Source organism: Jatropha curcas, chromosome 2, assembly GCF_041381405.1.
Source record: "Jatropha curcas cultivar XTBG-Jc1 chromosome 2, XTBG_Jcur_1.0, whole genome shotgun sequence".
Classification (NCBI taxonomy): domain Eukaryota; kingdom Viridiplantae; phylum Streptophyta; class Magnoliopsida; order Malpighiales; family Euphorbiaceae; genus Jatropha; species Jatropha curcas.
In genome coordinates, this window is record NC_143152.1 from 21,854,760 (window position 1) to 21,926,848 (window position 72,089).

At 35.2% G+C, this 72,089-nt stretch overlaps 3 protein-coding genes and 1 pseudogene across 3 annotated transcripts; all 4 read left to right on the forward strand.

Moving 5' to 3' along the window:
- The first annotated feature begins 7,427 nt into the window (after positions 1-7,427).
- LOC105643892 (uncharacterized) lies at positions 7,428-13,262 on the forward strand. Its single transcript, XM_012229131.1, has 2 exons — positions 7,428-7,518; positions 12,820-13,262. Exons 1-2 carry the CDS (start codon positions 7,428-7,430, stop codon positions 13,260-13,262), a joined length of 534 nt encoding a protein of 177 aa, XP_012084521.1.
- Positions 13,263-42,379: 29,117 nt separating this feature from the next.
- LOC149498392 (protein WHAT'S THIS FACTOR 9, mitochondrial-like) lies at positions 42,380-44,333 on the forward strand (annotated as a pseudogene).
- Positions 44,334-46,094: 1,761 nt separating this feature from the next.
- Positions 46,095-47,550, forward strand: LOC149498393 (uncharacterized). Its single transcript, XM_089717311.1, has one exon. It carries the CDS (start codon positions 46,147-46,149, stop codon positions 47,548-47,550), a length of 1,404 nt encoding a protein of 467 aa, XP_089573437.1. The 5' UTR covers positions 46,095-46,146.
- Positions 47,551-68,443: 20,893 nt separating this feature from the next.
- On the forward strand, positions 68,444-69,849 carry LOC149498394 (uncharacterized). Its single transcript, XM_089717312.1, has one exon. It carries the CDS (start codon positions 68,446-68,448, stop codon positions 69,847-69,849), a length of 1,404 nt encoding a protein of 467 aa, XP_089573438.1. The 5' UTR covers positions 68,444-68,445.
- The last annotated feature ends 2,240 nt before the right edge of the window (positions 69,850-72,089 follow it).

The following is a 72,089-nucleotide window of genomic DNA, read 5'->3' on the forward strand; positions in this document are numbered from 1 at the left end:
AGACCCAGATTAGAAGTTCCACAAAGATATCTTAGTATTCTCTTCACAGCAATTAAGTGAGATTCTTTGGGACACGATTGAAATCTAGCACATAGACAAACACTAAAGTGTATGTCTGGTCTGCTTGCCGTTAGATATAGCAAAGAACCAATCATACTTCTAAACAGCTTGATATCCACGTCTTTGCCTTTTTCATCTTTTTCTAATTTTGACGATGGACTCATTGGAGTACTACATACCTTGGCATTTTCCATTTTGAATCTTTTCAACAACTCTTTAGTATATTTTGCTTGATTGATGAAAATTCCATTCTCACATTGTTTAATTTGAAGTCCTAGGAAGAAATTTAATTCTCCTATCATACTCATTTCGAACTCACCCTACATAATCTTAGAAAATTCCTTACAGAGAAGGTCGTTAGTAGAACCAAAGATTATGTCATCAACATATATTTGTACAACTAGAATATCATGTGCTTTGTTTTTAATAAAAAGTGTTGTATCAACCTTTCCTCTTGAAAAACCATTTTCTAATAGGAACTTACTCAATCTTTTACACCAAGCTCTAGGAGCTTGCTTTAAACCATAAAGAGCTTTAGTAAGTTTGTAAACATGATTAGGTTTATCAAAAATTTCAAAGCCCGGAGGTTGTTCTACATACACCTCTTCATTTAGAAAACCGTTTAGAAAAGCACTCTTCACATCCATTTGATACAACATGAAGTTTTTAAAACATGCAAATGCACAAAGCATTCTAATGGCCTCAAGTCGAGCAACCGGAGCAAAGGTTTCATCAAAATCGATGCCTTCTTCTTGGTTGTACCCTTGAGCCACTAATCTTTCTTTATTTCTCACAACATTACCTTGTTCATCAAGCTTATTTCTAAACACCCATTTTGTTCCAATAACAGAATGGTTTTTAGGTCTAGAAATAAGTTTCCAAACTTGGTTTATCTCAAATTGATTTAGCTCTTCTTGCATAGCAAGAATCCAACTTTCATCATTTTGAGCATCTTCTAAGTTTTTAGGTTCTAATTGAGAAACGAAAGCAACATTACCAAAATATCTTCTAAGTTGAGCTCTAGTCATCATCCTTTCTGAGAGGTTATCCATTATGTCTTCCTAGGGATGATACTTATGAAATCGCCATTCTTTTGGTAATTGAGAATCTTCATTTTCTGCTTTTGGCATTTGGCTTTCAACTATGTTCTGATCTTCATGTTCTAATTCCGGTTCAGCCTGATTATTGATGTTCTGATCACTTTCTGGCTGTTCTAGTTGTTCTGATTGCTCATTCTGCTTCTTAGGATTAGAATCTACAACATCATCATTTTCTAATATTCTAGAAGTAGAGTCAGTTTCATCAAATACAACATGTATTGATTCTTCTACAACTAGAGTCCTTTTATTAAATACTCTATATGCTTTACTATTATTAGAATATCCCAGAAAAATCTCTTCATAAGATTTAGCAAGATGATTTTTCTTGTTATCTAGAATAAAGCATTTGCACCCGAAAATATGAAAATAACCAATATTTGGTTTTCTACCTTTGTATAGTTCATATGGAGTCTTTTTAAGTTCAGATCTTACCAAAGCCCTGTTTAGAATATAACAGGCAGCATTGACTGCTTCTGCCTAGAAATACTTTGGTAGTTTAGAATCACTTAGCATGGTTCTGGCCATCTCTTGAAGTGTTCTATTCTTGCGTTCCACCACTCCATTTTGTTGAGGTGTTCTAGGTGCTGAGAAGTTATGGAAGATTCCTGTTTCGTTGCAAAAAGCATTGAATTTCTGATTTTCAAATTCTCCTCCATGATCACTTCTAATTGCCGTGATGTTGTATCCTTTCTCATTTTGTATTTTCTTGCACAGATGAACAAACATGTCATATGACTCATCCTTATTTCTAAGGAAGAGTGTCCAGGTGAATCTTGAGTAATCATCTACAATAACAAATGCATAGAATTTTCCTCCAAGACTAGAAGGAGTAATTGGACCAAATAAATCAAGATGTAGCAATTCTAAAGGTCTAGAAGTAGAAACCATGCCCTTAGATTTAAAAGAAGTTCTGGTTTGTTTGCCCATTGGACAAGCATCACAAATGTGATCTTTTTCAAATTTCAACTTTGGCAAACCAAGAACCAAATCTTTCTTAGACAGTTTAGGAATAAGGTGCATGCTTGCATGTCCAAGTCTTCTATGCCATAACCAACTAGAATTATCAATAGAAACTAAACATATATCTTGGTTATGCACATCAGAGAGATCTACTAGGTATATATTTCCAAACCTTTTTCCAGTGAATAAGGTTGTATTATCATGCATGTTCTGAACTTCACAATGAGAAGGTTCAAAGATCACTCTTCTATTTTTATCACAGACCTGACTCACACTTAACAAGTTATAATGTAATCCTTCTACTAAGGATACATCTTCTATTGAAGGATTAGAACCTACCACACCAATACCAACGATTTTACCTTTTGCTTTGTCTCCAAAGCTTACCGTACCTCCCTTTTTCTTTTCTAATATGGTGAATCTCTTTTTGTCACCAGTCATATGCCTAGAGCAAGCACTGTCCATGTACCACATCTCTGTTTTCAGCTCGCTCCTTAGGCACACCTGAAAAGATCAAGCAGATTTAGGTACCCAACTCATATTGGGTCCTGGAAGATTAGTGGTAACAGGTGCACTATAATTTTTCTTCTTGTTAAAACTTTGATGTTCTAAAGTCACAATATTAGAAACAACATTTTTCTGATTAGAAACTCGATTCAGTTTAGAAATGCTATTAGAACTTGTTTTCTCTTTAGAAAATGATTTTGAAATAGATTATAGAATTCTAATCTCAGTTTTCAAGGATTCATTTTCCGAATTCAGATTTTTGCATTTTTCTTCAAGAAGTGTCAGATTTTCAGAAAATCGATTATTACAACTTTTAAGATCTTTGATTTCTATAATAAGATCTTTGCATGTAACTTCTTGATAAAAAGCATCTTTCAAATGATTACTTTCAGATTTTAATTTTCTGAAATCTTTCTTTAGAACTTTATGCTTTCTAACAGGTTTTTCAAACTCATTACAAAGATTGTTGTAAGTATTTAGAAGATCATTTTCTAATTCGGGTTCAGAAATACTTACAGTTCTTTCATCATTCTCATGGATCGTTGCATTTGTTTCGTTGATTCCAGCTTTCTGTGTTGAAGCCAGAGTGCTGATTTCTTTAGATTCAGAGTCGATAGTAGCCATCAGACAGATATTAGCAATTTCTTCTTGATCATCGTGGCTTTCAGGATTAGAATCATCTGAATCACTCCAGGCAGCTACGAAAGCCTGCTTCAGCTTCTCTTTCATTGACTTCTTTTTCAGTTTAGGACAATTAGGCTTGATGTGTCCAGGTTTGTTGCATTCATAACAAACCACTTCGGAAGGTTCTTTCTTAGGCAAGTTACTATTTTTAGATGGAAAGTTCTTTTTATTAAACTTTTTCTGTGGCCTTCCACCCTTTCGATAGAACTTTTTAAATCTTTTAGCAACAAGTGCTAAATCATCACTATCAAGATCAGAAGAACTTTCTTCACTAGAATCTACCCTCAAAGCCAGTCCTTTCTTTTTCTTATCTTCCGTTATCAAGGAAGATTTCATTTCTTCTGAAACAAGAGCTCCTATAAGATAATCATAAGTGACGGGAGTCTCTTTGTAATTCATAACAGTTCCTATAGAATCCCATTTTCTAGGTAGAATTCTACGGATTTTCTTAACAAGCTCATCTTCTGAAATTTCCTTTCCGAGAGTTCTCAAAGGATTAACTATATTGGTAAATCTAGAGTTTAGTTCTGCAATAGTTTCTCCTTCTTTCATACTAAACATTTCATATTCTCTCCAAAGGATATTTATTCTGGATTCTTTTACCCTGTCTGTACCCTCATAGGTTACTTTAAGTTTTTCCCAGACCTCTGTCGTAAATTTACATCCAGATACTTTGTTGTACTCAGTCGCATCTAAAGCACAATGAAAAATATTAATAGCTTTTGCATTTACAGCAATATCATTCCAGTCACCATCGGTATATTCTTCTTCAGTTTTTCTAACTAGCTCATCTCCTACAGTTTTCATGGGAATGCGAGGACCAGTTATAACATTTCTCCAACAATTTATATCAACTGATTTCATAAAATTCTCCATTCTAGTTTTCCAGTAAGAGTAATTAGAGCCATTGAACAAAGGAGGTCTAGAAACAGATTGACCTTCTAAAGTGGAAAGAGGAAGTGGGGTTGCCATGGGATCTTATCTCTTAAGCGGTTAAGCTTAGGTAAGTCAAGAGCCAAGGCTTTGATACCAGATTGTGGGTCCCGAATGTGTATGGCACAACCCAAGAGGGGGGGTGAATTGGGTTTTCTAAAACTGAAATAAATTTTAGAAATTCTAAACAAGAATTAGAATTTTAAGTGCAGCGGAAAAACACACAAAACTTTGTGAGAGTAGAATATGGATTAGAATCTCCTCACAATGTTCTAATTTCAGATATAGAAAGTCTGTGCAAAGTGCAGCTATTGAATAGAACAGCTTCACACTGACTTGTACAATATCAGAGCTTCTTTATGAAGGAAAGTTATCAAACTTAGAACTTCCTCATAAAGTTTGCAAAACCATATAACACTATGTGAAAGATAGTTATTAGAACTTCTTCACAGAGTCTTAATCAAATGTTAAAGTAACTTTATGATGGAGAGTTATCAGGATTAGAACATCCTCATAAAGTTTAGAAAACAAAATAGAAACCCAAACAGTGAATTATACTGGAAATAGAACAACAGTTAGAACATTGTATATTCACTATATTAGAATACCAGAGTTCTAACGTTTAGAATAGATGAAACTTATTGCTGTTTTAGAACATCTGAATTATTAACAATTTCAGCGTTTCTAAGAAATTAAACAAGAGTGTAAAAGAGACAGTAACAACCAAACTTCAGAAATAAAGAGATCAACACCGAGAGTTATAGTGGTTCGGCACTAACTCGCCTATATCCACTCCCCAAGACGCATCTTGAGATCCTCCACTAAGTTATCTCTTTTAAAGGGTAAGAGACAAACCAACAGTACAACGCAATAGATCAAAAACCTAGATCTACCCTTTTTGTCCCACTAGATTTTCCAAAGGTTCTAGTTAACCTCAACCCTTTCTGTTTTTAGTAGAGTACAGAAAACTCGATTCAAGACATTACTATCCCACACATGGAGAAGGTCGCTTGATAACCTCTATCTCAATAGCTTCTAACCTAAGCTATTACACTCAAAAGTTTAACAAAATAAAGAGCCTGTCTACTATAGAATGCAGATTCTAAATAGACAGAAAGAAATGCCTATATAAGCACAGGAAAAACAATTTTATTAGATTAGAAGATCAATTAGAACACATAATTGTTTTTCAAAAAGAAATTCTAAAAATTCTTTTCACTTTAAATATTGAAAACGTTAAGTGTAGAGATGAAAAGAAAATGGGGGTAGAGTAAGTTTTGAGAGAAAAGGATTCGTTCAATGAGAGAGAGTGCTCTTAAAACAAATACTCTTACTTCACCAAATGATTAAGGCGTGAACGTTCCTTTATATAGGAAACGAAGGAGCTGTCGCTTTTTGGAAAGAGATCAGAATATCTTCTTTCCTTGTTTAGAGGATCCGAAAATCTTTGTTATCAAAAATTATTTTATCCTTTTTGGTAAGAGAATAAAACCCGATTTTCACTTTCCTTTTAGAAAAGATTTTCGACAGCATTTATTTTTGGAGAAAAAAATTATTTGCGGAAAGATGCACTTACCAAAACCGAAAGAGATTTTCCTTCATTTTTAAGGTAAGAGAATAACTTTAAAACACTCTAGATCTTGCAAAAATATATTTTCAAAAAGGTGAATGATTTTATTACCAAAAACATTAGAGAAGAAATCTCTTTAGTTTTAGGAAAATAAATCTTTTCGATTTGAAGGAATATTTTCGAAAATAGATTATTTTGAAGAAAACTAATTTTCTGAAAAATATTTTTGAGAGACAAAAGGATTTTTGTGCTAATATTTGGAATTTCTCTCTATCCTACAAAGTATTCCTAAATACCTAGCTACTAGGTCTTCGAACTCTTCACACTCAAAGTAGGATTTGCCTTGTATGATTTTCTTTCCAAAAAAATTCTGCATAAAGATAAAATTAGAACAAATAACATAATTTTAAATTTATTCATTTTGTATTAATCATCAAAATCCGAGATTAAAAATTGACCCTTGAGCCAACACATCTCTTTCTATGAGTTGTAGCACTTTTATCCATCATCTCCTTAGCAGTCTCCGTTAGCTGGACAACCTCATTATTGGATACTTCAAGTTTAGTATAATGGCTACAAAGATTATGAACTCTTTTCCTCATACCAGCAACTCGATGGACAAGTTGTTGCACCAAAAAGAAAGTGAGCAATAAAGATGACCTTAGCATAGTATAAAGCACAACAATTGTATAATATTTACAAAAAAAAGGCTATAATTCATGTTATCAAAGATAGCACTCTCCTCCATAGAATCCACATAATTCTAGTCTTGTGGAAGGAGTGACAACTAGGCCAGATCTCTACTTACCGAACATTGAGAACAAGATGTCGAGGCTCTATGAACAGCCTTGATATATCCTTCTATGTCTTGCTGAGCAGCGTCTAGTCGAGTAGAGTTTTTAGAAGTATCAGCTCGAGATCTTTTCTTCCTTCTAGCAAGAGGAGTGCATCTTCAGTAGAAAGATGAACAACTTCAATTTCTAAAGGAGGTGCAATTAGTGTAGAGGTTTTAACAACATCATCTGGAGTTGTCCCAAATTCAGGAAGTTCAGTGTGCTCCAAAATGACTAGGTTAATGGGAGGAAAAAAAGAGGGAGTAGCCTTGCTCGGAGGTAGAGGTGTTTCCACATTTTCTTTATCCTCATCTCTAAGTACAAGTGCACTTCCTTTCCTCCTTGCCTGAGTAGTAGCTTTGCTCTCCCTCTTCTTCCTCCTCTTCTCCTCAAGCTTCTTAACAAAGTCTCCACCACTCATATCTACTGAACAAAGCAAAATGTTAAAAGTCAATTCAGGACTGCACAAATGGAAAGCCAATTGTATACCTTCTTGATCTTTTCTTATTTTATGCTTTCTTGAGCAAGTCACGAGACACTTTAATGCCAGAAGACTTGAACAAGAAGAAGGGGCTTTCTATGTTCTTGGTGGCCTCAAAGCGTGAACAAGAAGAAGAGGCTTCAATGGCGATGGCTTTGCCTTTTCCAAGAAGGGGGGTGCCAGAACTCATTGTGTTATGAAAAGAAAGCGAAATGCAAGTAAAAATAAAAAGGCAATATTAAAAGGGGAGAAAGTTACTCTTGGGAAATCTTGTAGAAGATTGCAAAAGAAGAATGAAAATGGCAGTAAAAGAACTTCAAAATCAACAGCGAATGCTTCCACTTTCGATTTATAAGCAGGTGAGAGAGCTAGAGGAGACGCCAAGGAAAAGTGAAACATCAAGAAATGCAAAGTAAAAAGGTGAAATGTTAAGAGGCACCTCTTAATGATGAAATAAAGAAGCACGTCGTTGTAAGAATTTTGATAATGCCAGAGGTCACATCCATTAAAGACAAGACATGAACTAATAATGAACTGACATCTAGAGCTTACATGGAAGAACTGAGTAAGCAGATGCTCGAAAAAAGTTTAAAACATTAGGAAAAAACATCGAAAGAGCCGAACATAAATGATTCGTGCTATTTTAGGAAAATTTTTTTATAGGAATAGATTATTAATTTGTATCGAGCAAGCTTAAGAATCGAACAACATAAGAACCAAGCAACTAGTCAAAATTAAGTAGCGATGTGTTCATTTGAATAAAAGTAATGCTCAGTCAAAAGAGTCATTAAAATCATTAATTGCCAAGATTCTCGCTCGACATTCATAGCTAAGATTCTCGTCATAAATGTACATTATCAGTTATAACTTGAGATGTAGTATAAATACTTGTGTAAGAATGTAGAAAGGACATATGATCATTTTTCATAATAGTCACATAAATATTTCTTTATAGTTTTGTGAGTTTACTTCTATCAGTTACGTTAAGATTTTAGCTTATCTAACTGGTTTTTATATTTTGTTATCAATAAATCATTCTCTTAAATTATTGATGATGATATTTCGGCCTAGTACATATTCTTCCTTGTATTGTACCACCCCATTTGGTATAAATGAATTCAAAATATGGAATTCATTTATAAATGAATTCTAGTAGAATTTATTTGTGAATGAATTTTCATGTTTGATATGATTAATTAAAACTATATAGTTCAATTAAATTCCACATAATCATGTGATAGGTGTTATTTTTATAGTATTTTTAATATAGTTTTTATTAGGATTTTTAGTATTTTTAATTACTTTAATTAGTTTTTATTTAGTTTTATTTATGTTTTTATTCAAAGCTTCCTTGAATCATATTTCACTTGATCTTGACGAATTTTATAGGATTTTTTATAGAAAACCAGCCAAAAATGTAGAAAAGACTGTACCCAAGCCGTGCTAGATAGCATGCCGGTGCTGAAGACAAGATTTTGCATTGGGCCGAGAATGTCAGTTCCAGCCCATATCGCTTGCATAGACTCTCATAAGATGCTTTTCTGATATACCAATCAAGTTTAAATCCTATTTAGACGCTGGGAGAGTCCTAATTGGGAAGAAATACAAAGCCTAAACAGTTTTCTATCTCCAAAAGATTTCTTACTCAATAAAGATTCATTTTCCTAAACGAACACGAAGATATTCCAAAAAGTCTATATAAATATAGAGACTAGCCATAATGAAAAGGTAGTCATTCATTGTATATTACATCTCTTGTTCTATTATTTTCTACACAGTTTTCTCTCTCACCAAAACTTCAAGCATTCAAGATTTGTGTCAGGATTCAAGGAAGGCGTCCACGTTATTTGTTACCTAGTTTTATCTCTAAACTCTTAAACTTGTTTTTACTTTTCATTATTCACATTGATTATGGAATTATTTTCAAATTTAATTGAGTTTTATTTAATTACTATGTCGAACTAAATTCTTATATTAGAGATTTGATGTAGCTTAATTTCTTTTCCAATTTATAATATTAGATTTGCTTTTCTTTATTCAAAGTATAATTTATTATTAAATTTAATGCTTCCAGGCAAAGTTTCTTCCCTGGATTGATTTATTTCATTAATCACTATCAGGAGAAGGGTTTTTGATATGAAAAAAAAGGTAATAAATTACATAAGAATAATAACTTGATGCGGAAGCTATATGGTTTGACTCATGGGGGGTTTTCATAAGTTAATAACCTGAGGTTATGAATTCACAAAACAAACCATAAAACTTAATGATTTAATTCATGTTTGACTGCGCTATTGGAAGATAGGTAATTAGACCAGGTTAAAATAGCTAACAATACATCGGGAGATCTTGTTAGTAATTTTAGGGTTGTTTCCCCTACTTGAACAAATAAAATTGATTATCAAACTAATAAAATAAATTGGATAGAATTAAGTGAAGTCAAAATCCTAGTAGTTTTTAATCCTTGGTTTCTTTTAATCGAAAATTACCTTGCTTGATTTCTTTTTATTATCTTTTATTTGTTGAATTTAATTTCTTTAAATAATTTTCCTAAATTGCCGTTTAAATAATAGTAGGTTAAAATAATTTTGGTACTTGGTACATAGTCCTCGTGGGAACGATACTCTACTCACTCTTTATTACTTGTTGCGATTTCGTATACTTGCGAAAATCACTACCATCATTTATGGAATATAATTCATAATTGAAAATTTATTTCCTCTTATTTCCTAAAATATTCTTGAAATAGTAATTTCACAAAAATAAATAATAAATACTAATTATATTTATGTTATGCTATATACTTTTTTATATTTTATTAAAATAAATAAATATATAAAATAAAATAATATTAATAAAATTATTGTATTTAATAAAGTGATAAATATATATTTAATTTGAATCTCTCTCTTCAATAGTTAAAAAATGCTAAAAATTAAAATAAAAAACACAATAATAAGAAAACATTTTTCTAAAAAAATAAACTTTTTAAATAGTTTTGGTCAAGTTTGAAAAAATAAATAAGTTAAATAATAAAAAATTGAAAAATTGATTTTGTAGAAGGAGAATGATAGTTTTGTCATAAAAAGTTGGACCGCTTAATTTTGTAAAATTAATTTGGAAATTTCACCTATTTTTGTGAAATTTGATGTACTTATGTTTAATTTCATATAATTGAATTCCTAGAATTGCAATCTACATTGTTTTATTCCAAACACAAAAATATGAATTTCAAAATGAATTTCACAAAATTTTTGTAGAATTCATTTGTTCTAAATAGTGGGTACGCAAACTTTGTGGCACCCTCAACTTTTACTTTGATCTATTGAACACTTCAATTTATAAAATTATACTAATCAAATACTTAAACTTGCAAAAATTATTCTATTGAATAGTCAAATTTTTAAAATCAGATCAATTAAACACTTATTATATAGTTGAAAAATATAAAAATTATTATTCCAAAGATTATACTAATGACAAATTAAGTGAATATCTTGCATGTAAATGACAAAAACACCAAAAAAATATTATTGCTAATATAAAGAGGAATATAATGTTAGCAAAATTTATAATTTCAGAAGCATAATAAGTCATTTGCAAAGTTTGGAGTGCAATAAAGTTTTTTCATAAAGTACATGAGTATATTTATACATTTGGCTGATAAATTACTTATTGCTTTATAAATATCTAAATAGGTGAATTTTAAATTAAGATTTTCCTTTTATCTAGAAAATAAAATAATTTTCTTTATAAATAATTTTTGACTATCTATATCTATATCTATACATCAATCTAGATTTATATCTATCTATATATCTATTTATACTAATTTTTCTTTATGACGTCGGTGGCTTATTGCCATTGCTTATTTTTACTCATTGTTTACGCTCATTATTATTGTTTTTTTATAATATTAAATATTAATTATAATTTTTCTCCTGTATTATAACCATATTTTTCTACTGAGATAACATAACTAATACAACTAATTAATAAAATAGCTATATATGTATAAAAAACTTAACAATTCATTAATAATAAATAAAAGTAGAGTACATCATAATATTTCTATAGAAATAAGAAATACAAATATAGAAAATAACAATCTTTTGTTTGGAGATATTCTTGATCTTGACAGAAGATGTTAATCTTCCGAGTAAAAACTGGTCCATTTTTAAATAGGACGACAAAATTTCCACAATATTGTCCTGAACATTAGTTTTTCGGAAACTTGTTACAGCTGACACCCGTAGAAGAGTTTAATATACCGAACTTTAATATAGGTACAAAACACACTACTAGGCTCTATTGATAAAAGAAACTTACCGAACTTGAAGATTTAAAGTCTCCAACCACAAGAAACTAACAATTCATTCTGTATTTTGAATTGCTAGAGAAATAAAAGATCCACGTAAAAACTCCTCAATAATAAGGAACAACTCTATGAAATGAGAGAAATTAATAACCTCATTAAGAGGGTGCCAAAAATACTCAAGATCTATCAACTATTACAAATCTGAGAGAACAAATTCAAGTTTTGTTTCAAACGATTATAGGTTTATAAATTATTAGAAAGAAAACTAAGTAAAATAAAGAAAAATGATAGAAAGAGACAAATAGAAGCCACCGCCGACCAAAGAAGACTGTCGGTAGTAGTTTAGAAATAAAATCTAAAAGAATATAAAAAGAGAGCCAGTAAGAGACGGCTTTATATATAAATGAGATTTCCGATAGTGCCGTTAATGAAATTTGAATATCCTAAAATAACCTTAAAATATGACTAATTAGAAAATTATATTTTTTTTTAGTGTAAACCACCGGTATCGGACTTTATTACTAAGGATTGCTTAGTCCGGCTCGAGGTTTAGTTATATTTAAGGCTCTTCGCCCCTCTCTACAAGGGCATTTGGTGGGAATAGAATCCGATTGCTCTTCCCACATGTCCCACCTGCGTTGCCAACTGAATCACAACCCATAGGTTAGAGAATTATATTTTATTAGTTGATTGGATATAATTTATTAAAATTATTTTTAAAATAAATACATATAAATAATTAAATATTTCAAAATTTTAATTTTTATCTTTTTTTTAAATTTAAATTTATTTTTTAAAGTGCATTGCACATTATTTATACTCTGTTGGTTTTTTTCTTATACGTATTCATAATTTATTTTTATACAATTTTTTATTATTTTTATCTACTTTATAATCTTATAAATCATCTATAGAAAAAATAAATCTGAGAGCATGAAATATTGAGATCAAGCAAAATATAAAGATTATAAATTTAGTGATAGTAATTTAAAAAATTAAGTATTTAATATCATTAAATAGTGTAAACTGTACTAAATATTAAATATAATTTAATATTATTAAATAATAATATATCTTGCAATAAAATAATATAATATATATTGAAGCATATATATAATATGATATATTATTATTTTTTAAATTAAATTTTTACTATTACAAATTACAAATAGTTAAAAATTATCGATCCAATTAGATATTGCGGATAGAAATTATAATTTATTTAAGTAAACGGAAAAGGTCAAAAGATAAAATAAAATAAAAATTGTTAGCAAAAATGGTAATGCATTCATATCCATAGAAGATTTAATTAGTCGGCTCATATATGATTATATAAGCTATTTAAATGGTGTAATCTTGCTTTTTTTGTCCAGAGGAGGGCCATCCGTTGGACCCTGCTGGGGTGGTACGTTCTTTTGTAAAGAGTATTCTGGGATCTCAGCTGGACAGTATTGCTCATCGAGCTGGTGCTAAAGACTGGCGTTTACTGGGTTGGAGTCCTCCTACAGTTGGCTGGTTCAAGCTTAATTGTGATGGGTCGTTGATTACACAGTCACATAGGGCCTCTACTTGGGGTGTGATTAGGAATGATGTGGGTAATTGGTGTTATGGGTTTGCTTGTAACTTGGGTAGTTGTTCCATTCTTCTAGCGGAGCTCTGGGGTGTTTTCTTGGGCTTGAGTCTGGCTTGGGATAAAGGCGTGAGGAATCTCATTGTGGAGGTGGATAATGTGCAAGCTTGTGAGCTGATTAATCAGCCTATCACCTATCCCTCTTCTGCTTCTAATCTGGTAGTGAACATTAAGGAGCTGCTTTGAAGGAGTTGGGAGGTCCGTATTCTGCACATCTACAAGGAAGCCAATACTTGGTGCGGATTGGCTTGCTCACTATGGTTCCACTTTGACTCTGGGTGATCATATTCTTGAGGTTCCTTCCCATGGTATGGCTAGCTTTCTCCAGCAAGACGTTTGTTTTGTAGCTTTTCCTAGATATGTCCTAGTCTAATTGTTGTTCTCTCGTTGTTTTCAAAAAAAAAAAAAAAAAAAAAAAAAAAAAAGATAAAAAAGTAATTGTCGAAAAAAAAGGCTTAATATATTGTTTCACTCTTAACTTTAGGTTTTGTTGTAATTTCACTCTGATTTGACCTTTATATCAATTTCATCTTAATTTTAACATTTTTATGCAACTCCAATTTGACCTTTATACCAAATTCACCCTGAACTTTGACTTTTTGTTGCAATAGCACCCTAAATTATAATTAGGACTTAAATTGTAAATAAAAAATAGGTTCACTCTTGACCTTTAGCTTGGATTAACTTAATATATTTGTGTGAATAAGAGAGTTTGGTTTAATAGTAAGAACAATCTCTATTATTATTTTTGATATTTTAAATTTTTGTTTTTATGGATAATAAATAATATTTAAAAATTAATTATTTGACACTTGACTCTTTTTTTTTAAAAAAAAAGAATATAATTATTATATTCTTTTTTTTTTAAAAAAAAGCATTAACATCTTTATCAGCTGCTATCATATTTGTATTATCTATACTAGTTTGTGAAACTCACCCCCTTCCTTAAATTTTTCTCGGGAGATAGACAATGTGCTAGTTCAGATAAGCTCAGCTTCCTTTTCTGCAGAGTTATAGTAGTAATTATTAGTTTTTGATAACATCTGAATATGCAATATTATGTATAAAAGTGTATCCATATCTACTTACTAAGCTCCGCAGTTAGAGAGTCATGTATTGCAATTTATCGTGTAAAAGTTATCGGTGTATTGTTCAATAAACTTGTGAAATTTTCAAATTGACTCTCTAAAAGTACGAAAGGACTAGTTTGCCCATATTATGGATGACGTTAATAGTATAAAATTTACGGGCCCAAGCTATGAGTTATAATAAATATGGAAGTTGAGCCAGATATATAAATTGACAGTATGATTAAATAACGTCACATTATCGGCTTATTGTTCTTAAAATTAGATTAAAGGACTCAATTTATATGAGATATGCTTACTACGGGCCTCAGGGGCCTTAAGTTTAACTAGGCCCTAGTGCCGATCTGGTCCACGATTTTGGGTTGTGACAAAGTTAGTATCAGAGCTTCGGTCAAAATTGTATAAGTAACTACAGAGCATAAGGAATTTCATCTCGTCTTTCTCAGTCTCATTTGCTTCCTTTTCAATATCTCCTTTATTGTTATGATTGAATTGGGTAGAGTAAAGGTTATTGTAATCATTATAGAATATGTATAGACCAGAAATTTCTTTATGTTGGGATCGACCGTAACCAACATAAGGAACGGAACTTGGTGATTTTTCTCTCAAGGGATGGTGGATGCACTAAACCCTGTGAGGTGGGAAAACTCATATCTATTGTTTAAATAGGTAAAATATAGTGAGAGGAACTAAAGATAAGTATGGTAAGTAGACAATGAAAATAGTCTATTACAGTAATTGCAAGTGCTAAAGTAGGAACCATTTTCTAAACCTGCGAATAGAGGAACACTGGATGATAATAGATTAACTTGAATATCTAGTGCACTACTTTTTATATAGAATTTATTTCTACAGTGAATAGAATAATGTTAAGAAATAAATGGAAATGTTCATTGTGTGGCAAACTATGAATGGAGACATTTATAGTATCAATAGCCATAATGAGAGACTTAGCTGTTTGCATGAGAATTATCATCAAATTTAGTTATGTTATTAATCAAGGTTACCTTGGAGTTGGAATTCAGAATAGATATCGAATATATATTGAGAGATATTGATATTATAATTGTGAAACTACTGAGAATGGCGAATGAGGAATCGTTGTGATTGGTTGCCTATAAATTGGGTTATGTTTAATATACATTCTTAACAAGAAGAAATTAGTTCCTTAGTCTAGTCTAAGTTTATGGATATCAAGAATTAAGAACTAAATAAGGTCGTAAATTGAATACTTAACGAGCTGTTTGGAGATAAAAAGGATAGACGATGTCATTGTAAACATGAACTTGTGTTTAAGCAATAAGGCTCAATACTAAAAATTCTAAAAATATTAACTTTTTGCTATAGCATTTGCCTGCTATTTGAATTTGAACTCAATTTGATTTTGAATTTAAATCACACTATGATAAATAATTTGAGTGCCCATTTATATATAGGAATTATATTATATAATAATGTGAAGATAATTGTATTTGGCAATTTGTTTATACATATCACAGGGCCAGTTGAATTAGACAATTGTAGGAAATGATCATAAGCATAGCTGGTGCTTAAAGTTAAGTTAAAAACATGGACACTGGAATGACTTGAAAGGACAGTCTTGATATAGAAGATGAGTTACAACTATGTTGAGAGTATAGGACTGTTGAGTACTCCAATGAAAAAGAAAATTAGTAGGAATGAACCTGAATAGCTAAAAGCCCAAGTAATAATATGTAAATTAAGCTAGAATGTACATATTTTGGGAGCTGTTTAGATTTAATGGGACATTTGGAAGATAAAATAGATTTTGGTGTGCCATAAATATATTAAAAGTGGCAATTTTAAGGCCAGGACTTAAGTAATTTTATTGTAAATCTTTGAATTAAGGGGTAATAGGAATAATGTGAATAATTGGAGTAAATAGAGAATATTGGATTAAAATATAAGCAAGATAGTAATGAATGAGGAAATGGCATTTAAGAGACACACAGTGGTTTGGAAAGAATAGAAGACGGATTGTAGCTTGATATGAAGACAATGGTAGGATGGAAAATATTTTACTAGAATGCTCTAAACCTCAATCCAACTGACATGCTAATGTTAGATAATGTTTGAACAAGGTTTTAGAGGAAAAGTTCATGTTTGAATATTTGAAAATATCGTGCTTACTTCTGTTAATACCTTGAGTTATTTGAGATTTCCATTGAATTCTAGTTTTGAAAAGATATGGTAAAACTTTGATAAGCATATAGTTAATTTATTATTTTCATTATAACATTTTATAAGATTTTATTTTAACTAATTCTAAATTCCTTCGCTTGTGTTAAATTTTCAAATAAAGATCTAATATTGCTAACTTAGTTTTGAGATAAGTTTTCTGAAACGTGTTATAAACACAGTATATGTAGAATGCATGTGCATAAAAATTACTATTACACCGATTCTTAAAGTCTAAGTATATTTAATAATATCTTTTTTTATAAATATTGCCTATGAATCAAAGAGATGAAATTAGAATTTGGAGAAAAGAAAAGAATAAAGAAACTTGATGGATGGGATATAAGTGGTGAGAATAGAAAAATTAAATTAGACTAAATAAAGTAAATTAAATGGCTGGATTGAATAGAAAGGTCAGTATGGTGAAATGACCAATAGAGAGAGAAAATATAACTTAAATGAGTTGATCCTGATAGGAAAGGATTTAATAAGGGATGTGTGAAATAAAGTAGTCTGCCAGTTTTATATCAAAGGATTCAAAAGGATGAAATCATTTGAAATGCGGGAATGGTAATGAAGGAAATTATCAAACATAGCAATAGGGATTATATATGAATAGATGCAAAAAGAAATAGGAGAGGATTATTGGAGTGAAATATTTATTGTATGAAGATAAATGGAGTAAAAGAATAGATTAGATGTTTATAAGGTAATTAGAGAAATGGACTTGTTTGAAAAGTATGATCATCTTTTAATTTCGCTAGGTCCTTGCTCATCATATGTTAAGGATAAGATAAAATTAAAAATTCATGAATGGTGACTAGGAAAGAAGAAATTGAGAAAGGAAATGAATAGTTTCAATCCAAAGGAGTTAACCAGATATGGAGTGATAGTAAGAAGTCATAAAAATATAGTCATAGGTTATAAGTCAATGTGGATGTGAACTACAGGATAGGTAATAATGATGGCAAATAAATTTCAGGACTCGAGAAAGAATTTTTGTAAAAAAAAAAAAAAAAAAAAAGAGAAAAAGAAGACTAAATGATCTATAGTTAATACTTTAAAAAAAAAAAAAATATGTCCTCGTGGTAGTATGAAATTTTTTTTTTGGCATTTGTAACCATTAATAAGTTTTTAATAGAAAACAAATTTTCTTTTTCCTAAAGATTATTTTATTAAGTTTTGAGAAAAATATAATAAGAAAATCTTTTCTATCTTTTGGCATGTCAGAATTTGGACTGTGGGTTTAACATTCATATCTTCTTCTTTAGGTAAAGCAAGAGGCAATATTTTGCCTGGAATTAGAAAATCTAAAGATATTGATGACTTGATGAACTGTCATATATCAATAAATAGATTGGATGATTATATTAGAAAAAGTAGTGAATACAGTTAATTTAATCCCTAAATTGAGATACATTAGATGTAATAAGTATTATCTCAACTTGGAGATATACGAACGTAAAAAATATACTTAAATAAAAGCAACTAAAATGTAGTAAATTTTACATCGAATTTCCTAATATCAAGTGACTTTTAGTCCAATTTAGAACTCACAATCTTTCTATAAGACAATAGCTAATTCTTCTTCTTTAGGGAGTAATTTTGAATGATCTTCAGCAAGTTCATAAGTATGTTATGGGTCGTGTTTCCTTCTATTTCATCTAAGCCCTTCAACTTAGTGAAATAATGGAAAGTTCTGCTTTCTTTCTTAAAATTGTCCTTTTGTGGTCACTTTCATTTTAGAATTCTCCAAAGGTTAGAGAAAGAAGAACTTTGGTTACTGAAAGGTTTTGCTACTCCCTATTATATGATAATAAAGTTTTCCCACTGTTAAGTCATTTTCCTTCTTAAGTGACCCGGGAAAATCCTTTCCTTATTTGGACTTTCCTTGAATCATATTACCCATTCTCATCTGGAGGGACAAGCTGTTGAGAATTCTAGAAAGAGAAAGCCTACCAATCAACTCTAGTATTAATCTGTGTATTATAACCATTTGTTTTATACTTGTAGGCCGTATTTTGTGGAGTCCTCAAACCTAGAAGTTTAAGCCCAAGAACAAAACAGTTGAATGGAAAACGATGCCGACAACTTTGATAATTGAGGAGATGAACTGGTCTTTAGAGAATAAGCTATCTAAATTTAATGGGTTCAATGGATATATGATTTTGAACAACAATACTTTGCTTGCTCCATTTAAACCTAAACTCTTCATTCTCTCACCCAGAGTCAATAGAACTCAGTCTCTATACCATATATGTCATAAGTATAGACCTCGAGGGGAAAAGACATTTTTGGAATTGTAAGAGCATTCCGATGGATGCCCTTATCTTGAATACAGATGGAATGTAAGGTGAAAATCAGATAATGAGAGCGGCTAAATTTTTAATCCTTACAAGGAACATCAATAGCCTCAAGTCCTATAGGATATACTTAAAATGTAATAACTAAACTTATTCCCAAGCATAGTTGGAATTTCCTCATAAGCTTTTTTTCTTCCTCTTTTGTTTGCTAAGTTTGGTGATTCCTAATATGTAAGTATTTCATGATGTTAGGAGTGAATCTACTTTCCGAATCACAAAACTAATTTAATCACGCCTAAATTTTAAGATGATTCGACTATGTAAGGGTTAAGGTCTTAGCAGATAACTTCCTAATAACTGTATCAGTGGGCGTTGAAATATCGAACCTAATGGTCAAAACAGTTAAGGAATCAGACTTTGAAATAAATTAAGTTTTTATTGCTAGTACCCCATGATGGATGCCTTTCTAACAGAAGGAGGAGTATTTGAAGTAGTGATCTAAGTGTAGAAGCAATGATTTACATCTTTCTTTCTGATCTAGTCAATATTACAAACACTTCACTGTTTTCTTGGATAACGTAATTGATAGGTGTTATTTTTATAGTATTTTAATATAGTTTTTATTAGGATTTTTGGTATTTTTAATTACTTTAATTAGTTTTTATTTAGTTTTATTTATGTTTTTGTTTAACGCTTCCTTGAATCACATTTCACTTGATCTTGGGGAATTTTGTTGCATTTTAATAGAAAATCAGTCAAAAATACAGAAAGCAATGCACCTAAGTAAAAAGGCTGCACACCCTGGGTGTGTTATCCGGTACCCCCGTGTTGTGTTCAAGATAAATTCAATAGAGGTTCAGAGTCTAGCACGCCCAAGCCATGCCAGATAGCACACCCGTGCTGAATGCCTAACTTCATATTGGGCCGAAAATGACAACTCTAGCACGTGTCGCTTGCATGGACCCGCATGAGCTGTTTTTCTGATGTGCCAATCAAGTTTAAATCCTATTTAGATACTGGAGAGTCCTAATTGGGAAGAAATACAAAGCCTAAACATTTTCCTATCTCCAAAAGATTTCTTACTCAATAGAGATTCACTTTCCTAAACGAACATGAAGATATTCCAGAAAGTCTATATAAAGAGAGACTAGCCATGATTGAAGGTCGAATCCATTCATTGTATATTCCATCTTTTGGTTCTATTGTTTTCTACATAATTTTCTCTCTCTTTAAGATTTCAAGTATTGAAGTTGGAGATCAAGATTCAAGGAAGCCGCTCAAGCCAATCATCGACTAGTTTTTATTTCTAAACTCTCTTCTTGTTTTATTTTCAATATTCATGTTGATTATGAGAATATTTTCAAGTTTATTTGGTTTTAATGTATTTACTATGTCGAACTAAATTCTCATATTAGAGATTTGATATAGCTTAATTTCGATTTCAATTTATAATATTAGATTTGCTTTTCCTTTTTCAAAGTATAATTTATTATTAAACTTAATGATTCCAGGCAGAGTTTCTTCCCTGGATTAATTTATTTCATTAATCACTATCGGGTGAAGGGTTTTTGATATCAAAAAGTTAATAAATTACATGAGAATAATAACTTGATACGGAAGCTATATGGCTTGACTCATGGGGGTTTTAATAAGTTAATAACTTTAGGCTATGAATTGATAAACAAACCATAAAACTTAATGATTTAATTCATGTTTGATTGCGCTATTGGAAGATAGGTAATTAGATCGGATTAAAATATCTAACAATACATCGGGAGAGCTTGTTAGTGATTTTAGTGTTGTTTCCCCTACTTGAACAATTAAAATTGATTATCAAACTAATAAAACAAATTGAATAGAATTAAATGAAATCAAAATCCCTAATAGCTTTTAATCCTTGATTTCTTTTCATCAAATTGTCTTGCTTGATTTCTTTTTATTCTCTTTTATTTTAATTTAATTTTTTAAAATAATTCTCCTTATTGTCGTTTATTAATATTAGCTTATCACAATTTTGGTACTTGGTATATAATTTTCGTGGGATGATATTCTACTCATTCTTTATTACTTGTTGCGTTTCGTGCACTTATGAAACAGCCTGTCAGTAATAATTGAATTTTATCTACATCTTTACTAAATATACGCTCCGTTCTCTTTCTTCAGTAATTTTCATTTCGAGGACGAATTATCGCGAGGAAGGGAGAATTAAAATAACAAAAAATTTAATTTCATAGATTTTTCATTTTAAAAATTTAACTTTTAATTACAACCGATGGGATTATAGAATGAAATTTAGAAATGAATATTTTATTATTGCTAAATAGGACCTATAAACCAGTTTAAAATCTTCAAACTAGATGAAAAACCTGTAAATCGAGTGAAAACCAAATTAACCATTTAGTTGGACCGAACCCAGTTCAAATCGAATTGAATTACCCTAGAATGAGTTAGACGCTTCTTTTTCCTCTTTTTCTTTCTTCTTCCTTGGTCTAGCAACAACCCAGCAGCTTCCTCTCTCTCTCTCTCTTTGAATTCTTCCTCCCACTCTCTCTCCCTTCCCTACCTATTTCAGCGTCGCGAGTAAGAGGAGCTGCGATTTCAATCGACAGCGTGCTTCTCTCCCTCCTTCTCGTTTTCTGGCAACTCCAGAGCAAAGAAAGGGTACCAATCGACTTCCCTCCTCCTAGCGAACAAATCCCCCTCAAGAGATTCAAGCTTTCGCTGACGTTTTGGAGAGCGGCCATTAATGGTGAGGTTAGGGTGAATGTCGACCTCTCTTGGGCTAAACAGGCCATGTACTGAGCAAACCGCCATTGAAAATGTACTCCTGAGTAAAATTCGAGCAAAATGAAGGGCGTTCAACTCTGAGCAGCCGTGATTTTTCAATCACCATAGAGGGCAGCACTGGCGACCGGCGATGAGTCTCTAGCGAGACCCCGAGAGGCAGAAATATGGGATTAATACACTAAACCCGAATCTGAATTCGATTTTTAATCGTTACAATTTAAGATTCAGTTTATTAAATTCAATGTAAATTTTAAATTTAGAAATTATTGTTATTGGGATAAATTAGTTGTGATTAAAATAATTAAGGAATAAGAATAAAGCAATAAATTAAAGCGAGTTATAATTGCTACCATAAAAAAATAATAAATTGAGAACTTTGATAAATATGGATTTAAAGTATGAACTTTAAATAAATTAAGCAAAGCATGTATTAAATACTTGGGCATAAGAAATATGATTATTAAAATGAAAAAGAATTAGAAGTATAATTAAATTATATTGGTTCCTTAATTAAATTTGGGTCAAGGACTATTAAGGATTATAAACCAAATAAGGAAATAAATTAAATATTTAGTGTTATATGACTTGTTTAAGAGACAGAAGGTAATTTGAATAAAATGAAATTTGTGGCTAGATGGGTACCAGTTATTTTGAAATTGGGACTATGTTATATGAACTAAGATGGTGATTAATTAGGTTACTTAGAAGATATAATATTTCGAGTAGAGTTAATTAAATAAAAAAATGTTTATGTTGTGTGTATAAGAGATTTATTTGTGTGATGACTAGTTAAGGAAGTAATTGTATTGAGATAAAGTAGAAATAAATGAAAATTATTTGGATTAGATTAAAGGTTCATTTTCTATAAGCTATGAGTTGAACGTAAAATTATTACTTGTGGTGATTGGATATTTGAATTGATTGATTGCCCGATGGATGGGTTGTGTAACTAATAATCGATAAGTATATTGAATGGTTAATACTTAAATAAAAGGAAAGTCCTATTATAGGGGAAATGCTGTCAGAAGTATTAATAAGATTTAGATTAGTTATAGCAAATCAATATCTAACGAATATACATTAAATTAGTTGTTTTTTTTCCTATTTAAGGAAAGTTACATGTTTAATGCAGTCTTTCCCTTATATTTGTGCTTTATCTAGATCGTTCGAGTTTATCTACCGCTCCTGCTAGTCAAAATCCATATGACTACTATATATTGTATGCACCATGACTATACTCATGTCATGCATAATGATTATCGATGAGATATATTGTATTGAGTAAATTGTTTGGATTACTTATGATGTGATAATGATGTGCCTTGTTTCCAAGTGGAATTGGAATGAAGTGGGTCACCATGAGGTTGTGAGAACGGTCTGGGCAGCATGTATGGGAGATTAGCATGTGCATCTGTAAAATATGATATGGATGATATGGCAAAACCATAGGGTGGCCTCCTGTGAGTAATGAAAAGAAAGAGAAAATGTAAAAACAATAAGATGATTGGTCAAGTGAGGATTAGACAAGTTGGCCATGTATGGGGATCGGCTCCCTGGTGCACACATATGAGAGGACATGCCATGTGCGAGGATGACTTATCGGGAGTTTTGTGACGCCACTGACTAATCTCTATTTGATGTGATTACTTAAAGTTGACATTATTTATGCGTGCTGGTGTTTTAACATGCACTTGACAGAAGTTGTGTTCTATATAATTATGAATAGCATATCGTGTGATAGTTTGGGTTATGCATTATTTATTATTATTCACTGAGTTTGTAAAACTCACCTCCTTCCTTAAATTTTTCTCAGGAGGTAGACAATGTGCTAGTTCAGATAAGCTATGCTTCCTTCTCCGCAAAGTTATAGTAGTAATTACCAGTTTTTGATAATATTTGAATATGCAGTATTATGTATAAAAATATATCCACATCTACTTACTGAGATTCGCAGTTAGGGATTCATGTATTGCAATTTATCATGTTAAAGTCATTAGTGTGTTATTCAATAAACCTGTGTAATTTTCTAATTCTCTCTAAAAGTACGAAAGGACCAGTTTGCCCATATTATGGATGACATTAATAGTATAAAAATTACGAGGCCAAGCTACGAGTTATAATAAATGTGGAAGCTGGGCTAAAAATATAAATTGACAGTATGATTAAATAACGTCACATTATAGCTTATTGTTCTTAAAACTGGTTAAAGGACTAGATTTATGTGAGTTAAGCTTATTACGGGCCTCGAGGCCTTAAGCTTACCAGGATCCTAGTACCGATCCGACCCACGGTTTTGGGTCATAACAATCTGTTAGGGTTTTAAGAATCTGCATTTATAAATTAAGGACTGAATGATTATGTTTAGGGATGAAGTTGAAGTTTATTTTGAGACTACTTTCATTATAAAAAAAAATTAAGTACATAAGATGTAACATTACGAGTAGTTTGTGCAATAAAGTCTAATACAAATTAACCAATTGTATTTATTTTATTCTAAACAAAACTTTATGCTTTAATATTATATAGATAAAAAAAATTAAAAGAGTGTAAAAAATATTATATAACAAGTATAATGAACGTGCAACGCATATCATGCAAAAAACTAATATAGTATAAAAAAATATATCCAATCAAATCATACAAACATAAAGAAAAAAAAGAATATTAGTAAAAAAAAATATATCTTTTTCCTTTTTTTATGTATCTCCTAAATAAAAATTATCTATTTCTTAAATAAAATATTTTAAATTATAATCAAAATAGAATTAAATATTAAATAAATAAAATATATAAAAAATTCGAATGTCTCGTTATCATACATGTTTATTAAAAAATAAAATTAATAAAGATAAAACTTGAAATTTTGAAATGCTTAATTATCTATAATGTTTATTTAAAAATTAATTTTTTTAATTCATTAGGAGGCCTGATAGCCGAAATAACACTACAGACTACACAATAAGGAATAACTCTCTTCTAGATTCACTAAATTGGTGAAAACACTTGTGGTCGAGAAGACTCAAATTCGAGACCTCTCATTTCTCACATAAGTGAGAAGACAATCAGACTATATATGATGGACTTAAAAAATAATTTTTATAAATATATTCAATCAACTAACAAAATGTAATTTTCTAATTAGTTATGACTAAGGTTATTTTAGAATATCCTAAATTTTATCAAGGGTGCTATCAGAAATCTTATTATTTCCCCTATTCCGACATTTATATTATTATAAAAAAATATATCTAATCAAATCATATAAACATAGAGAGAAAAGGAATAGTAATAAAAAGAATATATTTTCTTTTTTTTATCTATCTCCTAAATAAAACTAGTCGTAAAATTGCGGTTCGCGTGCAGGTATTAATATATTAGTTGAGTAATCATTTTTATGGAATTGTACTTTCATTTTGAAAAATTTTGATTTGTAATTTAATGTCAAAACTAAGAAGACAATAATGTTTGAAAATATTTTAAATAAAATCTGAAAAATAATTAAATCCAAATTATCATAATGATTATATTAATAAATTATATATATATATATATATATATATATATATATATATATATATATATATTAATTTGAAAACGCTTTTTTAAATAGTATATATTGTTAAGAATTAATATAAAGTAAAATTAAATATACAATATATAGGCACTTTCATTAAACATATAAATATTATATTACTATATACATTTTTCTTACTTTGAATTGTTCAAAAATTTATTCTTAATTTTACTTGTTTTTGGCATATTATTTAGAAATCTATATCAATGCTTAAAGTTTAAAAATATCTTAAGTGATCCAATGAAAATTTGAAAATAAAGATAAAAAAATTAAAGTTGAAATCGATGATATATAATTAATATAATTAGATTGCAAAAGTTATAATTATTATTTTTATTGAATATTAAATTTTAACTTTAAATAATAACTTGAGTTATAAAGGCTAAATATAGAAAAATAAAGAGAAAAATAAAAAAAAAAGTCAATAAAAAATATAAAATATTAAATAAAAAGAAAATCACTCTTATCAATATAAAATCAAGATGTGTAGTTATTCTCTTCTCTTTTCCAATAGGAGAATGGTTGACCTCCACTGTTAATTAATTCTTTGAAGTCAATTTGTACTTGTTTTCCTATACTATTAAATTTTGTTAATTTTACACTGATTCTTATTGGAGATTGGAGGCCCTTATAACATGTCTTCCAAATTAATAAGACAATTCAGAAGGAAGTGCGCATTGCTTCCATAAGAGCATCTCATTCATCAATTCAAATTTAGACCTGGGTGTAAGGTCTTATTTTTTTAGGAGGGGAGGAAGGGAGTGATAGAAGAGCAGAAATCAAACAACAGACTTTGATTTCATGTTCTTCCCTCTCTGTTTGTGGGTTGTCCAGAAACTTGGAATTCAAACCATATCATTGTTAGGATGTCAAAGGAGAAATTCTACAAACAGATAGCAAGCAACCGAATGAGCAATATGCCATGCAGAAACCTAATAGGAATGAGAAAGATATAAAGTAAGATAGGGGAAATCTCAAGTTCTCACATTCAATACAAATAAAGAAATATCAAACTATTTTTCAAGTACAGTAATTATATGAATATATATTGCCAAACCAGTACTTTTTAGCAACAATTCTTGTATCTTGTGCTGGTGATGAATTAAACAATGCCATACATGAAAAATTCAAAATTGCATATCATGAACACAAATATATAAATTAAATGCCCAACAACATATAAAAGAATTAGACCTGGATCCAACTTGAAAGTTAATTTTCGTCCATGAATACTTTAACCTACAAAAAGATAATTTATCAAAAAAGAACTTGAATCAATTTTGGAAAATAAATGCCTGCAGTAGGAAAGAGAAAAAAAAAAGGATAAAAAGGATCTTCTTCTTCGTTAGAGAGAGTAGGAAAGAAAAGGCTTTAGATATATATAGGTTAGACATATTTATACAGATATAGAAAAGAAAAAAAATTTTAAATTTATAATTATCTAAATTTAATTATCTTAAAGATATCTTAAAGATAATAATTAAATAACACAGCAATAGTTTAAAATTTTCAAATTCATAACAACCTATACAATATCTATTAAACTTAAAAATATATTGAACAATCAATCAAACTATAGAAAAATAAATAAAATTTTAAAATTTCTAAAAAAAGAAAAATAAAAAGCTGAAAACGGGAGAATTTATTGAACTTTCTCTTAGTTTCAGCTTTCATATATATTTTTTAAATTATAATCAAAATAGAATTAAATATTGAATAAATAAAATATAAAAAAATTTCAAATGTCTCATTATTATATATATTTATTAAAAAATAAATTTAGTAAAGATAAAATTTAAAATTTTAAAATGCTTAATTATCTATAGTGTTTATTTAAAAAATAATCTTGTTTTAATTTATTAGGAGGTCTGATGGCTGAAATACCATGCGGGCTACACAACAAGAATAACCTTCCCTTAGTCTCATCAAATTTGTGAAAACACTTGTGGTGGAAAAGACTCAAACTCGAGACATCTCACTTCTCACATAAATGAGAAGACAATCAGGCCACACATGATTGACTTAAAAAATAAATTTTATAATTATATCCAATCAACTAGTAAAATGTAATTTTCTAATTGGCTATGATTAATTTTATTTTAGAATATCCTAAATTTTATCTACGGCATTATCGAAAATTCCATTATTCCCCCTATTCCCTCATTTATATATAGTATAAATTAAAAATAATTATACTTAAAAGTCTAATGTATATAGATTAAAGATTACAACAACCATAATTAATTATAACCTACTAATATGTTATATAAAATATTAAACTTAATACTTTAATTATTATTATAACAATTACTATAATATTTAATCATATCTTGTATAGCACTTAAATTCTTTTGTCTAATTGATTGCATAAATTTGAAACATATTTGATTATTTAAAAATATTTGATTTTAATCATTCTTTATCTATTTTAAAGGGATAAATAGTAGCTAAAAAGGGTGTTCCTAGTATTACTCATGTAGTAAGATTTTTAACTAAAATAAAGGGTGTTTTAAAACAAAAACCGTCACTACATATTTTTGCTTTTGTTAATTTATATTCTACTTTCAACTTACTATCATCAGTTATGTATAGCATTTCCTTAGTTTTTCATAATATATAGTTGGAATTAATCATTCTTGCAAACAATTTTGATCTGCACCAGAGTCAACTAATGCAGTCGTAGTTAAATGAAAATCATTATTAACTACTATTTTAACTAAAACTATACATTTTTGAAAGCTTACTCTAGATATTATATTAATAAACTCATCTTAAGATGATGTTTCAGCTAAATTATTAATTTTCCTATTTTCTAAGGGTTCTGCTTGAACATCTATAATTTTATTAACTTATAACTGAATGATGTCTTGTTGAATTTCATTATGTTCTTATTTTAATTCTTCTATTTCCCTTTTAACTATCTCAATTTCTCCTTGTAGGTCGGCTAAAGAAGGGGAAAGTTTCTCTTTATTACTATTGAACCTATTAAATATTTCCTTTAACACATATGGTTCATATTGTTTTTCATTTTTGTGTGACATCACATCTTTTAAGTTTAACAAATATTGTTTTTTAACGTCCTTATCTTCAATCTTATCTATACAATCTAAAAGAAAATTTATCTTTCTAGTAACTACGTTTATACTATTTATCTTATAAATACAGGAACCATCGCATTCACAGTTATCTATATCACTTGAACTATCATCTGAATTACTAGATTCTATTTTATATAAATCTTTAGGGTTATCACTTATTTTTATATCTGTATGTGTATCAGTGAGAAGCAAATTTATCATTTGATGTTTTAACTTCTCCGATATATCTAGTTATTTATTTTATCTCTCATCTTACACTGAGACTTATAGTGTCCTACTTTTCTACACTTGTAACACATTATTTGTCTTTTACCTTTTCTTTTAACTGTATTCTTCCTAGCTATCTAATGGGGTTTATTATCCTTTAAGGTTTTATCTCAAAAAGTTCTAGTTCTAAAAGGTCTTCTATAGGGATTTTTCTTATGTTTCCTCTTATTTCTAGCAGAAGGAGGATGTAATATTTCATATCCATACTGACTACAAAAACTTCCTAATTCTTTTCTACTTTGATGGAACTCACTCTTAATTTTTGCCTTTAATTTAAGATCTGTACATAAAGCTAAACCTTCATTATTAACATGATTAATAATTTCTCCATATATGAGGGTATCATAAGGTATAAATCCACCATATCCCTCGTATTCTCGAGCGTACCTTTTCAGCAAATAACTTAGGCAATCCACCAATAAATCTTTCTTTCCAAAAGGCATGACTACAATCTTGCCTAGTAAATACTTTTGTAAGAAATATATCTTTATACCATCTAAAATCTTGTAACTTTGGGCAAGTCAAATTGGCTAATAATTTAGAGGCTCTAGCTTGATATTCTCCTGGCTCACCTATAAAGGTTTTAGTAATTGCAAAAATCAATGTATTAACTGCATCTTGTACAATTGTATGTATTTGTTGTTGACCTTCTTGTTTAACTATAGTTTTAGTAGCATTTAATATTTTTTGTCTTTCTTCTAAAGAAAGATAATTATCTATCATCCTTCTAATTGACCAGTAAATCCTGAGATTAATATATGAGCTACTGCTAGATCAGTGTTACCTTTAGACTTATGAGTTGATGAGGCCATAATCATTTCTTGTAACATATTTATTATTTGATATTCTGATAATCCATCTATATTTCATTCATTAATTGATTCTCCATCGTATCTAGTCTGAGTCATGGTAGATCTATCTTCATATTGTATATCTGGAGGTGTCGGCCTGGGGTAAAAATTTCTAGTTTTGGGTAACGGTGCATTATGAATCTTTTCAATAATAAAATTTTCACTAAATTATTCTTTTAATTGACTAATATCTGTGTCAGATTCTTCCTCTTCTTCTTCAAATTGTTTGTCTTTACTTAATACCTTAATAGTAGAAGAAGAGGAAACATTCAAATAATTTAACCTATTTTGTATCTTTTCTAACATATCTTCTGTTTTATCTAACGTAACTATTTGTTCTGCAGATATTTCATGCGGCTTAAATATTGAAATTTCTAGTTTAGTAATTGGCCACGGTCTTTGAATAGAAGAAGTATAAGATACTTGAATTTGAATTTCTAATCTATCTAATTGTGACGCTATTGTGTTGAGTATTTGGTTCGTGTAATTATTTTGAAATTGAACATTTTTAATATCTTTTAATGTAGGATTTTTCTTATCATCATCTATTGTATTTTATCATCTTAAAAGAAGAACCTATAAGTATCTGATGTTGATGACCAAATTTAATTTCTTCTAGAGGAGGATGAACGGATGTAACAACATCATTAGATGTAGTTATCCATTGCTTAGTTACTTTTGATTAACTAAGACATCTTGAAAAGGGTATAATAGAAAACCACTGAAAGAAATGAATATTAACTTTATATTGATTCATGTAACCATGATATAATTCTCTAATTTGATCTCTTTTTACTTTTGAATAATTTTCAAAAAACCAAGGACACTTATCTAAATTATAATCACTAGTCATTTCTTTCCAAAGAAATTCTTTATTAATTGAAAATTCATTTTTACTAATAACATTTAATTGAGATATATATATTCCATAGCAGATCTTGTAGGACACAAAAGATCTGATAGGAGATGAAGATAAAGAGTTAACTGGTTGTTCTACTTGTAACAGACTGATTTTCTCTTAGTGTCGGTAATAGTGATTTATCGGTCTGTGAATAGTACCATCGGTCCGGGACTTGGTATTGTTTTAGTCCGGAAAAATTACTATACATATTTAATATTTTATTTACTATTTTTGGAGCATGTTTGCATGATTTAGGCGGGTAGAAAATATTTCATGAATATTATTGGAGAGTTTATGTATTAAATGCATAATATTTCTAGTGTGGTATATTAAGAAATAAATGAGGAATTAGTTTAGTGGAGTTAATTTAATTAATTGGTGGAGTTAAATAATAAGTAGAAGAGACTTATTTGAGGAATATTTAGAGCCATTGGATGAGATTACTTAGGACTTGATCTTAGCCACACATTTGGCATGAAATTAGGAAGTCAAATTTGACTTTGGCACCTTAAAGTTATTTTCTTTCTTCTCTTCTCCTTCTCCACGCCATTTCCATCTTCTTCCTCTTTCTTTCATTTTCTTCATTTTCTTACCTCCAAATTACCACCAAGCTACCAAATTAAACCATAGAGTAGTACTTAATTCTTAAGAATTAAGTAGTAGAAGTTGAGATTGGTGATAAAAAGCAAAGAGAAGTGAAGTTACCATTGAAGTAAGTAAGTTGTGGTTTTTGAGTTTTGTGAATTGTTAAGTAGAATTCATGGTTTAGACATGTTATTGATGCATTAAATCATGCTCCAACTATTTCTTTTGTCAAGTTTTGCTTTTAATGTTGATTTCTCATACTTTGAAGAGGTTGGAGAACCATCCTCAAAGGGTAAAGAGAAAGCCAAGGAGTAAGGCTTTCCAAGCTTATTCAAGCTTGTTAATAAGGTTAGTGCAATAATACTTTCACTTGTTTAAGTTGTTTTTACATGGTTAGGGTTTTGAATATATTTTGGGAACTTTGTATGTTTTGGTTAAATTGATGAATTTTAATGTTAGACATGTTCTGCAGTGGGATTGGAACTCATTTTCGACCCTTTTATACTTCCCATTTATTTCTGACTTCTTCATGAAAGTTGCATTTCTATTTCTCAGCTTTCCAAAACATATTCTTCTGTCTAATTCCAATACTTGTAGCTCAACTTATGATTTAAATACCAAAACTGGTTCTGTTATGGTGTCTTACCTGTATATTCGAAATGATTGTCCATTTTGACCACTCAAATGGCAACATAACGTCTTATGTTCTTCATAAAAGTTGTATCTTTACTTCTTATCTTTCTAACACATCCTCTTATGTCCAATTTGGAGATACATAGATCAACTTATGGCTGAAACACCCAAACTGACTCTGTTGCGACGGGCTGCATGCATCACTAAATTGAGTGCCCATTTTGACCACTATAATGACAAGATTAGGCTCTGAGTTGTTCATAAAAGTTGTTGCCCTATGTCTTGAGACTTCTATAGTTCTAGATTGGTTTCATTTGAGTATTTAGTTAAGTAGGAATTCAAGAAACATTGGACTTGGTTCTCCTGAATCAGGTCTGATCTGTTGGTCTGTGTTCCTAGCTTTTGTTTGCTATTTTACCGATTGATCTAGGCTATGGTCCCTTCTGAACATTTGTAGAATTTTGTCTTATCTTTCTAATGAATCTGATTTCATTCAATTTGGAGACCCATAAGTCAACTTATGTGTTAAAAACCCAGCAAAGGTCAAGTTTATGAAAATGCTGAAAAGTTCTTGATTTATGTACTTTTATACTATATTAAGTATATATATATATATATATATATATATATATATATATATCTATAGTGTTTTGAGTAAACATTTTGAACTAATGAGTATTAAGAAATGAAGAAGTTTTGATTAAAAATTATTGCTTTTGTGAAAGAATGGTTTTGATTTGGTCTCTACTATGCATGATTGAAACGTGGTATGATGAGATTGATTTTGTTATTGTGAAGCTATGATCATATGCTAGGGTTATCAGCCCTTATAAATAGGCGGATGCGCTTATTTGTGTGATGGGGTGGTGCTTTCATAGGCCACGGTGGTGCTTTCATAGGCCACGATTGTGTGATGGGGGTGGTGCTTTCATAGGCCACGGTGGTGCTTTCATAGGCCACGATTGTGTGATGGGAGTGGTGCTTTCATAGGCCACGAGTATGTGATGGGGGTGGCACTAACATAGGCCACGTTTAAATCTGCTTATGTTCATTCTGCATGAGTACGAGCCTTAACGAAAAATGAAATTTTATTGTTGCTATAAAAGAATGAAGACATATTTGTATTTATAATCTTCTCATTGCTTTCAAAGTATTTGAATTAAATGAATTCGATTTCGATATTTATATAGTTGAGTAATTTAAGATTTGCCTTGGCTATTCTTGTTAATTAAATTGTTGGTTATTTAGCACCATTGAGTCTTCCACTCAGCGCGTTGATTTTTATCACGCGCAGATTAGGAGCGGAGGGTGTTCTTCAAGACCAGAGGAGTAGCATCAGAGTAGATATCACATTTTGGGTAGGATATCTGACCAACATAATGGAGTCCTACATCTCCTGCCATATAGTGCTTCGAAGGGAGCTATCTGAATGCTCGACTGATAACTGTTATTGTAGGAAAATTCCGCAAGTCGGATGTACTTCTCCCAACTACCCTCAAACTCAATGATGCAAGCTCTCAGCATATCCTCTAAAATCTGAATAACCCGCTCTGACTGACTGTCTGAGGATGAAAAGCTGTACTAAAATGCAGTTTAGTACCTAAAGCCTCATGTAACTTCTTCCAGAACCTCGAAGTAAATCTCAGGTCTCTATCAGAGATAATGGAAGAAGGAACTCCATGCAATCTCACAATCTCATCAATGTAGAGTTCCGCATATTGCTCCATCGTATAGTTGGTCCTAACTAGAAGAAAACGCGATGATTTAGTCAATCTGTCAACTATGACCCAAATAGCATCTTTCTTCCTAGGTGTAGTAGGCAACCCAATCACAAAATCCATGGTAATCCTATCCCATTTCCACTCCGGAATAGAGATAGGATGTAGTAAACCTGATGGAACCTGATGCACTGCTTTATCTTGCTGACAGGTTAAGCATCTCGATACAAAATCCGTAATGTCCCTTTTCATAGCCGGCCACCAATACTGCACTCTTAAATCCCGATACATCTTATTACTACCTGGGTGCATAGAATACGGACTACTGTGGGCCTCCTCTAGGATACTCCTCCTCAAATTTGAGATCTTAAGTACACAGATTCGATCCCCAAAGTACAAGCAGTCATCTTTAATCTCAAATCCCTTGTGTTGTGGAGGTTGGATATAATAAGTTTATAATGTATTAAGAGTTATGATTATTTAAGGAAATAACATCTTATTATATTTTTGGTGTATGATGATTATAGATTCCTTGAAAAGAATGTGTTTAGAATATTATGCGTATGTTGATGGATATTTGAAGTGCTTGTGGTATGTTGTGTTGAATTGGAGTTTTGGGGGTTTGGAGAAAATTGTAAGTGTGTATATTTTCTTTGTGGCAAGTTAATTTTTAGGGGAAACTCTTGCGAAATTTTCGTAGGAATTCCGTAAACATTATTTTTGTAAAAAAAAAAAAAAAACAAAACAAAATGTTAATTACTTGCCTTCTTATGAAAATTTAACCACTTCTAATTTGTGATCTAGCTTTAATAAGTGACATAAGACGGTGCTCCGGCATCGATTGTGGCATCCGCCGTCTGGTTCTCCGGGATTGGCCGGTGGGTGTTACACTACTTCTTGATATATGAGTCTAGGTATAAATATATTAAAATTCACACTTTGAAATTGAATATTTGGCGTTTAGGTAGATGCAGATAACCTAGTATTTTCGTAACTAAATACTTATCTAGTAGGATTTTCTAAAGGAAGAAATTGAACATGAATACTTCCATCGGTATCTTCTACAATACTAGAGGAAGTAGAGATATTTTTAATAAATATTGGATGATTAATTTCTTGGAGATCCCATGAATTTTCTTGGGTTAATTCTTGCCACTTTAACCTTTTAGGAGTGTGTACTTTTGTATGTCGGGTATTAGCTTCAAAAATAATTATTTCATTCCTAGTTAAAGTGTGTCTAGATCTAGGATCTAGGGTAGTTGTCATAACTTTATAGTAAATTCTATGTATAACTACTATAGACCTAGTATTATCTTAAAAATTCATATTTTTAGATTTAAAATTGTTAAAGTTAAAGCATCTAAAATATTTGGATCATAAAGAGACAAAGAAATGTTTGGATAACAATTAAAATAGATAGGACCATTAGCTAAATTAAATTCAATCATAGCTAAAAGAGAATTTGAAAAATTCAAATGTCTTGGATCTCATAAACATGCAAAAATAGGATTATCTAAATATGCGAAAATTTAATTGCAACTTGAACCATACTTATATGCGAAAATTTGTATTTTTCTTTGTGGTTCAAAATAGCTTGGGGAGAAAATAATTGAATATTTTCATGCATATGGCTTAGTGGAACAGATTGTTTGATTTGTTTAATTGAATAATTAGAAAGATAATCAAAAGAACCAATTTTGTAAATAGTCTTAACATCATGTTTTGGGAACCAATTATGTAGTTGATTCTCCACATGAGCAATATCCATCTCTTGGGTATTCAGATCAGTAAGGCTAGAACTACTTGTCATTAATATTCAAAGACTTATTATTAGAAAGAAGATTTAGTAATATACTCATTTTGTTGATTAATAATCGTAATTAGAGACTATTGATTACTAGGACCACCCATCGCACGGTTGACCAACGCTTGCATCGACTGACCAACAATAATCCAATAGCTTCGTAATCACAACTAGTAACAACTTACCTGGTAGATTTCTAAATTTTATTCCTAATAATTAATCCATAAATAATTAATAACCTTACCCCTACAACCTATAAAGATTTGGCTCTAATACTAGAAGGAAGCTGACTGGAAGTGTGGAGGGACGAAGGAAGAGATGTATGTTTAGTTTTAATTGTGGAGTAAGATAGTTGTTAAACTAAGATGGAAAGAAGAATAGAGTCCGGGCAAAGTAATATGATACACAAGTATAAATAATCATATCAATTAACTAAAGTAAAATAATAATTTATTCAAAGTAATTTAAATCAAAACAGAGTTAAAACGATAATTGTACAAAAGAAAACTTTATTACTTATAAGAAAAGGGAGTACAAAGCTTTTGAAAGAGCAGAGCATAGAGATAGCACAAGCACGCTTCTTCTAAAACCTCTATCTTTCTCATAGCACACTTAGCTATTTATAGAAGAGTATGGAGTTCATTTGATTTAAAGTTCGAATAGATATCATCTGATAGGATAAACCTTATCTACAAAAGATGGATAGGCTTAATAGGATAAACCTTATCTACAAAAATGGATAGGCCTAATACAGACAAATAACTTTACACATTTATATAATGACAGGAGGAGCTTGATAAGATAAGCAACTTTATCAGAACATATCTGATATTTTTTTGGAACTGGATAGACTTCAATCATCTAATTTATATCATAACAATCGTCTTCAAGGAGTGGTGAGTAGCTAGAAGTGGCTTCATTTTCATCTTCGTCTTCTTGCGATACTTGAATATTTATATATTGCAGTATCTTCTTGAATTCTTCAATTGAACTGTAGCGGCGAGGGTAGACTGCCACTTACTTTTATTTATTAAGAAATCTAGGTTCTTTCGATTTTTTGCCAAAGGTAGATGTCTTTTTGAACTGACATATCTTTGAATGGCTTAAACACAGGCTTGGGTTTGGTTGTAATCTTTCCACCATTTATTGTTGAATATTCTGACTAGCATAGGAGAAAAGGGTAGTGGTTGAACTTGTTTGATTTGATAATTCCAGGATAAAATCCAAGGAATCCTAAAGTAGCTGCGAATGAGAGTAGCTTATCGTGATCGAAATTGGTTAATTGTTTATCTTAAAGCTCAAAGCCTTATAGTATCTTTGTAAAGAAAGTTTTAATTGAACATCCAAAATACTTGAACCATTCTTGAAACCAATAAGGAAATTCTGTAATTGAACCTCATGGAATCATCATGAACCACGAAAGATTATGATTTCTTAAATAAAACGCATTATACCTGTTGACGCGTGTTTTTTATGCCCCCCGCCTAATCCAATGAGGACACGAGGATGAATGGGTTAATGCTATCTAGAAGCCTTTCAATCCAAGGATTAAAAAAAAAAAAAAAAAGAGAGCTGCGTGCTACAGTAGCTGTGCTATAGTATTCATGCTACAGTAGCCATGCTACAATGTCCTGACCTAGCTCTATAAATACATCTCTTTCTCATAATTTTCACACAACTTCACAACTCCACAAACGGCAAAAACCCTAAAAAATATACTCTGCTGCCATATTTCTCTCCAAAAAATTCTTATGAGTTGATTTGAAGAGAAATTGGCATTAGATATCAATTTTAGGTGAATCAAACCATAAAAAGAGAGAAAAAAAAATCAAAAGATAATAAAAAGGAACACTTCAATCCTTGGAAACAAAGCTTCTGGAGATCTTGATCCATTTACAATCCTCAATCTGAGGATTAGGTAATTTCTTTAACATTTTTTGTGTTTTTTTATTACATATTTTTTTTTTGTGTTTGTACATATTTTTGTGGACAAAGCCGATTACACCGAGCTGAGGAGGTGGACAAAGCCGATTACACTGTGCTTTGGACACAATCAAACACTCCAAAGCCGATTACACCGAGCTGAGGAGGTGGACAAAGCCAATTACACTGTGCTTTGGACACAATCAAACACTCCAAAGCCGATTACATCGAGCTGAGGAGGTGGACAAAGCCAATTACACTGTGCTTTGGACACAATCAAACCCTCCAAAGCCGATCAGACTGAGCTGAGGAGGTGAACAACAAAGCCGATCAGACTGAGCTTTGTTGTTTAGATCTTTTCTCGATTCATGATGATGCATTACGAAGCGGATCGAGTCAATCCTTTTCCTGATTAATGATGGTGGATTACGAAGTTGATCAGGACAATCTCAATACCAAACCCTCCAAAGCCGATCAGACTGAGCTGAGGAGGTGAACAACAAAGCCGATCAGACTGAGCTTTGCTGTTTAGATCTTTTCTCGATTCGTGATGATGCATTACGAAGCGGATCGAGTCAATCCTTTTCCTGATTAATGATGGTGGATTACGAAGTTGATCAGGACAATCTCAAACCCTCTAAAACCGATTAGACTGAGCTGAGGAGGTGAACAACAAAGCCGATTAGACTGAACTTTGCTGTTTGGATCCTTTTCTCGATTCGTGATGATGCATTACGAAGCGGATCGAGTCAAATCCTTTTCCTAATTAATGATGGCGGATTACGAAGTTGATCAGGGCAATCAAATCAAAATCCTTCGAGCCAATCAGACCGAGCTTCGGAGGTATCTTCAAAACCAATTAGACTGAGTTTTGGAGATTGTTATCGATCCAACTGGAGCCAACAAAGCCGATTAGACTGAGCTTTGGACGTGACCAGATGATCAAATCAATTCAAATCAAAATCCTTCAAGCCAATCAGACTGAGCTTCGGAGGTATCTTCAAAACCAATCAGACCGAGTTTTGGAGATTGTTATCGATCCAACTGGAGCCAACAAAGCCAATCAGACTGAGCTTTGGACGTGACCAGATGATCAAATCAATTCAAATCAAAATCCTTCGAGCCAATCAGACCGAGCTTCGGAGGTATCTTCAAAACCAATCAGACCGAGTTTTGGAGATTGTTATCGATCCGACTGGAGCCAACAAAGCCGATCAGACTAAGCTTTGGACGTGACCAGATGATCAAATCAATTCAAATCAAAATCCTTCAAGCCAATCAGACCGAGCTTCGGAGGCATCTTCAAAACCAATCAGACCGAGTTTTGGAGATCGTTACCGATCCGACTGGAGCCAACAAAGCCGATCAAACTGAGCTTTGGACGTGACCAGATGATCAAGATAGCTACTTCATTCAACCCAAGATTGAAGGCGCGTCAGTAGGCCACTTTAACATTAATCGTTTATGCAATTAATGCTAAAGTGGGGGGGCAAACTGTTGACGTGTGTTTTTTATGCCCCGCCTAATCCGATGAGGACACGAGGATGAATGGGTTAATGCTATCTAGAAGCCTTTCAATCCAAGGGTTAAAAAAAAAAAAAAAAAAAGAGAGAGTTGCGTGCTATAGTAGCTGTGCTACAGTGTTCATGCTACAGTGTCCTGACCTCGCTCTATAAATACATCTCTTTCTCACAATTTTCACACAACTCCACAAACGGCAAAAACCCTAAAAAATATACTGTGCTGTCATATTTCTTTCCAAAAAATTCTTATGAGTTGATTTGAAAAGAAATTGGCATTAGATATCAATTTTAGGTGAATCAAACCATAAAAAGAGAGAAAAAAAAATCAAAAGATAATTAAAAGGAACACTTCAATCCTTGGAAACAAAGCTTCTGGAGATCTTGATCCATTTACAATCCTCAATCTGAGGATTAGGTAATTTTTTTAACATTTTTTGTGTTTTTTTTTTTTTTACATATTTTTTTGTGTTTTTACATATTTTTGTGGTTTTAGTAATTTAAGCTTCTTTAAATCGTATTCTGTTCATATTTGGCCATTTTATATGTCCCTAAATCACATTTAAACAAGAAATGATGTAAAAAAAATCACTTAAAAATGAATTCTGGGCAAAAATACGCAGCTGTTCATCGATGAACAGTATCTGTTCATCGATGAACAGTAATTGTTCATTCGATGAACAGTTACTGTTCATTGTTCATCCATATTTTTCTAGAAATAATAAAAAAACATATAAATTTTGCACAAAAATGAAACCTGATTTCTTCAATAAATTTGAGAATGCCCAAATATGAACAGATCACAGTTTAATTAAACTTAAAATACTAAAATGTAATTTTATGTGTTTATTTATATGAATTTTACAATTTATATTCAAATAAAAAAATGAAATTAAATTTGTAGATTTATTAACAATTTGCATATTCAGACAAAAAAATAATAATTAAATGTTCAGGAGTAAATTTGTTGATTTATTTATATTTAAGATTAATTTGCATATTCATTAATAATATTTTTGGTATTAAATAATAATTATGCATGATTTTATTTTTATTGGTTTACGGATTTAATTCTGAATCAATTTATATATTTTTGGATCCGGTTTGTTACCCGCCTTGAACCATAAGGCAAGAGCGGGTCATTTATTTATTTTATTTTATATTTTTGACTTGGTTTGTCGCCCGCCTTGAACCATAAGGCAAGAGCAGGTCTTTTATTTATTTGGTTTAATTGCTTTGACTTGAATAATTGTTATGTGGTAATTAGATTTGATTCGGATGATTAAATAATTTTCCAAATAGGAACTCGGTCCGATTTATTTGGATTGGGTTTAAATAAATAAATAATTTGGCTATTCTAACTAAAATAATTAGAAATCATAGGTTAATAGAGGCCGGTTTTCCGGGCGTCGGCTTCCAACGGGCCGGCGTACCCAATTCCCTTACTCAGAATCGCATTAGTGCGCCTGACCAGTCTTTTTGAAATAATTTGGCCTTGAAACAAAATTGGGTTTATAATGGAGTCATTTTTATAAAAATTGTTCCATTGCCTAAATAATGGGTGGTGACTTAAAATTGTTTATAAGACCGATTTATCGGCACCGCATCCAAAACAAAAAAATATTTTATCAAAAATCACAAAAAGGATGTTTTCGGGTCCTCCGGGGGGATATGGGCGAAAACAATACCAAGCTTTTTTATAATCCTCATAGTTAAAAGAACTTGGTACAAAGTTTTAACTAAATTTTCTCTCAGTGTATGGATTCTGGTTCCAAACAGAGAGAAGGAAATCTTTTTTATTTGAACTTTTGAATACAAAACCTTTTTATTTGAACTTTTGAATACAAAAACTTTTTAATATTTTCTGGATCATGAATATGTTCCAGACTTATAGAATCTGTATCAACTAATATAAACTTATAAAATTTTCTATTTTTTGAAAGTGACTCGGGAACAAAATGGAAATTAGAAGGAAATACCTTTTGAGCGCTTCCAAAAAATTTGAACATTCAGTATATTCCTTTTTTATTTAGGTAATTGGTATTTCTATATCCTTATTAACATAAGGATAATTAATTGTGGATGATGATGATGCGCCGATAAGGGTGTCATGGTAATTGAGAAGAAATACTCACACTCTTTTATCCATAGCTTTCTCTTGTAATTTTATTCTTAATGGGAGTGTCCATTAAGTTTTGCTTGAAAAATTCTTCAGATAAAGGGAAAAACTTATTTGTTTCTATCTTTTTCCTGCAAAAATTTGCAGGTAAGAAAATTAGGTAAAGAGTTAGAAGTACGTTTAATGGTTTCAATCTCAAAATTGAAATACGATAAAATGGCTTGCCATCTAGCGAAAATTTGCTTTGAAACAATATTTTTAACATCCTTTTCCAAAATATTTTTGGCTACTAAACAGTCAATTCGTAAAAGGAATTTTTTATTCATCAAATCATCTTCAAACTTCGTAATACATAAAACTGTTGAAAGTAATTCTTTTTTAATAGTTGAATAATTTTTTGAGAATACCTCCATAACCTATATCTGAGGCGTCAGTTTCTACTATAAGAAATGAATTGAGATTCAGTATAGAAAGATAAGGAAGACTCTTAACTTTTGATTTTATAGTTTTAACTAACTGGGTATGTTTTTCAGACCAGGGAGAAGAATTTTTTCTTAAACTATTGAATAATGGTTGATATAAGATTCGAATATCATTCATGAAAGCAGCGACATTATTCAGACATCCCAAAAATCATTATAATTGATTTTTGTCAGTAATTTTATTTGGAAATTTTTCAATAAAGTTAATTTATCTGTCAATTGATTTAATAGTACCTTGAAAAATATCATGTCCTAAAAATCTTATTTTAGTTTGAAATAGTTTAACTTTTAAAGAAGAAACAATTAAACCGTTTTGCTTAACTATATTATAAAATTTTTTCAAATGAGAAAAGTGTTGATCAATTTTATTTAAATAAATAAACACATTATCGATGTAAACTATTGAAAACTCATGATAATTGTTAAAAATGTCATAATATTTTGAAATTCAAAAGGGGGCAATTTTAAACCAAATGGCATAACATTCCACTCATAGTATCCAAAGAGAACATTAAAACCAGTCTCATACCTATTAAATTCATGTATTTGTATTTGCCAAAAACCCAATTTCATGTTAAATTTAGAAAATATATTCGCACTATGTAACATTTTTAACAAGTCTCTTTTATTTGGTATAGGATACCTAATCAATTGTAATACTTTATTTAAAGGGTTATAATTAATACTAATCTGGGTGCTCTTTTTTCTATTTCTACCGCATGCTGGACATAAAAAGCTGAACAAATCCAAGGGCACTTAGATTTTCTAATCAATCCTTTATTTAATAAATCATTTATCTCTTTGTAATAATATTCTTATAATTATTTATTCATTTGTATAGCTCTAGATCTAATTGAGATATTTTTCTCAACAAAATCTTTTATATAAGGTAGATGAACTATATGTTGTTTTCTAGACCAAAAAGCATTCAAAATATTTGAACATACTTCTTTATTTAAAATTTCTTCAAAATCTTTAATTTTTCTGTTGTATGTGAGTATGTTGTAATTGATTTTCAATCCTAATGTTACTAATTTCTTGTTTCGAACAATTAATATGTTTTTGATTTTGTTCAATAAGATTTATTTCTTTGTATGTAGAAATATTTTGTATAACACTTGCGATAAAATGGCTTGCCATTTAGTGAAAATTTGCCTTGAAACAATATTTTTAACATCCTTTTCCAAAATATTTTTGGCTGCTGAGTAGTTAATTTGTAAAAGAAATTTTTTATTAATCAAATCATTTTCAAACTTTATAATACATAAAACTATTGAAAGTAATTTCTTTAACTATAATAATAATAATAATAATAATAATAATAATAATAATGATAATAATAACTACTTTAATGATAATAACAATAATAATAACTTTAATAATAATAATAACAAAAATAACTATTTTACCATCAAAACAAAATAGTTTTGATGTAGGAGGTTTAAATGAATATGAATCCAAAAAAAAAAACTACGTCGTTTAGCGGTTGCATTTTAATATTACAAACAAAATGTTCTCTCAAATCTCAACTCAAAGTCAAGCGATTCGCCTCCCTCCGTCCCCGCGCCGCTCGTCACCGTGATTTATTTTCATAAATCCGCTGGCCTGAAGACCGTATTGGCTTAAAACTCCAAATTTGGGATGATCGTCTTGCCATCTCTCAGTTACAGAAGAATGCTGCATTCCAGCAGAAAGAAGAAGATGTGAAAAGTGGCTGCTGGGCCTTTCCAATTGGATTTACAAGAGGTTTTGGCTTGAGGAGGAAGTGCATGGAGCGGCAGAGGCGCCTTATACTTCACCATACTCTGATGCTTCTCATTTAGATCCACGCACAGATGTATCTGAGAAGAGGATTGTTGGAGTCTTTCATGAGCTTCTCCACCTTACTATTCAAAAGAAAATACAGCGTAAGAATGTGAGCAATCTCCGCAAACCATTGTCCCTTCCTCAGAAGTTTACTAAAGTGTTTGAACGCCATCCTGGAAATTTTTTATCTCTAATAGGTGCAACACGCTGACTGTTGTTCTCAGAGAAGCGTATGATGGTCAACAACTCTTGGAGAAACATCCTTTAGTTGATATAAGGGAAAAATATGCAAGAATGATGGAAAGAGGAATGCTGGATAAAAGTAGGGGCTTATACAAGAAAAGCAGAACAGCTAGTCTAGAGGACTTATCAGAGATTGTTTATGGTGATGACTCCCTTGATGATGGAACCATTCATTAAAAAGAGATAACATCCTCAGTTGGAGAATTCATTAGGTGAAGTAAACTTCATTATTTTTGGATTTAGAGTTTTCTTTTGGATTATACTTAATCATGCTCCAATTTCTTCTTTTCTTTGTTTTCTTTGTTTTGATTTTGAGCTTATTACATGTAGAGGGTGGAGAGCCTTCTAACAAAGATAAAGGCAAGACCAAAGTTTAAGGAGCTTTGATTCAAGTTGTTTTAAAGGTTTGTGTTCATAAACACACTAACCTTACTTCAATTTTTGGATTTGTGAAGTTTGTACTACTTTGTGAAAATTTGGGATTTTGTATGACATGATTTGATTGCTGGAATTTGGTTGTATAAATGTGTTCTTGAGTGTTTTCTAAGCCTATCTATATGTTGAATTTATGAAGAACTTATTTTTCTCTTCTTCTTCCAAAAGTGGCAGAATTTTACCAAGGGAAAATGTTAATGGGTGTGTTTAAGGACTATTTTTCTATTCGTTTTATTTTCCCTCTATATTTGAGTCCTTCATGAAAGTTGTAGGTATACTTCTTAGCTTTCCAACCCATCCTCTTGTGTCCAATTTTGATATATATAGCTCACCTTATGACTAAAACACCTAAACTGACTCTGTTGTAACGTACCACATGCAGCAATAGATTGAGTGACTATTTTGACCACCATAATGGCAAGATTAGGTGTTGAGCTCTTCATGAGAGTTGTTACCCTGTGTCTTGAGATTTCCCTGGTGTTGGATTGGTTTAATTTGAGTGTCTGGTTACGGAGAAATTCAATAAACATTGGACTTGATTCTGCTGAATCCGGTCTGGACTATTAGTCTGTGTTCCTAGCTTATTTTGCCTATCTTGCAGATGTTTCTGGGTTATGGTTCCTTCATAACAATTGTATAATTGTGTCTTATCGTTCTAATGAATCTAATTTCATTCAATTTGGAGATATATAACTCAAGTTATGTATTAAAAACTCAGCAAAGGTCAAGATTGCTTTTATGCTGGAAATTTCCAATGTTAAGTACTTTGGTTTAAGTATGAGATGTTTCATGAAGGAATTCAGTTTAAATTCAGTTTTCATTGTAATTTTATGAATACTATAGAAAATAAATTTTATGAGCAATGGAAAGTCAGACTAAAAATAAGAATAAAAAAAAATGGACTTTGGGCTCTAATATACTTGGTGTGAATTTGATGCGTGATTTGATTTTATTCTGTATGATGAGCATGCTCGGCATTTGATGCCATTTTGATAAGAAGCTATGATCATATGCTAGGCACGTGGGTGCCTTCTGTTCTGTTAGGGCGGACGCGCTCTATATGTTCTGAATCTGTTGGCGACCTAAGGCCATTCTGAATCTGTTCTGAAAACCTATCTGCTTCTTTTTCTCCTAAGTGTATGTGAGCCCTTGTAAACATATTTTTCAGGTAGCTTGGAAATAAATGATTATATGTTATTAAATGAATTGTCAAAGCAGGATATTACGTTACATGGTTTTCTAAATAACCAGTATATGTATTGGTGTACTACAATTTCAAATAATGAATTTATGATTTGAACGAATAAAATATTAATAGTTTATTTGATCATTTTGTTATAAATGTAAATGTATATTAAAGCGTTAATGATTTTATGATTGTAAATCTTTTGATGAAAATTGATATTTTAAGTGTGTTGCCATCGTAACATTGGTTTGTTGTGTTTTATGAGCACCACTGAGTTTTATACTCAGCGCGTTGATTTTATCACGCGTAGGTTGGAGTCTATATTTGCTGATTGAAGACCAAAAGAGTAGCATCAGAGCTGAAGAGATATTTTGGTAGTTATTAAGTATTATGACATGTATAAGTAGTCCATTTTTGGAGACTCTATTATGTAATTTATACTTTAAGTATATTATTGGAAATTAATTGGGTGTATTTATTGGAAGATAACTTGGAACTTATTTATTGTGTAGAAAATTCAAAGTAATATATTTAACGAAATGTATCTAATTGATGCATACGAAAATGTTGTAGTTAGACCTTAGAAGAGTGTTATTGTGTTGTTTTTGGCGTTTGATGGGGTTTGGAGTTTTGAAATTGGGAGTGTTGTGTATTCACTTGTTTGGCAATGTCTATGTTTAGGGGAAACTCTTGCAGTTTTTCTGTAGGTTTCTCCCAAATCATTTAAAAAAAAAAAATACTACTTGCTAAACTTGTGAATATTAAATCACTTCTAATTCATACTAGGATTTTCTGATTTATAAGTTAAGTTAAGACGGTGCCTCCGGCACCGAATGTGACATCCGTCGTCGGGTCTCTCGGGACTGGGCGGAGGGTGTTACATTTAGTGGTATCAGAGCCAGGTTTAGGCGGTTCTCGGACTATATGCATATAGAGGAATAGTTAAGTTCAATACATGCCATAGTGGTTTGATTTAGAACTTCTCTCTGATGCGAACCTTTTGGTCTTTGTAGGAGTTCAGTGATGTCTCAACATCAGTCTGAGGAGGAGGTGGATAGTTATGTTCCTCATAGTGGTGGTGTCCCTGTTGGTCATGATGCTAGTGGTGCTGTGGGTTCTGATGCGGAGCACGCCTCGAGAGTGGGGCAGGCTGCTGCAGGTCCTGCGGGGCCTAATCAGGATACGTTTGTTCAGCAGTTAGTTGCTGCTTTGAGGCAAGTAGCGGGAACTGTTCCCCAGGCTCCAGCTGCTCCAGCCCCTATTCCAGTTCGTCCCCCTATTGAGAAATTGAGAAAATATGGAGCTGTTGAGTTCAGGGGTAGCAGGGATGATATGGCTTCTACGGCCGAGTATTGGCTCCAGTCTTTGGAAAGGATATTGGAGCAGATGCAGTGCTCAGCTTCAGATAGTTTAGTTTGTGCCACTTCGTTATTAAGGGAGGAAGCTTATCAGTGGTGGGAAACAGTATCACAGACAGTCAGTAAAGAGAAGAGGACTTGGGCATTCTTTCTGTCTGAGTTCAGATAAAAATATATTGGGGAGCTGTACATGGACCAACGTAAAGCTGAGTTTTTAGAGTTAAAACAGGGCAAAATGACTGTGTCTGAATATGAGAGAGAGTTCATCCGGCTAAGCAGGTATGCCGTGGAGATGGTTCCTACTGAATCAGATAGATGCAAGCGTTTTCGTAGAGGGTTGCATGATGAATATAGAATGCATCTGGTTGCTCATCCTCATACAACATTGTCTTCTCTGGTAAAGGCAGCTTTAGAGCTTGAAGAAGTTAGGAATGAGCAACAGGCTAGACAGCAATGGAATCAGCAGGGCCAACAAAAAAGGCTTCAGGGTATGACATCTGGACAGACTTCTGGGGCTCAGTCTAGCAGTAAGAGGTATAGAGGTGCATCACAGACTTGGTCTAGACCGATACAGAGACCTAGACATGGTCCTTATGGTAGAGCAGCGTCACAGACCACATCTGTTGCTAGTGGTGGAGGTACTGCATGGAGCAATTTACCGACATGTACTCATTGTGGTCAGAGACATCCTGGAGTTTGTAGGAGATTATCTGGGGCATGCTTTCGATGTGGATCTACTGAGCATATAATTCGAGACTGCCCTACTTTGGCTAGTTCAGCTCCACAGGTCGGGAGGTCAGCTTCCTTTATTCCGAGAGGAAGAGGCAGAGGCCGTGGCGATACAGTAGGTTCTAGGAGTCAGAGGCCAGTTTCAGAGACAATGGACAAACTTGAGTCCAGAGCACCTGCCAGAGCGTATGCTATTAGGACTAGGGAGGAGCAGGATGCCCCAGACGTTATAGTTGGTATATTCTCTATCTTTGATCTTTCTGTATATGCTTTGATTGATCCTGGCTCTACGCATTCATATTTATGCATACATGTGGGTAGATTGGGTAATATGCATGCTGATATATTAGAGCATAGTATGAAGGTTACTAATCCACTGGGTCATAGTGTGATAGTTAATCGGGTGTATAGAGCTTGTCCATTAGTAATATATGGCCATGTATTTCTGGGAGATCTGATAGAGTTACCTTTCCGGGAGTTTGATGTGATATTGGGTATGGATTGGTTATCTAGACATGGAGTTATGATTGATTGTAGACTGAAGAGGATTACACTCCAGACTTCATCTGGTGAGGAGATTGTAGTAGTGGGTGAGAGGTCGGATTACCTCTCTAATATTATTTCTGCTTCTACTGCTAGAAGACTGATCCAGCATGGTTGTGAGGCATACTTAGCCTGTGTACTTACTCCAGAGTCAGAATCCCCTGGTGTACATGATATACCCATAGTATGTGATTTTTCGGATGTATTTCCAGAGGAGTTGCCTGGGTTACCTCCTCAGAGAGAGGTTGAGTTTGGTATTGAGGTCATGCCTGGTACTGCACCGATATCCATTGCTCCATATCGGATGCTCCTACTGAGTTGAAAGAGTTAAAGATACAGATTCAGGAGTTACTTGATAAGGGGTTCATTCGTCCTAGTGTATCTCCATGGGGTGCGCCAGTATTGTTTGTAAAGAAGAAGGATGGATCACTTAGATTGTGTATTGATTATAGACAACTTAATAAAGTTACAGTGAAAAATCGATATCCATTGCCTCGGATAGATGATTTGTTTGATCAGTTGAGAGGAGCTAGCGTGTTCTCAAAGATAGATCTGAGATCGGGTTATCACCAGCTGGGGGTTAAGGAATCAGATGTACCTAAGACTGCTTTTAGGACACGTTATGGTCACTATGAATTCTTGGTAATGCCGTTTGGGTTGACGAATGCTCCTGCAGTTTTCATGGATTTGATGAACCGGATTTTTCATCCTTACTTAGATCAGTTTGTAGTTGTGTTCATTGATGATATCTTGGTATATTCTCGGACTAGAGAGGATCATAATCACCATTTGAGAATTGTACTTCAAATATTGAGAGAGAGACAGTTGTATGCTAAGTTGAGTAAGTGTGAATTCTGGTTGTCTGAGATTACTTTTTGGGTCACATTATTTCTGCTGAGGGTATTAGAGTTGATCCGAAGAAGATAGAGGCAGTGGTTCAATGGAAGCCACCTAAGAATGTTATAGAGATTCGGAGTTTCTTAGGATTGGCTGGTTATTATAGAAGATTTATAAAGGGATTTTCTCTCATTGCAGCTCCTTTGACTAGAATTCTTCAAAAAGATGTCAGATTCGAGTGGACTGATAAATGTCAGAATAGTTTTGAGAAGCTTAAGACGATGCTTACTGAGGCTCCAGTGTTGACACAGCCAGTTTCGGGTAGACCGTATGATGTGTATAGTGATGCTTCGCATAATGGATTGGGTTGTGTGCTTATGCAGGAGAGTAAGGTAGTTGCTTATGCTTCTAGACAGCTTAAACCACATGAGAAGAACTACCCTACTCATGATTTGGAGTTAGCAGCTATAGTCTTCGCTTTGAAGATTTGGAGGCATTACTTATATGGTGAGAAATGTCATCTGTATACGGATCATAAGAGTCTCAAGTATCTGCTTACTCAAAAGGAGCTTAATCTGAGACAACGTAGATGGTTAGAGCTGCTTAAAGACTATGACTTTACCATTGATTACCATCCAGGTAAAGCGAATGTGGTAGCAGATGCACTTAGTAGGAAATCCTTGGTTGCTTTACGTGCTATGAATACTCGATTATCTGTAGCTAGTAATGGTGCACTTGTGGCAGAGCTTGTGATTAGACCTAGCCTACTTCAGCAAATTCGAGATGCACAAAAGGATGATGAGACTGTTGCCTTGTGGAAAGACCTAACTAGAGAGGGAAAGAAAAAGAGATTTATGATTAAAGATGACGACTGCTTGTACTTTGGGGACAGAATTTGTGTGCCTAAAATTTCAGAGTTGAGAAAGAGTATCTTAAAGGAAGCTCATAGTAGTCCATATGCTATGCATCCTGGCAGTAATAAAATGTATCAGGATTTGAAATCACAATATTGGTGGCCGGCGATGAAGAGGGAGATCACAGATTATGTGTCGAGGTGTTTGACATGCCAGCAAGTTAAAGCAGAGCACCAGTTTCCTTCCGGTTTGTTACACCCTACTGCTATTCCAGAGTGGAAATGGGATAAGATTACAATGGATTTTGTGACTGGATTGCCTTTAACTCCTAAAAAGAAAGATGTTGTATGGGTAATAGTTGACAGACTAACTAAATCAGCACACTTTCTTCCTATTAAGACCGATTTCACCATGGAGCAGTATGCAGAGCTGTATATAGATGAGATAGTGAGATTACATGGAGTTCCTTCATCCATCATTTCAGATAGAGATCCGAGATTTACTTCTAGATTTTGGAAGAAGCTACATGAGGCCCTGGGTACCAAGCTGAATTTCAGCACAGCTTTTCATCCTCAGACAGATGGTCAGTCAGAGCGGGTTATTCAGATTTTGGAGGATATGTTAAGAACTTGTGTTATTGAGTTTGAGGGCAGTTGGGAGAAGTACATTCGACTTATCGAATTCGCCTATAATAACAGTTATCAGTCGAGTATTCAGATGGCCCCTTTTGAAGCGCTCTATGGTAGGAGATGTAGGACTCCATTATGTTGGTCAGAATTGAGCGAGGGCAAGATGGTAGGTCCGGATTTGATTCAGGATACAGAAGAAAAGGTCAAAATTATCAGAGATCGATTGAGAGCAGCTTCAGATCGTCAAAAATCTTATGCAGACTTGAAGAGGAGAGATATAGAGTATGCAGTGGGAGATAAGGTTTTCCTTAAGGTATCTCCGTGGAAAAAGATATTGAGATTTGGAAGAAAGGGTAAGCTTAGTCCTAGGTTCATTGGTCCATATGAGATCATTGAGCGTGTGGGTCCATTGGCCTATAGACTAGCTTTACCACCAGACCTGGATAGGATCCATAACGTTTTCCACGTATCTATGTTGAGGAGGTATCGGTCCGACCCATCACACGTGATATCAGTTGAATCAATTACTATTGATCCAGATTTAACTTATGAGGAAGAACCGGTGAAGATACTTGCTAGGGAAGTTAAGGAACTAAGGAATAAGAGAATTCCTTTGGTAAAGGTTCTTTGGAGAAACCATAAGACCGAGGAAGCTACATGGGAAAGTGAACACATTATGAGACAACAACATCCTCAGTTGTTTAATTCAGGTGAATTTCGAGGACGAAATTCTTTAAGGGGGGAAGAGCTGTAACGCCCTATTTTTTCCTGTGTTGAAATAGTAGTTTATCTGTCTGTGAATAGTATTGTCGGTCCGGGAGTCGGTATTATTTTGGTCCAGAAAAATTATTATATATGGTTAATATTTTATGTTACATTTTTGGAGCATGCATGCATGATTTTTATGGGTAGAAAGTAAGTAGTGAATATTTTTGGAGAATTTTAGAGAATTAGTGAGTAGTAACTTAAGATGTGATATTAATTAAGGAAATTAGAGGCAATAGTTGTATGGATTAAATTTGAAATGATGTTATATTAATTAAGGAAATTAGAGGAATTATTTTTATGGAGTAAATTTGAGAATTTTGTTGTGTTATATAATATTTTGAAGGAATTTAATTTGGAGAATATTTGTAGCCATTAGATTAGATTTACATTCAATCCTAGCCATCCAATTTTGGTGAAAAGACCAAACTACCCTTTAGTCAACTCCATTATTTGAGCAATATTTTTCTTCCTCTTCTTCTCCATCTAACGTGAACTTCATCTTCTTCTCCTCCATTTCACTTTTAGCCTCTCTTTCTCTTCTCTTTGTTTTCTCCATTTTCTACTTGAATAATTCACCAAATTCACTCCATTTACCTTGAATAAAGTAAGAAAATCTAGAGATTAAAGCTTGAGAAGGGGTTTTTAGGGATTGATTTCAAGGAATTTGGAGAATTCATTAGGTGAAGTAAACTTCATTATTTTTGGATTTAGAGTTTTCTTTTGGATTATACTTAATCATGCTCCAATTTCTTCTTTTCTTTGTTTTCTTTGTTTTGATTTTGAGCTTATTACATGTAGAGGGTGGAGAGCCTTCTAACAAAGATAAAGGCAAGACCAAAGTTTAAGGAGCTTTGATTCAAGTTGTTTTAAAGGTTTGTGTTCATAAACACACTAACCTTACTTCAATTTTTGGATTTGTGAAGTTTGTACTACTTTGTGAAAATTTGGGATTTTGTATGACATGATTTGATTGCTGGAATTTGGTTGTATAAATGTGTTCTTGAGTGTTTTCTAAGCCTATCTATATGTTGAATTTATGAAGAACTTATTTTTCTCTTCTTCTTCCAAAAGTGGCAGAATTTTACCAAGGGAAAATGTTAATGGGTGTGTTTAAGGACTATTTTTCTATTCGTTTTATTTTCCCTCTATATTTGAGTCCTTCATGAAAGTTGTAGGTATACTTCTTAGCTTTCCAACCCATCCTCTTGTGTCCAATTTTGATATATATAGCTCACCTTATGACTAAAACACCTAAACTGACTCTGTTGTAACGTACCACATGCAGCAATAGATTGAGTGACTATTTTGACCACCATAATGGCAAGATTAGGTGTTGAGCTCTTCATGAGAGTTGTTACCCTGTGTCTTGAGATTTCCCTGGTGTTGGATTGGTTTAATTTGAGTGTCTGGTTACGGAGAAATTCAATAAACATTGGACTTGATTCTGCTGAATCCGGTCTGGACTATTAGTCTGTGTTCCTAGCTTATTTTGCCTATCTTGCAGATGTTTCTGGGTTATGGTTCCTTCATAACAATTGTATAATTGTGTCTTATCGTTCTAATGAATCTAATTTCATTCAATTTGGAGATATATAACTCAAGTTATGTATTAAAAACTCAGCAAAGGTCAAGATTGCTTTTATGCTGGAAATTTCCAATGTTAAGTACTTTGGTTTAAGTATGAGATGTTTCATGAAGGAATTCAGTTTAAATTCAGTTTTCATTGTAATTTTATGAATACTATAGAAAATAAATTTTATGAGCAATGGAAAGTCAGACTAAAAATAAGAATAAAAAAAAATGGACTTTGGGCTCTAATATACTTGGTGTGAATTTGATGCGTGATTTGATTTTATTCTGTATGATGAGCATGCTCGGCATTTGATGCCATTTTGATAAGAAGCTATGATCATATGCTAGGCACGTGGGTGCCTTCTGTTCTGTTAGGGCGGACGCGCTCTATATGTTCTGAATCTGTTGGCGACCTAAGGCCATTCTGAATCTGTTCTGAAAACCTATCTGCTTCTTTTTCTCCTAAGTGTATGTGAGCCCTTGTAAACATATTTTTCAGGTAGCTTGGAAATAAATGATTATATGTTATTAAATGAATTGTCAAAGCAGGATATTACGTTACATGGTTTTCTAAATAACCAGTATATGTATTGGTGTACTACAATTTCAAATAATGAATTTATGATTTGAACGAATAAAATATTAATAGTTTATTTGATCATTTTGTTATAAATGTAAATGTATATTAAAGCGTTAATGATTTTATGATTGTAAATCTTTTGATGAAAATTGATATTTTAAGTGTGTTGCCATCGTAACATTGGTTTGTTGTGTTTTATGAGCACCACTGAGTTTTATACTCAGCGCGTTGATTTTATCACGCGTAGGTTGGAGTCTATATTTGCTGATTGAAGACCAAAAGAGTAGCATCAGAGCTGAAGAGATATTTTGGTAGTTATTAAGTATTATGACATGTATAAGTAGTCCATTTTTGGAGACTCTATTATGTAATTTTGTGAACCCCTCCCCAAAATATCAAATGCAATATGAAGGCATGTGACTAAGGAAGAAACGCACGTGATGTGTGAGTCGCCACCTTGTTTAATTGTTTCAGGGTAAACTAGGAAAAAACCCTAAGTGACTCCATTTTTAATTAACCTAGTTACTAGATTAATTACCCAATGTCTAAAGCATGGTGTGCAAACCCGAGATGGATCCCGAGACTATGTCATGCTGATAAACTAACCATGAATGAATGCTTGAATGCTTTGCAAGGTAAATGATGTGATTGGACCAAATAAAAGGTTTATGTGATTTTTGACTTGCCGCTCGGGGTTAAATCCCAAACGTGCCTACGTACTTCCGTTTGAATGGAAGATCAAAGTCGACGTAGTTCGATACGCCTCTTTTTAGAGGGCTTTGAATGGGATGCTTTATGCATGAGTGTGTGTATGCTCCGTGCATTTTGTTTAGGCTTTTTGCCAAAAGACTGATTGATTTAGGCACTTGGTGCCAAAATGTTGATTTTGAGGCTTTTAGCCAAAAGAGTTTAATTTGGGCTTATTCTTGCCAAAAGATTGATTTTTTAAGGCATTTGTGCCAAAACGAATTGTTTTAAGGCTTTTAAAGCCAAAATATTGGTTTAGGCACTTAATTTGCCAAATGATATTAATTGGGCGATTATCGCCTAAATGGATTGATTTAAGGCAGTTTATTTGCCAAAAAAAATTGTTCGAAGGCTTTTAGCCAAAGAAATTTAATTTAAGCGATTTGTCGCTACAAAAAAGTTAATCTTCACTTATAGGCGATTTGTTTGCCTAAAGTGATTAATTAAAGGCTTTTAGCCAAATTTTGATTTAAGCGGTTTGTCGCTATGAGAACGAAATCAATTCTCACTTATAGGCAATTTGTTTGCCTAAAGTGATTAATTAAAGGCTTTTAGCCAAAATATTGCTTGAAGCGATTTGTCGCTATGGAAAAGAATCAATTCTCACTTATAGGCAATTTGTTTGCCTAAAGTGATTAATTAAATTGAAATATAGGCAATTTATTGCCATAAAAAGAAAAAGTGTTTAATCAGGGCCTTTTAGTCACAATTATTGATTAATTAGACTTAGGCAAAAAAACTGTTCGAAATAAGGCACTTTCACCATAGTTATTGATTAACTAGGCTTTTAGCCAATATTGTCGAATTTAAGCTTTAATACCACGATTATTAATTAACCGGGCACTTAAGCTTAATTTTATTTATTTAAGACCATTTTATTTGCCTGGTGGATGATATGAATGCATTTATGCCGTTATAGAATTTAGGCGGAGTAGAAGAGAAGCATGCATGAAGTGCTAAAATTAAATAGGCAGAGTTTTGTTTACATACCTGATTTAATCGTCGACCGCTTCTTAACTCCAGGTTAAGCTCCTCATTAAGGGAATTAATTTTAATTTAATTTTAAGTGACCAGGTATCACAACAATAAAATAAAATTAAAACTAAAAAAATGCAAGAAAGCAGTAAAGAATCGCAAAGAGCGTAGGGAGAAGGAGCGTCCGTCAACACAGACTGAGTGAGTAAAATGGAGCCCCGGGGCCTCTTTTTATAGGAAAAAAATGCACCCCGGGCGCGCCTGCCCGCCCTCGAGGGCGGGCGTGCCCGCCTAAGAGAGCGGGCGTGCCCGCCCATGCTGGGCGGGCGTGTCCGCCCAAGCTGGGCGGGTGTGCCCGCCCATTCTGGGCGGGCGTGTCCGCCCAAGCTGGGCGGGCATGCCCGCCTGGCTTGGGCGGGTGTGCCCGCCCAAGCTGGGCGGGCGTGTCCGCCCAAGCTGGGCGGGTGTGCCCGCCCATGCTGGGCGGGCGTGTCCGCCCAAGCTGGGCGGGCATGCCCGCCTGGCTTGGGCGGGTATGCCCGCCCATGCTGGGCGGGCGTGTCCGCCCAAGCTGGGCGGGTGTGCCCGCCCATGCGAGGCGGGCATGCCCGCCTGGCTTGGGCGGGCAGGCCCGCCCCCGTGGGCGGGCACGTGTGCCTTTTTCTCCTTATTATTCCGGAGGCTTTTCCGGGAGTTCCGGATCTCGGAAAAATATTCCGAGACCAGTTCCGTGATCCTCGTAATTTTTCGGACATTTCAAGTACCATATTGGCACACTTCCGGTGAACTTTTTTGAATGACCTCCGGTCCGACCGGACTGTTTGCAGTCCGAAAAAAATGGCTCTTTGAGCCTCAAAATTTGAGTATTCACAATTGCCCCCCACTGACTATCATAAAAAATGATTTATGGGAGTCGGTGGTTGTCTGAAACACAAATTTTGGAGGCGAAAATCGGACGCGTCCAAAAGACCCGCCTCTTGGCTATTTGCTTATAAATAGCTCAAAAACTCATTACTTCATTCATTCTCCACTCTCCAAATCAAAAGAGCTCTCTCAAATTCTCTCAAATTTTCTCATCATGGTTTCCCCGAGCCATAGCAGCGGTGAGGATCTCCTGGAGTCTCTGGGAATCTCTGTTGACGATGCCAATCTTACGACGGACGCTGACAATCATGCTTCCATGACCGGCGTCTTTGCCCAGGTAAGCTCCCTTCGCTTCTGTATATTTGGGCCTTAGGCCAAGTGTGAATTTTTTGGGCTTTAGCCCAAATTATGATTTTTCGGGCCTTAGGCCAAATTATGATTTTTTTTTTGGGCCTTAGGCCAAATCGTGATTTTTTGGGCCTTAGGCCAAATTATGATTTTTGGGCCTTAGGCCAAATCGTGATTGAATCTTACCACTTTTATTAGTATGGTACTGGGGGAGGATTAGGATATCTTTTAGTTAGGAACCAAAGGATAACCTTAAACTGTTTTACCTTCTAGGACGCATATATAAGGCTGGACGTGGGCGAGTCCTCTATTGCTGAGATCCCATTTGACATACTTGATCCTAATAACCCGGTCGGAGCCATCATTGACCCCTCTCACCTGGGCTTCTTAAGAAATCTCGAGCTGGGTAGGCAGAATTACAAAAGTTTACTGGGCGCGTTGGCTGAGAGATGGTGGGACACCACCAACACTTTCCACTTCTCTTGGGGCGAGATGACGATGACCCCAACTGACTTTTCATTGATTTCTGGGATTCCTTTTGGTACTCAGCCGATCGAGCTGTATGACGACTGGAGGACTGCGGTTACCCCCGACCGAATGACGGAGCTGATAGGGATTGACCTTCCCCGGATTGTTAGACCCAGCCATTCCTCCCCCGATCTGAGTGTTTCGAGGCACTGGTTATCCTCCCAAGCTCCTAGCATTTATGCTCGACATAGACAGGGAGAGCTAACAGCGACTCAGGTAGCTAGATTCACTCTGCTGCTGCTGTTTGCTTCGTCTTTTTGGTCTAACAGAAAAGAGAAGTTTAATCCCTCTATACTGAGGAGTTTGGAGGACTTGGCCCACCTCTCTGAGTATGACTGGGCTGGTGCTATTCTGAGCCGCATGTATGATGACATGTGCGATATGAGTCGAGGCCACTGCAGGCTCAGTGGGACCTACTATTTCTGGGAGGTAATGTAAAGAACATATCCTCATTCTGTGCCCCCTTTTTTATTATTAATCCTTTCCTTCCTTGTGCAGACTTGGGCCTTTGAGTATTTCCCCTCTATCCGCCCTGAGCTGGCCCGTACTGATCTTGGGCTAGGGTTGGTACCTTTAGCTTGGAGATGGTACCGAGCTAACCAACAGTCTGTTCTACGCCGGCAGTCTTTGGGAGATCTGCGGCTTTGCCCTATGGTTTGGCAAATGGAGGATATGGGTTGCATTGGCGGTATTGTGCTGGCTGAGACCATTAGAAGTCTTGACAGAGCTGCTTTAGGGTTCGATGATTGGACTGTTTCCCCCATCATTCTCCAGGTATTTTTCTATTATCCTACCTCATTCTTCCTCTTCCTCTTCTTTTTTTTCTTATAATGGAAAAGATCCATTATTCAGGTTTGGTTGAGGGATCACCTTCAAGTAGTGGCTGCTCCAACCTCCCTTCCTTACAATCCTTCTCAATATCGCATGCGGAAAATCTTGCTCTCCCACCCTTCTATTAAAACATGGACTTCATGGCTGGTTGAATTGGGTCCAAATGAGATACTGTGGTTCGTCCCTTGGTATAATATCAACTGCTTTATTCACGTCAGCTTCCGCCATTCTCGGGTTTACCTCCTAGGCCTCACACACTGTACTTGGTACTGCGCTTCGCGCGTTCTGAGGCAGATGGGGATAGATCAGACTGTCCCTATTATGGATGACATTTCAGCTGATTCTGCGATTACTGCTGGTGTTACCCGAGCTGTTCTTAAAGCTTGGGTTAGAGATCACCGTATGGTTAGACCTTTACCTGATCCTACCAGCGTTCAGACTTCTCTCGAGTACCGGGCCTGGTTCATTACTACTGTCTGGCCAATTGAGAGACCAAGGAGGACTGCACTGCTGAGCGTACTCGAAGGTTGGGTTCAAGCTGATGCTGAGGATGAGGTTGGGACTGGTGAGGAGATCGTGCTGGCTCCTCGGACAGGCAAGGCTGGTTCGGTAGAAGACTCAGAGGATGCCGCTCCACGGAGGTGGCGGGATACCTAGACTTCTATAGACTTATGATTTTTTTGGGTTTATTTCTGGATGTATGCTTTGCCTTTTTTGGCTTTTTACTTGAGACTTTGGTTTAGACTTTATTATTTATTGGAATCTTTTGCTTTCTGCTTGATTTGAACTGCTTGCTTGAATTATGAATGTCATTTGTCTTTCAAACTTTCCAAGCATTTTCCAACTTTATTATTTTTTTTTAAGCTCTAAGTTTTGCCTAAGCCGCCCTTTCGGGTTTTCAACTTAGCGAGCTACCCATTTTTGCCTAAGCTGCCCTTTTCGGGTTTTCAACTTAGCGGGCCCCGAATTTTGCCTAAGTCGCCCTTTCGGGTTTTCGACTTAGCGGGTTTTTCTTTCTTTCTCTTTTTTTCTTCTTTTTTTTTGGTTATTGGCAAAGAAGAAAAGAATTATGAAATGACTTTTTTTTTATTAATGTTTAGACCGCGCCCAATGAAGGCTGCCTACATATCTCCGATATATAATTTCTTTTTTCCGAAGAGAATCAGGTCTAAAGTAGTTCCTTTTACATTATGCAAATGATTACAATTACACAAAATACCTTTTCAACTGATCTAAATTACATGGATTTGTGAATTCCAAACCATCCAAATCAGTCAAGATGACGGCTCCGCCAGATAGTATCTTCTTCAACACATAGGGTCCAGCCCAATGAGGACGAAACTTCCCACGTGGGTCTATGATTGGCTGTCTAATTTCCTTTAGGACCAAACAACCCTCTTCCAGTTTACGGTCTTTGACCTTTTTATTGAAATGCCGGGCCATTCTTCTTTGATACACTTGAGTTTGGTGGATTGCTCGTAGTCGCTTTTCATCCATGCCCAAGAGTTGCAAATGATAATTCTTAACCCAATCTGCTTCGCTGATCTGGCTTTCCCGGATGATCCTCGCCGACTGAACTTCCAGCTCAATAGGTAATACTGCTTCCATGCCATATACTAAGGAATACGGGGTCGCCCCAGTAGGCGTTCTGATTGAAGTCCTATATCCCCATAAGGCATTTGGTAACTGTTCGTGCCAAGATCTATGCTTTTGAACTGTCTTCTGCAAAATGACCTTTATGGCCTTGTTTGCAGCCTCAACTGCCCCGTTCGTCTGTGGACGGTAGGGAGAGGACTTATGATGCTGGATCTTCTTTCGCTTCAGCAGGTCTGAAAACTCGTTTTGAAAATGAGATCCATTATCAGTGATAATCTCGAATGGTGTTCCATACCGACAAAGGATGTGGGTACGAACGAACTGTGCTGCCTTCTTGGCATTCAAAACCGAATAGGAGGCTGCCTCGATCCACTTTGTGAAATAATCAACAGCAACCAGGATAAATTGGTGGCCATTAGAGGCCTTCGGATGGATCTTTCCAATTATGTCTATGCCCCAGATTGCGAAAGGCCATGGTGAGGCTATGGGATTCAGATTGACCGGAGGCTGCCTTTGCAGTTTAGCGAAAATTTGACACTCGTGGCATTTCCGTGTGTGCCTCACGCAATCTTCGTTCATAGTTGACCAGTAATAACCCAGGTTCATAATTTTCCGAGCCAGGGCCATCCCATGCATGTGTGGACCAGATTCCCCATTATGTACGGAATCCATGATGGTTTGAGCCTCTTCTTCGTCAACGCACCTCAGGTGCAAGCCATTCCAACTTCTTTTATACAGAATTCCCTCAGTAAGGAAATATCCGGATGCTAACTGTCTCAATGTCCGTTGATCAGTTTTAGTGGATCCCTCCGGATAGGCTTCACCCTGAAGATAGTTCTGTATATCCCAGTACCAAGGCTTGTCATCCACCAAATTCATAACGTGTGCTGGCTGTTTCTGTAGCCGGACTGTCAGAGGTCGAATGACTTGGTCTCCCTCTACATTGACCATGGAGGCCAAAGTAGCTAGGGCATCGGCAAACTGATTCTTGGCTCGCGGTAAGTAGTGAAAAGATAATTCCTCAAATTGTTGAGCCAATTCGTCTAAGCGTTGTAGGTAAGGAACCAAACGCTCTTCCTTGATTTTCCACTTCCTTAGGGCCTGGGAGACTATCAGGTTGGAATCTCCGAAAACCCTAAGGATTTTTATTTCTTTTTCTAGGGCGGCTTCTAATCCCTTGATACAGGCTTCGTATTCGGCCTCATTATTGGTACAGTCGAAGTCTAGTTTAACTGCAATTGGGACGTACTCTCCACAAGGAGTTTTGAATACGACACCAACCCCATTTCCATGGTAGTTTGAAGCTCCATCAAAGTACATCTCCCAGACTTCTCTTTCCAAATTCAACAAGTCTTCATCAGGAAATTCCACCTCCGGCATTTGGTCTTCAACTGGCAGTTCTGCTAATTGGTCAGCCAAGGCTCCGCCTTTTACTGCCTTCCGTTGTACAAATTTTAGGTCATAAGCTGCAAGCACCGATACCCACTTTGCCATCTTACAGTCAAGGACCGGCCTTTCCATAAGGAATTTCAAGGGGTTCGATTCAGAAATAACGTGCGTAGTGTAAGACGAGAGGTAATGTTGCAGCTTTGTACATGCCCAGACCAGAGCCAAACACAGCTTCTCTATTTTATTATATTTCAATTCGTATTCTAGCATCCTCTTACTGAGGTAATACACGGCATTTTCTACCCTTGTATCTTCTGCCTGCTGAGCTAACATTGCACCCATAGCTTCTTCTGTCACTGATAGGTACAATAGCAAAGGCTTTCCTACCCTTGGTGGTTGTAAAACTGGTGGGGATAACAGGTATTGCTTGATTTGGTCGAAAGCTGCCTGACAATCCTCATTCCATTTGACTGCCACTCCTTTCCTAAGTAGCTTGAAAATTGGGCCACAGGTATCAGCCAACTGATTGATGAAACGGCTGATGTACTGTAGCCTTCCCAAGAAACCTCGGACTTCTTTTTCGGTCTTTGGTGCTGGCATTTCCAGAATAGCTTTGGCCTTTGAAGGGTCAATCTCTATGCCCTTCCGACTAACCATATGCCCCAGAAATACTCCGGACGTGGCTCCAAACAGACATTTCGCCGGGTTGAGCTTCAAATTATACTTTCGAAGTCTAAGGAAGAACTTCTCAAGTGCTGTTGTATGTTCTTCGGTTGTTTTTGACTTAACCACCATATCATCCACATACACTTCCACCTCCTTGTGAATCATGTCGTGAAAGATGGTCGTTGCCATTCTTTGATAGGTTGCCCCGGCATTTTTGAGCCCGAAGGGCATGACCCTATAGCAGTAGGTTCCCCATTCCGTGATGAATGCCGTCTTCTCTTTGTCTGGCAAATGCATCATTATTTGATTATACCCGACAGCAAGATCGGTCAAAGAGACCGTCTCGTGTCCAGCCATTCGGTCCACCAACAAGTCAATATGCGGCAGGGGGAAGTCGTCCTTCGGACATGCTCTATTCAAATCCCGATAATCCACACACATTCTGATTTTGCCATCTTTCTTCGGCACCGGCACAATATTTGCTAACCATGTTGGGTAGGCGATGGGTTCTATGAACTTATTCTCTAGCTGCTTGGCAACCTCCTCCTTGATTTTTAAGGACCATTCCGTCTTCAGTCTTCTGAGTTTTTGTTTCACCGGTTTGGCTTCCGGATATACCGGAATCTTGTGCACCACTATTGCTGGGTCAATTCCCGTGATGTCACTCGCCTTCCACATGAAACAATCGGCAAACTTCTTCAAACATTTACTGACCTGTTCCCTGTTCATGCAATCAGATGCAATGTGTGTATGTTCATTTTCTTCTTTGCCAATCATTATTTTTTCCTTTTCATTTTTTATTTCATTTATTTGATCATTTTTGCTTGGAAATGCTTGGAAAGATAGACACGCAGGGTAATCAAGAATTTGCAGACCTTTATTAATTATGACAGAATCGTCTTCAAAAGTTACATCAAGTTTGAAATCTGGATCTTCTAGATCCGACACAGACGACTCAGAACTGGAACTGGACTCTGACTCGGTTCCAGACTCGGGATCAGACTCAGACTCAGTACAGGACATGATTACAGACTCTGGTGCTAGGTTTGACTCGGGAGGGGGTTTATCAGCAGTGTGCTCCTCCTCGGCGTACCAGTTGTCAAGAGGTCCTTCGCTTGGCTTGATCAGGTTGAGCAGGTCTTGATTCCCATCATTTCCTGTGATGACTGCAACCTCATCAAAGAGACTAGGCTGCATGAAGTCCTCGGTTTCCAGTTTAGTGATGGTTTCGGGCCCGTTGCCCCAGACATCGGCAAATACTTCTAATCCCGGCAGCATCTTCTTAGCAGTCGGGCAGGGGAATGGCTCCGGGAAGCCACAATAAGGAATTGTCTCTCCCAGTTTACAGAAATAGCCATTTGTATGCCTCCCTTCTTCCTTCGTCTTATCCTTTCAGCGCGGTCTTCCTCGGTAGGCTCATAACCCAGTCCATAAGTTCCTTCATTTACCGGACACTCCCAGGCCTGCAGTGCGGGGTATGTTTTTCCTGACCTTGCCATAATCATTCCTGGCAGGTAGGACATCTTCAGCGTCAAAGGCACTATGCAGTTTATCCGTACTGTCCCGAAATCAAAGAGAACTCGAGAATTGGCAGGCTTTCCTTCTACGCATTGCACGGTGTCATACTGAAATCCTGAGAGAGGTAGGTTGGCAGTTTCAGGACTGACCTCAAAGAGAGGCTGGCCCTTTGGCTTTTTCAGCTGATTGTAGTCATCCCCTTGAATGGTGATAACTTTGTCTTCATAGGGAAACTTGACCTTTTGGTGCAAGGACGAGGGTATTGCCTTGGTGTGGTGTATCCATGGTCTACCTAGAAGCAGATTAAAGCTGGTTGGTACATCAATAACCTGAAACGGAACTTCCATCACAGTTGGCCCAACTGTTAATTTCAGTGTGGCAACCCCCAATACTTCCCTCCGGGTACTATCGTATGCTTTCACTATTTGATCTGATGGAGTGAAGTCTGTTTCCTCCAACCCTAAGCAGCTGGCTACCCTTAGTGGACAGACATTCAGAGCTGACCCATTGTCAATGAGAACCATGGGCACCGTTTTGTCTCTGGTCTGAACCGTGACATACAGGGCATTATTATGACTGCCCCCCTCTTTAGGCAGGTCCTCATCAGAAAACCCGATGCTTTGTACTTTGGATGACTGGGTGAGGGTGGAGACTAGTACTTCCGGGCTAACCTCCACTGACGTCTGTAATTGGCTCAAAGCCTTGCAAAGAGCTTGGCGATGAGGAAAGGATGCTGCCAACAGTTCCCAGATTGATACCCTAGCTTGTGTCTTTTTCAATTGTAAGAGTACCGAGTCCTCTTTTGGCTCCTCTGCCCTCTGGTAGGGCTTGTTGTGGATTTTATCCAAAACCAGTGGCTCATACTGTCTCCCGCTCCTGGTAATAGCATCGACCTCTTCACTTAGGTCGTTCAGATCCAGGACACATATGTTATTCATCTCTAGGAACAGTTCGAAAGGATCGATCAGCTCCTGGTCATCTATAATAGCATTTACCCCATGATTTGGTAAGGGGTTAGTACTAATGTTTGGTTTACTTCTCGGGATGATCGACCCATTGTCTACCAGATCTTGTATGCGGTTCCTAAGCGTCCAACACGCTTCAGTCTTATGCCCATATCCCTGATGGTATTCACAGTATTCATCTGCTTTGTAATTCCTTGGTAAAGGATTTGGTGGGGGCCTTGCTTCCAAAGGCTTGATGTAATTGGCCTTGACAGCCTCTCGGAAAACCAAAAGGATTGGCATCCCGAGATCAGTATAGGTTCTTCTGGACTGATTGCCATTTCTCATGCTCCCCACACGCAAAGGGTTAGTGGGGGTGATGCTTGCCACTTCATGGACTTTACTAGCTTGGCTAGGTTTCTTGTACTTTGAGGTTCCTGAGTCTTCTTTCAGTTGCCCCATTTGAATCAGATCTTCTACCTTCGTAGCAGTGGCAATGAGTGACTGAAACGTTGGTAGGTACTGAGTTTGTAACCGCTGTTGGTAGACAGGCTGCAGATTCTTTATTATTATGTCTACCTGTTCTTGTTCTGAAGGCCGGTTAATCATTTGGGCGGCCTTGGCCCTCCACCTCGTAAGGAACGAGGAAAAAGGTTCATTATTTTTCTGCTTAGTAGTCTCTAATTCCCTTCGGGTAACATCCACCTCCATGTTGTAGTGATACTGGGAATTAAATGCATTACAGATATCCTCCCAGGTCTTCATCTTAGACCGATCAAGGCTAACAAACCATCTTAATGCAGCACCAGTAAGAGATTGTTGGAACAACTGAGCAAGGAGCTCACTGCTCAATCCGAATGGGTTTAAGGCACCCACATACATTTTCAAATGTGTTTTAGGACAAGTGGTTCCATCAAACTTGTCCATGTTGGGCATCTTGAACTTAGTTGGTAATCTGGCTTCAGGGAACAAAGACAAGGAGTCCATGTCCACCACTTCCTTATGGGTCTTGAGGGCAGTGATTGACCTTTCTAAAAGCTCTAGCTTCTCTCTCATTCTCTGAGCTTCCAGCTCAGAAGCAGTTTTGGAAGGCATCTCATCCAGGTTTAGGACGGGGTCTGTAGGTTCAGCAGCAGGACCCTGGTTGGAGGCAGCAGGTCCACTTCCCCCAGCGGAAGCCCCATTTCCATTACCATTCCCATTTCCCAATTCAGCTATCAGGGCGGTCCTTTGGGCAGCTAGTGCCTCATTCATTCTGGCCTCCATTCTAGCCTCTAGTTGTTCGATGAGGGTTTGGATATCAGCAAGTGATGCCATTGGTGCAGATAGGGTTGTTGGAGTTGTAGGCGAAGCTGGTGTAGCTGGTGAAGCTGGTGAAGCTGGTGATAGCACTGTAGGTGTGTCTGGCACTTGGGTAGGCACTCGGATTGTGGGCACCTGCAAGGGTAAGGGTAGCTGGATTAGGTACAGTGGTTGGTGTATCAGGTAACTGATATGAGGTAGATTGACTCTTTGTCCAACTGTGCATGACTGAATGTAAAAGGGTGTTTTTCTGCTCTCTTTGTGTTTATCCCATGCCTATGATATGTCGTGAATGCACATAACAACATGTCATAAACCATTTAATGAATATGATTCACATCATTGGGTGCATACAGCCCTAAAGGGTAGGTTCTATAGGCTATGACTCAAATAGAGAATCGGTTTATAAGGGACCCTTGAACCTTGAGTATGGATATACCTAACCACATGTGAAACAAAGAGTTTCACGTGGGTCCAGTGGTACGCATACCCATGGGCCACCCCCAAAAGGATTAGGGGCGGTTTGCGGTAACAGGGAGGACGCTTTGGCTGTCCGTCGACATAATCAAAGAGACCTGCCGATCAGCGCTACTTGCTATCCAGACTCAGAAGTTTGAACAGAGAGAGAAGAAATTCATTTGAAATTCATTTTTTATGCAATGGAGAAAAAGATTCTCAATCGTGCACATAAGTCAACAAATTTAAATGTCTTAATTAAATTTGTCAATCAAGTTCAAATTTCCCTTATTAAGCATTCTTAAAGAAGGAATACTCAATTTGTGCTTAGGTACCCTGCAAAACAAAGCATAGTAAAATAATACCCTAAAGAAGGGCAGGTTAGTCTATGCAGCAATTGTAGTCCACTATTATGCAAAAAGATTACATAAACATTCCCCAGTGAAGTCGCCAAACTGTGAACCCCTCCCCAAAATATCAAATGCAATATGAAGGCATGTGACTAAGGAAGAAACGCACGTGATGTGTGAGTCGCCACCTTGTTTAATTGTTTCAGGGTAAACTAGGAAAAAACCCTAAGTGACTCCATTTTTAATTAACCTAGTTACTAGATTAATTACCCAATGTCTAAAGCATGGTGTGCAAACCCGAGATGGATCCCGAGACTATGTCATGCTGATAAACTAACCATGAATGAATGCTTGAATGCTTTGCAAGGTAAATGATGTGATTGGACCAAATAAAAGGTTTATGTGATTTTGACTTGCCGCTCGGGGTTAAATCCCAAACGTGCCTACGTACTTCCGTTTGAATGGAAGATCAAAGTCGACGTAGTTCGATACGCCTCTTTTTAGAGGGCTTTGAATGGGATGCTTTATGCATGAGTGTGTGTATGCTCCGTGCATTTTGTTTAGGCTTTTTGCCAAAAGACTGATTGATTTAGGCACTTGGTGCCAAAATGTTGATTTTGAGGCTTTTAGCCAAAAGAGTTTAATTTGGGCTTATTCTTGCCAAAAGATTGATTTTTTAAGGCATTTGTGCCAAAACGAATTGTTTTAAGGCTTTTAAAGCCAAAATATTGGTTTAGGCACTTAATTTGCCAAATGATATTAATTGGGCGATTATCGCCTAAATGGATTGATTTAAGGCAGTTTATTTGCCAAAAAAAATTGTTCGAAGGCTTTTAGCCAAAGAAATTTAATTTAAGCGATTTGTCGCTACAAAAAAGTTAATCTTCACTTATAGGCGATTTGTTTGCCTAAAGTGATTAATTAAAGGCTTTTAGCCAAATTTTGATTTAAGCGGTTTGTCGCTATGAGAACGAAATCAATTCTCACTTATAGGCAATTTGTTTGCCTAAAGTGATTAATTAAAGGCTTTTAGCCAAAATATTGCTTGAAGCGATTTGTCGCTATGGAAAAGAATCAATTCTCACTTATAGGCAATTTGTTTGCCTAAAGTGATTAATTAAATTGAAATATAGGCAATTTATTGCCATAAAAAGAAAAAGTGTTTAATCAGGGCCTTTTAGTCACAATTATTGATTAATTAGACTTAGGCAAAAAAACTGTTCGAAATAAGGCACTTTCACCATAGTTATTGATTAACTAGGCTTTTAGCCAATATTGTCGAATTTAAGCTTTAATACCACGATTATTAATTAACCGGGCACTTAAGCTTAATTTTATTTATTTAAGACCATTTTATTTGCCTGGTGGATGATATGAATGCATTTATGCCGTTATAGAATTTAGGCGGAGTAGAAGAGAAGCATGCATGAAGTGCTAAAATTAAATAGGCAGAGTTTTGTTTACATACCTGATTTAATCGTCGACCGCTTCTTAACTCCAGGTTAAGCTCCTCGTTAAGGGAATTAATTTTAATTTAATTTTAAGTGACCAGGTATCACAACAATAAAATAAAATTAAAACTAAAAAAATGCAAGAAAGCAGTAAAGAATCGCAAAGAGCGTAGGGAGAAGGAGCGTCCGTCAACACAGACTGAGTGAGTAAAATGGAGCCCCGGGGCCTCTTTTTATAGGAAAAAAACGCACCCCGGGCGCGCCTGCCCGCCCTCGAGGGCGGGCGTGCCCGCCTAAGAGAGCGGGCGTGCCCGCCCATGCTGGGCGGGCGTGTCCGCCCAAGCTGGGCGGGCGTGCCCGCCCATTCTGGGCGGGCGTGTCCGCCCATTCTGGGCGGGCGTGTCCGCCCAAGCTGGGCGGGCATGCCCGCCTGGCTTGGGCGGGTGTGCCCGCCCAAGCTGGGCGGGCGTGTCCGCCCAAGCTGGGCGGGCGTGCCCGCCCATGCTGGGCGGGCGTGTCCGCCCAAGCTGGGCGGGCCTGCCCGCCTGGCTTGGGCGGGTATGCCCGCCCATGCTGGGCGGGCGTGTCCGCCCAAGCTGGGCGGGTGTGCCCGCCCATGCGAGGCGGGCATGCCCGCCTGGCTTGGGCGGGCAGGCCCGCCCCCGTGGGCGGGCACGTGTGCCTTTTTCTCCTTATTATTCCGGAGGCTTTTCCGGGAGTTCCGGATCTCGGAAAAATATTCCGAGACCAGTTCCGTGATCCTCGTAATTTTTCGGACATTTCAAGTACCATATTGGCACACTTCCGGTGAACTTTTTTGAATGACCTCCGGTCCGACCGGACTGTTTGCAGTCCGAAAAAAATGGCTCTTTGAGCCTCAAAATTTGAGTATTCACAAATTTATACTTTAAGTATATTATTGGAAATTAATTGGGTGTATTTATTGGAAGATAACTTGGAACTTATTTATTGTGTAGAAAATTCAAAGTAATATATTTAACGAAATGTATCTAATTGATGCATACGAAAATGTTGTAGTTAGACCTTAGAAGAGTGTTATTGTGTTGTTTTTGGCGTTTGATGGGGTTTGGAGTTTTGAAATTGGGAGTGTTGTGTATTCACTTGTTTGGCAATGTCTATGTTTAGGGGAAACTCTTGCAGTTTTTCTGTAGGTTTCTCCCAAATCATTTAAAAAAAAAAATACTACTTGCTAAACTTGTGAATATTAAATCACTTCTAATTCATACTAGGATTTTCTGATTTATAAGTTAAGTTAAGACGGTGCCTCCGGCACCGAATGTGACATCCGTCGTCGGGTCTCTCGGGACTGGGCGGAGGGTGTTACATTTAGTGGTATCAGAGCCAGGTTTAGGCGGTTCTCGGACTATATGCATATAGAGGAATAGTTAAGTTCAATACATGCCATAGTGGTTTGATTTAGAACTTCTCTCTGATGCGAACCTTTTGGTCTTTGTAGGAGTTCAGTGATGTCTCAACATCAGTCTGAGGAGGAGGTGGATAGTTATGTTCCTCATAGTGGTGGTGTCCCTGTTGGTCATGATGCTAGTGGTGCTGTGGGTTCTGATGCGGAGCACGCCTCGAGAGTGGGGCAGGCTGCTGCAGGTCCTGCGGGGCCTAATCAGGATACGTTTGTTCAGCAGTTAGTTGCTGCTTTGAGGCAAGTAGCGGGAACTGTTCCCCAGGCTCCAGCTGCTCCAGCCCCTATTCCAGTTCGTCCCCCTATTGAGAAATTGAGAAAATATGGAGCTGTTGAGTTCAGGGGTAGCAGGGATGATATGGCTTCTACAGCCGAGTATTGGCTCCAGTCTTTGGAAAGGATATTGGAGCAGATGCAGTGCTCAGCTTCAGATAGTTTAGTTTGTGCCACTTCGTTATTAAGGGAGGAAGCTTATCAGTGGTGGGAAACAGTATCACAGACAGTCAGTAAAGAGAAGAGGACTTGGGCATTCTTTCTGTCTGAGTTCAGATAAAAATATATTGGGGAGCTGTACATGGACCAACGTAAAGCTGAGTTTTTAGAGTTAAAACAGGGCAAAATGACTGTGTCTGAATATGAGAGAGAGTTCATCCGGCTAAGCAGGTATGCCGTGGAGATGGTTCCTACTGAATCAGATAGATGCAAGCGTTTTCGTAGAGGGTTGCATGATGAATATAGAATGCATCTGGTTGCTCATCCTCATACAACATTGTCTTCTCTGGTAAAGGCAGCTTTAGAGCTTGAAGAAGTTAGGAATGAGCAACAGGCTAGACAGCAATGGAATCAGCAGGGCCAACAAAAAAGGCTTCAGGGTATGACATCTGGACAGACTTCTGGGGCTCAGTCTAGCAGTAAGAGGTATAGAGGTGCATCACAGACTTGGTCTAGACCGATACAGAGACCTAGACATGGTCCTTATGGTAGAGCAGCGTCACAGACCACATCTGTTGCTAGTGGTGGAGGTACTGCATGGAGCAATTTACCGACATGTACTCATTGTGGTCAGAGACATCCTGGAGTTTGTAGGAGATTATCTGGGGCATGCTTTCGATGTGGATCTACTGAGCATATAATTCGAGACTGCCCTACTTTGGCTAGTTCAGCTCCACAGGTCGGGAGGTCAGCTTCCTTTATTCCGAGAGGAAGAGGCAGAGGCCGTGGCGATACAGTAGGTTCTAGGAGTCAGAGGCTAGTTTCAGAGACAATGGACAAACTTGAGTCCAGAGCACCTGCCAGAGCGTATGCTATTAGGACTAGGGAGGAGCAGGATGCCCCAGACGTTATAGTTGGTATATTCTCTATCTTTGATCTTTCTGTATATGCTTTGATTGATCCTGGCTCTACGCATTCATATTTATGCATACATGTGGGTAGATTGGGTAATATGCATGCTGATATATTAGAGCATAGTATGAAGGTTACTAATCCACTGGGTCATAGTGTGATAGTTAATCGGGTGTATAGAGCTTGTCCATTAGTAATATATGGCCATGTATTTTTGGGAGATATGATAGAGTTACCTTTCCGGGAGTTTGATGTGATATTGGGTATGGATTGGTTATCTAGACATGGAGTTATGATTGATTGTAGACTGAAGAGGATTACACTCCAGACTTCATCTGGTGAGGAGATTGTAGTAGTGGGTGAGAGGTCGGATTACCTCTCTAATATTATTTCTGCTTCTACTGCTAGAAGACTGATCCAGCATGGTTGTGAGGCATACTTAGCCTGTGTACTTACTCCAGAGTCAGAATCCCCTGGTGTACATGATATACCCATAGTATGTGATTTTTCGGATGTATTTCCAGAGGAGTTGCCTGGGTTACCTCCTCAGAGAGAGGTTGAGTTTGGTATTGAGGTCATGCCTGGTACTGCACCGATATCCATTGCTCCATATCGGATGCTCCTACTGAGTTGAAAGAGTTAAAGATACAGATTCAGGAGTTACTTGATAAGGGGTTCATTCGTCCTAGTGTATCTCCATGGGGTGCGCCAGTATTGTTTGTAAAGAAGAAGGATGGATCACTTAGATTGTGTATTGATTATAGACAACTTAATAAAGTTACAGTGAAAAATCGATATCCATTGCCTCGGATAGATGATTTGTTTGATCAGTTGAGAGGAGCTAGCGTGTTCTCAAAGATAGATCTGAGATCGGGTTATCACCAGCTGGGGGTTAAGGAATCAGATGTACCTAAGACTGCTTTTAGGACACGTTATGGTCACTATGAATTCTTGGTAATGCCGTTTGGGTTGACGAATGCTCCTGCAGTTTTCATGGATTTGATGAACCGGATTTTTCATCCTTACTTAGATCAGTTTGTAGTTGTGTTCATTGATGATATCTTGGTATATTCTCGGACTAGAGAGGATCATAATCACCATTTGAGAATTGTACTTCAAATATTGAGAGAGAGACAGTTGTATGCTAAGTTGAGTAAGTGTGAATTCTGGTTGTCTGAGATTACTTTTTGGGTCACATTATTTCTGCTGAGGGTATTAGAGTTGATCCGAAGAAGATAGAGGCAGTGGTTCAATGGAAGCCACCTAAGAATGTTATAGAGATTCGGAGTTTCTTAGGATTGGCTGGTTATTATAGAAGATTTATAAAGGGATTTTCTCTCATTGCAGCTCCTTTGACTAGAATTCTTCAAAAAGATGTCAGATTCGAGTGGACTGATAAATGTCAGAATAGTTTTGAGAAGCTTAAGACGATGCTTACTGAGGCTCCAGTGTTGACACAGCCAGTTTCGGGTAGACCGTATGATGTGTATAGTGATGCTTCGCATAATGGATTGGGTTGTGTGCTTATGCAGGAGAGTAAGGTAGTTGCTTATGCTTCTAGACAGCTTAAACCACATGAGAAGAACTACCCTACTCATGATTTGGAGTTAGCAGCTATAGTCTTCGCTTTGAAGATTTGGAGGCATTACTTATATGGTGAGAAATGTCATCTGTATACGGATCATAAGAGTCTCAAGTATCTGCTTACTCAAAAGGAGCTTAATCTGAGACAACGTAGATGGTTAGAGCTGCTTAAAGACTATGACTTTACCATTGATTACCATCCAGGTAAAGCGAATGTGGTAGCAGATGCACTTAGTAGGAAATCCTTGGTTGCTTTACGTGCTATGAATACTCGATTATCTGTAGCTAGTAATGGTGCACTTGTGGCAGAGCTTGTGATTAGACCTAGCCTACTTCAGCAAATTCGAGATGCACAAAAGGATGATGAGACTGTTGCCTTGTGGAAAGACCTAACTAGAGAGGGAAAGAAAAAGAGATTTATGATTAAAGATGACGACTGCTTGTACTTTGGGGACAGAATTTGTGTGCCTAAAATTTCAGAGTTGAGAAAGAGTATCTTAAAGGAAGCTCATAGTAGTCCATATGCTATGCATCCTGGCAGTAATAAAATGTATCAGGATTTGAAATCACAATATTGGTGGCCGGCGATGAAGAGGGAGATCACAGATTATGTGTCGAGGTGTTTGACATGCCAGCAAGTTAAAGCAGAGCACCAGTTTCCTTCCGGTTTGTTACACCCTACTGCTATTCCAGAGTGGAAATGGGATAAGATTACAATGGATTTTGTGACTGGATTGCCTTTAACTCCTAAAAAGAAAGATGTTGTATGGGTAATAGTTGACAGACTAACTAAATCAGCACACTTTCTTCCTATTAAGACCGATTTCACCATGGAGCAGTATGCAGAGCTGTATATAGATGAGATAGTGAGATTACATGGAGTTCCTTCATCCATCATTTCAGATAGAGATCCGAGATTTACTTCTAGATTTTGGAAGAAGCTACATGAGGCCCTGGGTACCAAGCTGAATTTCAGCACAGCTTTTCATCCTCAGACAGATGGTCAGTCAGAGCGGGTTATTCAGATTTTGGAGGATATGTTAAGAACTTGTGTTATTGAGTTTGAGGGCAGTTGGGAGAAGTACATTCGACTTATCGAATTCGCCTATAATAACAGTTATCAGTCGAGTATTCAGATGGCCCCTTTTGAAGCGCTCTATGGTAGGAGATGTAGGACTCCATTATGTTGGTCAGAATTGAGCGAGGGCAAGATGGTAGGTCCGGATTTGATTCAGGATACAGAAGAAAAGGTCAAAATTATCAGAGATCGATTGAGAGCAGCTTCAGATC

What these genes read in the sequence shown, in the direction of transcription:
- LOC149498394 (XM_089717312.1), top strand. Translation starts at nt 68,446, where the DNA reads ATGGACCAACGTAAAGCTGAGTTTTTAGAGTTAAAACAGGGCAAAATG.
- LOC149498393 (XM_089717311.1), top strand. Translation starts at nt 46,147, where the DNA reads ATGGACCAACGTAAAGCTGAGTTTTTAGAGTTAAAACAGGGCAAAATG.
- LOC105643892 (XM_012229131.1), top strand. Translation starts at nt 7,428, where the DNA reads ATGGCAGTAAAAGAACTTCAAAATCAACAGCGAATGCTTCCACTTTCG. An exon ending in AGAGGAGACGCCAAGGAAAA is followed by an intron (nt 7,519 to 12,819) that starts GTGAAACATCAA and finishes TTTTTTGTCCAG; the next exon opens with AGGAGGGCCATCCGTTGGAC.